Source organism: Prosopis cineraria, unplaced genomic scaffold, assembly GCF_029017545.1.
Source record: "Prosopis cineraria cultivar Desert tree isolate PC_DT_omini unplaced genomic scaffold, ASM2901754v1 PC12, whole genome shotgun sequence".
In the NCBI taxonomy this organism is placed as follows: Eukaryota; Viridiplantae; Streptophyta; class Magnoliopsida; order Fabales; family Fabaceae; genus Prosopis; species Prosopis cineraria.
Window position 1 is genome coordinate 11,635,855 of NW_026555343.1, and position 72,089 is coordinate 11,707,943.

General features: G+C 30.8%; 1 protein-coding gene and 2 pseudogenes across 1 annotated transcript; 1 reads left to right on the forward strand and 2 right to left on the reverse strand.

Annotated features, from left to right (window-relative positions):
- Positions 1–6,278: 6,278 nt before the first annotated feature.
- Positions 6,279–13,271, reverse strand: LOC129288080 (probable linoleate 9S-lipoxygenase 5; annotated as a pseudogene).
- Positions 13,272–16,488: 3,217 nt separating this feature from the next.
- On the forward strand, positions 16,489–16,959 carry LOC129289094 (uncharacterized). The gene has a single exon (XM_054925910.1). It carries the CDS (start codon positions 16,489–16,491, stop codon positions 16,957–16,959), a length of 471 nt encoding a protein of 156 aa, XP_054781885.1.
- Positions 16,960–39,857: 22,898 nt separating this feature from the next.
- On the reverse strand, positions 39,858–47,951 carry LOC129288079 (probable linoleate 9S-lipoxygenase 5; annotated as a pseudogene).
- Between the last annotated feature and the right edge of the window lie 24,138 nt (positions 47,952–72,089).

A 72,089-nucleotide genomic window follows, 5' to 3' on the forward strand; every position in this document is an offset into this window, starting at 1 on the left:
TCTTCTTCTTGATCTTCTCTTTTGATTAAGTAAAAAAAAAAAAAAAGCTAATTCTTACTCTCTCGGTTCTTTTTTTTTTTTTTCGTTTAGAATAAGTGGGGATGGCGGGGAAAATGGTAGGAAAATATGGAGGAGAAAATGTTAGGAGGAAAACTTCCAAAAATATTATTTTTTAACTATTTTTGAAATTTTTAGTGTTCTTTTAATGACACAGTTGTTGTCACCAAAATAATGTTATCCACAATTCCTTTTAATATTTCTAATATGTCCTTAATATCTGCTAGCATTTAGTCCAGTTTTGCGCTTTTAATTTTTTTTTAACAAAAGCACATAATTATATTAAAAGAATTGTTGCTGCTGTATGGGAATTTTAAAATGACCAATAAATATAAATAATTTTTTTAACAAAGCAATACATATACCTTACCCCTTCCCGTTCTTCTGTTCTTATAAGTCGATCATTTGTAACATTTAACCCCAAAACAAAACTCCCAACTAACTTTTACACATTTTGGTGGGGATGGAATATAATATTCAAACAAAGATTTTTAGTTGCAACAACTATAAATTTGTCCCACAAAATGACAAACTAATTTAAATTGATGTTATGTTTAAAAGCTTTCTACATTTGAGATAGTAATTGAATAACAAAGAGCTAAGTTTTCGTTCTCATGCAACTATAGATTTTTAGGAAACCTCTAATGTTATGCGTTAACTTCAAAATCTACTCTATGTCATATGTAGATAAATTCAGTATCAACTTTTTTCTAGAAATTATCAAATGACCATATTGGGAGAGAGAAGGGAGGGGGGAGAGAGAGAGAGAGAGCTAGGGTTTGTTGATTTGGAGTTTTGGAGCACAGATTGATGCCTTAATTCTCTAGTAAGTGATTCTAAGCCCTAGTCCACTTCTCTTTTCTATGTTTAAGGTGATTTGAGGTTGATAGTTGATATAAGAGTTAGGGTTGTGAATTCCTGAGATTTCTACTCCTAAAGTGTTTAATTGGTTTTTCTTGTTGATTTGAGGTTCTGAACAGATTAATTAGAGCAAATCCTAGCTAGGTTCTAATTGTTGATGATTGTTAATTTGGATGATGACTATGGTTTATAGAGGATTCTTTGGACTGACAAGTGTTGAGAAAATGGTTTGATTTGTATAGATCACATATTCTTAGATTGGATTTTAGTATTTTTGGGAAATTTGAAGTGATGAATTGAGGAGTCCAAAGATGGTAATTTGAGGTTAATCATGTGATTATAGGGAAACAATATAATTTAAATTTGGTAGAAGGACTTTGGGATTTATTTGGTATTTATGAAAATTTATATGATTTTGTAGATTAAATCCGGCAATGTGTACCCTTCAACTATGGGTAACTCTTGTTTTTTCTTGGCAAGAGGAAACCACATTTAATTTGCCTCGCTTGATTTAAATTTGTTTTAGGGTGGAATATATAACATGCAATATATATTCTAAATAATATGATTTTATGAGAAAATTTCCGTTAAGCATGATGTTGTTTTGATAGTTAAACATGCGCATAGGTTTTTGAAAATGAGAATATATCATCCGATTTGGAAGCAAAAATGTTGAGCACTCATGATGATTGTAATTACTGTCATGAGTTGTATATACTGAATTTATATATGAGTTCTGTTTTTTTGGGGATATAGGCTGTTGGAAGTATTGAAGTGATGATTATTGATCCATTTGACCACATGGTTTGCCACCACTAGGCGCCTAGTGGTTGGCTCACACTCTCCCTTTGGTGTTTCTCCTTCCTTTTGTCAGGATTGGAGTTAGCCCTTGGAAAATATGGACTTTTCTGGGTCATAGAGAAAAGGGAATTGATGGATTGGTATTGAGCTTTACACCTTTGACCAAGTTGCATCTCATTATTGATGAGTTTGGTGAAGTCTAGTAACATGGATAGACCTTATTTTACCATTCTTTTTATTTTTTCCCCACTAAAGTGCCTCTAAAACATGTCAGCATGCGTTTTAAATTATTATGTGGTTACCGGGGCCCTCCGGTCTCATTATGTGGTTTATAACAATTTTAGGTGAAGGATTAGGAGCAACGAGGGGAAAACAAGTGGAGACTTGAGGCAACTATATTGTATGCCACTGAGTACTCTTTGTTTGTTTTATTATTATTTTGAGGCTTTAGGATGATGCATGTGTTTGGAACTGTGATTTATGATGATGATGTTGTTGTTATAGAGGTTGGTTATAATTTTGGGATATCTCTATTTTGCCAACTTGCTACTTTAAATTCTGATTTCAGGTTGATTTTTATTTACCATGGTAAACTCTTTTTTACCATGATAGAGAGTATGTATTTTGGAAAGATATATTTGAATATTTTTATTAGGTTTAAAACTTTTCTATCATAATAAATATTTTTACTTGTTTTTTATTTTATTATTACAGTAGGTATTGTTTAAAAATGTTTTAGCGAGCGAGGCATTATATTTTCTGTAGCCCAGGGCGGATGGGCAAGTGAAAATTTTTTGATAAATTTTCTTACTTTTTACTTGAAAAAAAAATGCAAAATATAATTTTGGCACCCACTTCCATGATTTTCTTCATTTTGGCCCCCATCAATATAATGATGATTAAACTTTAGAATACAAGCAAACACTCTCCAAAAAATCTTCTACCTAGTCGAACCGTGAAAATTTTTCCCATCAATTTACTTGTACCATTCAGGTGGAATGAAATATGAGTCTCTTTTAGCAATTAAATCTTCAGCACTTAACTCCAGCAGCTATGACAAAGATTTTTCGAAAGAGAACTATTTAGCAATGACATGATCTCTTGTGTTGAAATTTGAACTATTTTGAGTAAGAAAAGCAGTGAAATTATATTTCTAAAATAACACATAGCCAGGCCATAATTGTGCTACAGTCAGACGAGTTGCAATACTTGAGTAGTATAAATGAAACATATTTCCTCTTGACATTGTGCGTCAAACAACTAAAATTTCGGTTGTTTGCTGGGAGACCCATTTATAACTAAACAACAACAACAACAACAACAAGCCTTTATCCCACTAGGTGGGGTCGGCTACATGGATTGCAAGACGCCATTGTGCTCTATCATTTATTAAGCTTTTAGAAATATTATTAATTAAGAGATCACATTCAACAACTTCCAAGAGTGTTCTCTTAGGCCTCCCTCTACCTCTCTTAATCGGACTCAAAGTTATATATTCCACTCTTCTCACTGGTGCCTCCCTTGGTCTTCTTTGTACATGCCCAAACCATCTCAACCGATTTTCTACCATTTTTTCCTCAATAGGTGTCACCCTCACTTTTTCACGTATGTGCTCATTTCGAATTTTATCTTTACGTGTATGTCCGCACATCCATCGTAACATTCTCATCTCTGCTACTCCAACTTTATGCTCTTGCTGTCCCGTTAGAGCCCAGCATTCACTACTATATAACATTGCCAGTCTGATAGCAGTACGATAAAACTTTCCTTTAAGTTTATTAGGCACCTTACGGTCACAAATAACTCCTTTAACTTTTCTCCAATTAAACCACCCAGCTTGAATTCTATGTAAAATATCTCCACTGATTTCGCCATCATTTTGAATAATGGCTCCCAAATATCTAAACTTTTTCACTTGAGGTATAATTTGATCTCCAAATTTCACTTCCAAATTATTTTCGAATAGTCCTTTACCAAATTTACAATATAAATATTCCGTCTTACTTCTATTCAGACGAAAACCTTTCGACTCTAATGTCCTCCTCCATAACTCAAGTTTGCAATTAACCTCTTCTCTTGTCTCTGCTATAAGAACTATATCATCCGCGAAGAGCATACATTTCGGGATTTCCTCTTGAATATGTTCCGTCAAAACATTTAAAATCAAGTTGAACAAATAAGGACTCAAAGATGATCCCTGATGTAGTCCAATCTTTATAGGAAAATCCTTTATTTGACCACTAGGCGTTCTTATACTAGTTTTTACCCCCTCATACATATCTTGTATGGCTTTAATATAAGCAATCCGTACTCCTTTTTTTTCCAACGCTTTCCAAAGCACTTCTCTTGGTATACGGTCATAAGCTTTTTCCAAATCAATAAAAACCATGTGTAGATCTTTATCTTTACAACGATACTTTTCCATTAATCCCCTTAGTAGATAAATCGCCTCTGTAGTTGATCTACCTGGCATAAAACCAAATTGATTCTCAGAAATACTTGTCTCCAATCTCAACCTGTGTTCAATTACTTTCTCCCACAATTTCATTGTGTGGCTCATGAGTTTAATCCCTCTATAGTTAGTACAATTCTGAATTTCTCCTTTATTTTTATAAATAGGAATTAATATACTTCTCCTCCACTCATCAGGCATTTTCTTGGACCGTAAAATCACATTAAATAACTTAGTTAATCATCTCACCCCTTCTTCACCTGAACATTTCCACGCTTCGATAGATATACAATCAGGTCCGTTAGCTCTACCATTTGCCATTTTCTTAAGAGCTTCCTTTACCTCCTTATCACGTATTTTTCGATAGAATGACAAATTTTGTTCTCCTTCACCAGTTACTAAATCCTCCAAGTTACTAAACCCTAAACCCATTTATAACTAAAGAATCTATAAATTCATTTGTGCCTAATTCCTTATGAACCTATTCACGAATTCTAATCGTAATATGAGATCCATAAATGATCAAACATGCTCATACATGTGTGGATTAGCAATGCAATTGAATTTTGAGCGCCATTCGCCGAGTCCAATGTTAAAGGCCCATATTCTAGGCAAGCCCCATCGATGAAACCCAAAAACCCTAAATGAGTAGAGATGATTAAATTAATCACACAATATATATATATATATATGTGTGTGTGTGTGCGCGCGCGCGCGCGCGCGCGCAATTCATAACACCTAAGAGAGGGGGGGAAAAATCATCAACATGTTTTGGACAGAGAAAGTCTAGCAGATAACATGTTTTCAAGCCTTCAATATTCAAATCTTCAACATTGACATGCATCTGTAACTTCATTAACAGAACATCCCACAAAAATAATTCAAGTTCCTATTTCATTCTAGGGAATTTTAAAGAAATAAAGTCAATCACTGAATTATATCTCAGTATAGTTTCACATAAAAATAATTTTTTTTAACAGAGTTATATAGAAGAAAGAAAGAAAATTAAAAAACCCCATTGTTAAAAATAGAAGTGTATAATAGATGAAAGCAAAAGGAAACAGAAGATAAGGTTAGAGCTAAAACTGAGAGGCTCAACAGAAGAGAAAAGCAAATTAAGGCATGGGATATTACGATGAGAGTAGAAGAGAAATGCATGACGAATGGACAGTTTTCTTCGATCACGAGAAATGAAATGCCGAAGTTAAAAGAGCCGTTATAAATGCTGGAGTAAATGCTCTCATGATAAGTGGCGCTGTAAAATTAAGTTTGAAATTGAAATTGGAGAAACAATAGTACAAATGCCCTATAATGGAGAAAACGGTAGATGTTAATGCTCCCGTGATCAGCCGCTGGGTAAAAATTTGAAATTGAATTTAATACTCCGGGAAAAAATGCCCAAAAAATAGTTTATTAAAATATTTCTAAAATGAAAAGAAAGATAATCCAATTGATATGACCAATCAGGATGATTGGTCATATGTAGTTGATTTAATTTGCAGATATATGGTTGATTTGATTCCTGATTGGTCATATATAGTTGATTTAATTTGTTGATATATAGTTGATTTGATACCATCATGTTTCGAGATTCTTGCTAGCCCCAAAAAAAAAAAACAATTATGTTTGAAAATTAATTTTCATTATGAAGAAGTTTTTTTTTTAGAAAATAAAACCCACTCTTAATTTAGTAGGAATCAAATGGCACTCTTATCAATAAAATTTATGTATTTGATTATCCAAAGAACGCAAAATTGAAGCAAAGATTTAAACTTCCTTTGGCATATATGACCTTATCTTAGAATTTCATTCTAGTGGGGGGTTCTAAGTCATAAAGCTAGTTGGGATAAAAATATCAAAATTCACTATATCTATATTTATGTCAACTAATGTCAATATGCATTTCAAATTATTATTCCCTAACCAAAAAAATTAGGGAACTGGAGAGCAAAGCACATGACAAAAAAGTGTAAAGATAGGCAAATGCAAGTCAACCTATTATTAATTAATGTCTTCAAAGCACAAACAGAGATATCCCTAGCTACAGATGAACGACTCCAAACATGAATAGAGTATACATCAACATGGGGATACCTGAAGAAGCCCCTCAGATAGAGATGCTATTTGGGATTCCCTTCCCACTCAGCCCTGGTTCACTGTTAGGGTAGAGCAAGGTGTAGGGCATGTTAACAAGACCGTGTCGATTTTTGAGTTTCACGTCGTTGTTATCTCGTTCGATTCTTTCCTCAATCTTTTTAAGTCTTTCTTTGAACCTCTCAAATGCCTCTAAGGGCTCTTTATCTGATGTCCAATCAGAGATGTCAGATTGTCCAAGATATGCCTCAGTAAAAGAATGCCTGGACAAGATAGCTAACGTCGAAATGACAGTCATTGCTTGCTCCTTGGAATTAATGGTTCTCAAGAATACTTTCTCTGGATTAGTCTTGAGCTCTTCATATTCAGGAGAACCCTTCTGAGGCATGTAACGTCTGGTCATAGTCGGTCGGTTTAGTATATAACCACCATATGGGTATTGTCCAAAATTAACAGCTGCATGAAGGCCTGAAGTAATCCATGTCAGAATAGTGCAAGAATTTATCAACTCGTCACGATTTTTCATCTTGGGCCAACTTGGATCATCTTTTTTATCACCATGACCTGCCTGAACGAGTTCCTTCCACCAAGATTGAAGTTCAGTGTCTCCTTGAACAGTTTCATTTGAATCATAATAAAAGAAGCAATAATCATGGACCCAAGTCTTGATCGCAAACCATATATCTAGTCCATCAATAGCATAAGGGTAATCTTTGATTGCAAGGTCAAGGCCATGAGGAGAGGTTGAATCCTTAGTTGCCATTCCCCTATATCAAGCAAGAAATTAGGAACCATTACCATTATCTTCTATCTCTATGTTATAATACAATATAGAATCAAAATTTTCTTTTAGGGAAAATTAATCATTTAGCCACTATACTTTTAACCTAATTGTAATTCAATTCTTATAATTTGACTCAATTTAAGTTCAAGGACTGGATTTTAATTGAGTCAAAACTATAAGAAATAAATGATTAATTTTTCCTTTCTTTTAATTACACCTTGTTAGGATTGGGGAGCAAATGTCTGGAAAGATGAAACAGAACAAAATAGGCAAAAAGCAACAAAACAACACCACATCTTTATTCCTAGGTCACAAATTGATGATAAGTTGTTTTAGTGATATATATTTACCTCCTAAGAAGATCAGATGGCAATGCTTGATCAGTGAAAACCCAATTCTTGTAAACCTCAGACGAAAGCATCATAGAATATCTTCCTGGCATAAATGTTGACTCTATAATGCCATTTGCATTGATGAGAAACTGTCGAGCAAGCGCATTTATCTTCATAGTGTCAACAAAGTGTGGAGCTAGAAGTTTGTAAACAGGATGAAGCACACTAAGCTGTCGATTTGTTGCAATGACGAAAGGCTCGACGACAGCATGAGTATATAACCTATCATGTACGTAAACGTAAAAATATTAATACAAGTCTCTCATAAAGAAAGCAGAAGAAAACAGATATATTAGAAAAATATAAATACCAATGGCTAATTAGTTGATGATAGGTGGAATCATTCACAACGACGTAGGCTTTAGCCAACTTCCAAATCCAACTCTCCACGCCTTGTTCTGCAGGCAAGTGGACTTCAGGAGTCGCATTAAACTGACCCTCTCGTGGAAAACTTAATTCAATTGCCAATGGCTTTAAAGTGCCATCATTTTTCAAGAACAGAATTGTCCTTGTAGCATATATTCTTGGTGGAACTTTAGAAGTAATATCTTCCCCAGCAGTTGTGTTTATAAGCGCCAGATATGGAATGAAATCATCGTAGTAGTCCAGTACAAATAATCTCTTCTCCTCTATTGCCTGATGAATCAAACACAGAAAAATTGTTATTATTATAGAGAACATTTATAAACAGGAAATAAGTTGAACTCGATCAATTCTAAAGCAACATACTCCCTCCAATCCAAAATGTAATCATTTTCTCCCAACTAATCTTGGTCCAAATAAGCAACTTAGTATTTGTTAAAGAAATTTCTTACTTTACCCCTTGTATTTATTAACCAAGATTCTTATGCCTATGAATTTATGACCTTTTCCTTCTCACTCATCACAAATTGAACTAAGGGTAAAAAAAAAAACAATATATATTTTTATGAGAATAAAAATTTTATTAGTATGCGGAATGTCGTCAAAACATGCTTATATTTTGAACTGGATGGATTCTTTTTTGGATGAATATATAAATAATTAACAAGTTTTTAGATCACCTTTTCTACAGATAGCCCTTCTAGGTTTTCTTTGATTTCATCTTGACTTATTTTGCAGATAGTACCATCTACCTTGCTTTTTATAGGCCATTCCTGCAAGCAAAAGATATATGCGAAAGAAATGGAAGTTTCTAATTAATTGACCATATGGCATCAAATTGATAACTATATTAACTTCAAATAATTGGGCATACTTGGACACGGCAAATTTTGACAGGATTTACTCCAGCAAGCATTTCTCTTGCGAATTCTTCATCTGTCATCCATGCATTTTTATTATCTGCAAATTAAATTTAAACCCCCGTTTAATGATATTTAGCGGCCTCGAAATGATCTACATATTGTGTGATGCTTGTGAGAAAACTATTAGATAAACTCTAGTCAATCGTTTCTTCCTTCACACTGGTAATTTTCACCACGAATATGTAGTGTATCAACGGGTGGATAACTTAACGCACACGCACACACATATGGCATACCTCTAATCACCTGAGGCTTTTGAAACCTGAGAAATTCTTCACCATCAATTCGGAAAACTTCCTTTAACTTTTGGATCGGAATAAAGCTACTTACGGCCATAAGTAAAGCCTTTGGCAGCTTAAATCCACCTTCGTAGAGATTATGAACTTCGTCAAAGTTATTGAATTCTTGAGAAAGACGGGACTTCAAAGCAGGTTTGATGATCTTAGTCACAGATTTGAATCCAAAAGTAATGAAGTCTGAATTCTTCAATGGAGAAAATTCTTCATCTCTTGGAACGTAATTTGAGCCCAAAAATTTCACCCTGCTCTCGTATTCTGGATCAGAAAAAAATGATAGTAATAGGTCGGCCACAGGAATGGAAAATTTTATTATTACCCCAGAAGAGATTGAAGATGATTGACAGGTTACAATTTACAAAATACCCCTTTGAACATTCAATTGTTTTCTGATAATCATAGGCTATTAAATAGTGTTTTTTTTCCCACTAGCACCATGACAAATAAAGTAATACGAACATTGAACTTCGAGATATAAGCTGATAACTCTTAAATATTGTGTTGCACACACAAACACACAGATATTAAGGGCTTATTTGGAGAGCTATTTTGAGAACAGTTTTCTATTTTCGAGAAAGAACAAAAAAAATCTGTTTGGTAACGTGTTTTCAAAAAATGTTTTGGAGAACAAAAAACTAAAATATTATTCTGGAGAACAGAAAAATGAAAATAACTTTTAGGTATTCTATGATTATTATTCTGGAGAATAAGAGAATGAAAAAAAACAACTATTTTTATTATTTTTTTGTTCTCAGAACATGTTCTACAAAATACCAGTTCTCAGAACAATATAAAATAAAAACAATTTCAAACAATCCCTAAATATCCTCACATGTCTGATATTATGATATTGACAGTTATTTTCAATCGATTCATAATTGATTTTAATAATTATTTATTAGTTACAAATAAAAATTATTATCCTTTCATAACATTTCAATAATTTGAGGTCTCTGATTGTCATATATGCCTTTACAAGGTTTGTAATTGTCATTTTCCCTAAATTTTATGTCACACACAAATCAAGGCTCAAGTATATATTTAACCCTTTAACTTCACACATGATTTCATTTTTTAATTTTATAAAGTGTCTTTTCAGTCATTTAATCCTAAAAATATTAATTTCATTAATAAAAAATTCCAACACTAAACTTTAAATAGTGACAAAACATTCTCAAATATTAACATATCAAGTTTAATTTTTTAAACTAATCATTGATAAACAAAATAGTCATTTAAAAAACTAATGATGTTAGGATTAAAAAATTGAAAAGACACTCTATAAAATTATGGGACTAAATTAAAACCTTATATAAAGTCAGAAGATCAAGGGTAAACTTTAGCCCACAAATAAAAATCCTCACATATGTCATGTGCTGATAATACAATGACAAACTAATGAGAGTAAGAAGGTAGACAAATTCATAAGTATAAGGATATTCATTGTTGTGTTCATTTAGATTATGGATGTAACTTGATATCTACCACAATTTACATAAAATCTGAAAGCCTGACCTGACTTTACTAGTGACCTTCCAGTTCTTCCCCGACGAGGGTAAGGATGTTTAATTTGGCCTTCAATCATTCCTCCAAGAATTGGACGGTCATACTTTTTAGGATTGTTCAAGTCATTATAAGGAGCATAATCGTAAATCCTGTCCTGTTCTTCAAGTTCCCTATTACCAATTCCATCGCCTTTCAATTTGGACAATTCTTCTTCTCTGTATCTACGCAGTGCATCTGGTGTTTTATCAGGAAGATATGTCTGCAATGCACATTGGACAAACCTTTGTTTCTCATCAGATAATTAACATAATGAGTCTACTACTTTAGTCTCATGCATAGAGAAACTTTTAAGGGAGGTTTTTCAGTAGTTAAAACTTTTTATTCCCATCTCCTCATTAAATGAACAAAAAGGAGTAGTTGGAAGTAAATGACTGTAATTATTAAAGGGAAAAGGCTAAAAATTATTAGGGGTATTTTAGGAAAAAATAATTTGAAATGTGTGCTCCCTTTACTTCTGTTTATAAATTACTTCTAGCATGTTTTATTGAAATGAAGAAAAACTTTAAACCTCATTAACTCTATCTTAAAAATTAATAAATTTTCACCTCTACAATTAATAAAGACACAAATAATTATTTCTAATAATTTTCCTCAGCATTTAATAAAGGCATAAAGGTAAATATTGACGAACATAAAAAATAGTAAAATGTCTTATAAATATGATCAAAATTAATCTTCTCTCTTTGCGTTATATAAAGAATGTAAAATATATTTTTTGGATAATATAACTTTTAATTAGTTGCTAAACTTTTTCACAATAATCAATTTAATTTTTGAACTTTGACTCAACAAAACTCAGTTCTTGTAGTTTATTAAATTAAGAAATTATAGGTATTAAGTTGCACCAAGTCAAAAAACTATAAAGATTGAGTTGTTTCAACTAAAGAAATTATAGAAATTAAGTTGTTTCAAGTCAAAATTCAGGGATTGCATCGATAATTAAGAACAAGTTTAGTGACAAAAAGTTATATTTTTCCTTTTTTCTTTCTTCTTATATATGAGAATGAAAAGAGTACCTCTCTTATGCTCAATTTATAAGTGGATGGAGTGCATATGATTACCATGTTGCGAAAGAAAATGCGACCATCTTCGTGTCTATTTGCAGGATAAACCCAAGAGTTGCAAGGGAAGTGAATTTCAGCTTCAAACGGAACATTCTTGAGAAGCAAACTGACTAAGAAGAACTCACTAGGATGCTTGTTCTTGATCAGAAATGCTCCTGGAATCCCCACTTCTTCTTCCCATTCAAAGTGTACTTTGAATTCAGATTTTTCAGCTATCAGATCTGGGGATTAGTAATCCACCCTTCCAGATATGCAGGTTTTCCAATTTTCCCTTTGGCTCCCCTTTCTGCAAAAGTATATAAGGAAGAACATGAATTTTATAATGATGCAGCTCTCAGATATATTTTGTCAACATGTGGTCCTTCATACTTTTTAAGAGTTGAAGTGTTAATTTATCCTTGAACCCTATGGTCATGAGTGTTGTAATATGAGGTTTTTTCCACATTAATAATTTCTTGTATTTCTCTTTGAATTGTACCATTTATTTTCTATTATTTATTTGTTTAATTTTTTCCTCTAGATAATTGCACCACCTATGACTATAGGGTGGGTAGTGCTCCCGAAAAAATCCAGAGATAGATCAGCACTTTAATCCTATTTTATAAATTTGCTCAAGTGTGAGTGAATTTAAGTCAATATTAGAAATCTCACATTGGATAAAATTAGATTTAATGACTAATATAAAATAAAGAGAAATGATTCATAAACTTAATATTTTGAATTAAGATCTGGGGCTAAGATGCACATTTCAAGAAGTTGATAGGATAAGATTGAATTATATTATTCACCCTAGCTAATAGCATGCTTAACTTTAGGTCTACTTGTTTTTTTAAAATAGAATAAATAGATGATAGGTGAATACAAAGGAAATAATTCAATACAAGCACTATAAGATTAGAAGCGCACGCTTAGCAATTAGAGTTATTGTACGTATGGTAAAAAAATGTTTGGTTTCTATTTTTAAAAGCAGTTTTTTGTTTTTAAAAGTTAAAAATATATTTGGATGATTGTTTTGAATCTAATTTTTTTCAAAACTATTCTAATTTTTAGTTATCACATAGGCTCAGACTTATTTGACACCCCTAATCACTATCTACTGATTTTTTAATTCTAAAACTGTTTTTAAATTAATTAACACAACCAAAAAGATTTGCTTTTCATTGGGTTTTGGAAAACAATTTTAAAAATTGTATTGTAAAATAATTTTAAAAACAAAAAAATAACAAACAAAATAAGCCCTAAGAATGAAATTGTTGTGCTCAGAGCATGAAAAGAAGAAACTGTGTCATGGAATAACACAGTCCTACTCAATAATTAATAGGTGCATCTCATATTTCTGACAGATTAATTAAAAAAATCACAAAAGTTAAGAACACATAGTACTTTGTCAAAAAAACTAACCTTATTCCAAATAGAAAAAAATATGAAAGAACTAACCTCGGTCAAATTTAGAAGAGCTAATCAACTGGAAAGACACGCCTTGGCCTAAACACTCACTGGCACGATCCAACAAAGACACACCAACGTCAGTCAAATCGAAGGTGTTTTTCTTCTTCACTAACACCACTGTCCCTTGGATCTGTTTGTCCTTGTTGCGCCCTAAAAGCCCAGACAACATTGTTACCTTCTTCACTCCAACACACTGAAAAAGTGAAGGAATTAAGCTGCAGCTGGAAGAAGAGTAATCACAGGTCGCAAGTTGATAAGATTCGGAGGGTATTAATAGAGAAAGAGAGAGAGTTACAGGTCCAATATATAGGGAGAGAAGGGGGGAGGGAATGAGAGTGAGATAATGCCTTCGGTGGATATTGAAATATCGCAACACCTTTAATTATTTTATTAAGTTCTTGAAAATTAAGCCTGAGTCATTTACTCCTCTGTCCGTCTCTATGTATAAGATATTGTTAGCATATTTTTTAATGAATAGACTATTGTACACTTATTAAATTGAAAAGAGAAAAAGATAAGTACTCAAATTAATTTACTTAAAAAATAAATTTATTTTTATTTACAATAATTATAGTTAAAATTAAAATGTTATTATACTTTTAATTAAATAACTAATTTTTATTAATTTAGGATATTAAGTTGAAAATAGTTTTAGGGATGGAGAGAGTAAACAGTTATCCCAACTCCTAACACCCATTGGATTGCTGTCTGGAAGGCAATAAAAAAAAAAGACCAGATAGACTCGCCGAAAATATATTAATGAATTAATTAACCAGGTAATTATTTAATTTTGAAGACCTGTCTTTTGCGATCCGTGTGCATTTATGATTCGCTGTCTAATTTTTCAAAAAGGAAAACGGGGTCTTGTACTATTAGCTTGGCTGTAGCTAAGATGTAGCATTTATATATAAAAAAAATGGATAATATATTTTTAGAAAAACTTGTGTGACCTAGTCAAATTTTGAATATAAAATGCTTTACTGAAATAGTCTCTTTTTTAAAAAAAGAAAACGTGGAGCAGTTATCTTGGGTATTGAAATCATATATCATCTCACAGTCGATGTTCATCTTTCCAAATATTGCTGGACCGCTAATTACTTTCTTGAAAATTAACCTCGAGCCAATTAAACAATTGTCCCAACAACCATTATGTTGCTTTCCAGCAAATATGGCAATATAGAAAAGACCAGATAGAGTCGCCGAAAATATATTAATAAATTAATTAACCAGGTAATTATTTAATTTTGAAGTCCCATCTTTTTGCGACTCGTGTGCATATATGATTTACTGTCTAATTTTAAACCCTTATGCAAATAATTTTTTTAATTTAATGTTTTTATTTTGAAAACAGAAACCACCATTAAAATTGCTTTCGTGTATTGAATGCTTCAAATAGCTGTAGGTGTGATAATTAAGCATGGATACCAAGTAAGTACTGTTTTTTTTTTTTAATTAACCATGTCCATGGGCATGATGTAACGCTGCTCACGTCATGTTTCATTGGTGTTTGTCCACCATGGATCATGTGATGAACAGAGTTCTATCCATAACATGTTGCCTTTATTTATTTATTTTTTATCAAAAGTGTGAACATGTGAACTTTAATAGTGTAGCTTCAGGGTGAGTTTCCATGGCAATGCCGGAAAATTCAGATATTCATACTAGCAAACAAATTGTTTGCAATTAAACTTGCAGAAGTGTGACCACATGATGTAATCCAGATTAATTTTCTCATAAACACAATAGTCTGTATCAAAGATATCATCAACTATAGAAACTTCATTTGTCAGCCATCGGACGAAATTGAATTGTTTTTCTGTAAAAAGCCAATAAAGAGAAAATATAATTGTTGTTCAGTTATCAACCATTACATGAAGACTTAAAACTATGTCTATTTGCTTTCTCCATCTCCTGTCTTCTAGTTTCTTTCTAGCCAATTCTCCTTCCCAACTAAAAAAATCATGACTTTTTTCCTAAAATGTTATGACTTTAAGATCCTTAATTTGTTGATTGTATGATTAATGTTCGTAGAAGGTCCTTAAATATCACTTTATTAAAAAAAAAATTAGTTGTAGAAGAAAAGATTGACCACTCCACCAATCATTCAACCGTCAAATTGGGATTTACCTTTTGAATTATTATGTGATGCTTCTAATTATGCTCTTGGCGCAGTGCTTTCACAAAAGTTGATAAGAAATCACATGTCATAGCTTATGCTTCCAAAACTTTAGATGCAGCCTAAGCCAACTATACTACCACTAAAAAGGAGCTTTTAGCTATTGTTTTTGCATTAGATAAGTTTAGATCATATCTTTTGAATGCAAAAGTTGTTCTGTTTTCTGATCATGCAGCATTAAAGTATCTCTTAAGGAAGCCAAATGCAAAGCCACGATTAGTCAAATGGATGCTCTTGCTACAGGAGTTTAACTTAGAGATAAAGGATAAGAGTGGAGCTAAGAATTCTGTCGCAGACCATTTGAGTTGCATTGAATCTCCTATGATTCCTTCTATTCCTATTGATGATAATTTTCCTGATGAATGCTTATAAGCTATGCATGATGTTACTCCTTGGTATGCTGACTTAGTCAATTACTTAGTTGCCTCTGCATTTCCTGTGCATTTAAAGAAACATCAATTAGATAAGTTTAAGAGGGAAGCTAGATATTACATTTGGGATGATCCATACCTTTGGCGCATATGTAGTGACCAGATTATTAGGAGATGTATTCCTGACATTGAGTTTGAATCCATATTGCATTTTTGTCACACACTTGCTTGTGGAGGACACTTTGGTCCACAACGCACTGCTAGAAAGGTTCTTGATTCTGGATTATACTGGCCTACTCTATTTCATGATGCATATACATTTTGTAAGCATTGTGCTAGATGTCAGTATACAGGAAATATCTCCCGTAGAAATGGGATGCCTCAACAACCTTTACTTTTCTGTGAAATATTTGATGTATGGGGTATTGATTTCATGGGACCTTTTCCTGTTTCATTTGGATTTGCTTACATTTTACTAGCTATGGATTATGTTTCTAAGTGGGTGGAAGCTAAAGCCACCAGAACTGATGACTCTGTTGCTGTTGTAGATTTTGTTAGGTCACATATCTTTTGCAGGTTTAGTATTCCAAAGGCCATTATCAGTGACCAAGGGACCCATTTTCGTAATCGAAGCATGCAGAGTTTATTAGGTAAGTATGGGGTTGTGCATAAGATGGCTACCCCTTATCATCCCCCAAACTAATGGGCAAGCTGAAGTCTCTAATCGAGAGATAAAGCAGATTCTTGAGAAAACAGTGCAACCTAATAGGAAAGACTAGAGTAAGAGACTTGATGATGCATTGTGGGCATACAGAATTGCCTACAAGACTCCAATCGGAATGTCTCCTTATCGGCTTGTTTTTGGGAAAGCTTGTCACTTACCTGTGGAGATTGAGCATAAAGCTTATTGGGCAGTAAAGCAGTGCAACATGGATTTAACTAAAGCAGGAGCCCAAAGAAAATATCAATTGCAAGAGCTTGAAGAATTTCGCTTGGAAGCATATGAAAATTCAAGAATCTACAAGGAAAAGACCAAGTTAATGCATGATAAGCTGATAGTTAGAAAAGAGTTCAAGGTGGGACAAAAAGTGTTTCTCTATAATGCCAGATTGAAACTTATGTCAGGAAAACTTTGTTCTAGATGGGAAGGTCCTTTTATAGTTGTTAAAGTGTTTTCTTATGGTGGAGTAGAGATTATGGTAGAATCTACTGGAGCAAAGTTTAAAGTTAACGGGCATCGGTTAAAGCATTTTTATGATGGATTTGAGACACACATTGTGGAGGAGTCTTCCCTCCAAGATAACACTTAATCGATCAGGTTGCATCATTTCTCTTCACTTTTAATTTACATTTTCCTATACATTTTTCAAACTATGTTCTACATTGAGGACATCGTAGATTTTAAGTATAGGGGGAGGTTTTTTGCTGTTTCTAATTTTTTTTTTCTTGTTTTCATTTTTGTTATTTTTGTGTTCTTGTTTTCAAAATAAAAATAAAAAAATAATTTGTACGAAGTTGCAAATTTAAGACAATTTTAGTTTGGATACATTTGAGCATGATAAATAATTGATCTTATGTTTGAAATTTAAGTTAAGTGGCAATGAATTTGGTTTCATTGAATTAATGTAATAGTCTTTAGCTTGTGAGAATTTGGGCCTAATATTATCCTCTTCTTGTGTGTATTCTCCTATCACTACTCTCACTCTAAAACTTGTCTTGATTCTTAATTGAGACTATAATTGTATATGCTTTGCATGAAGATGATTTAGACATTCTTTTTTTAGCCTACTTAATCAAATAGCCATCCCATGCAATTTATCCCTTGTTAGCCCTTTGAGCCTAAACCTTTTCTTTAAAATCTTAGCCAATTGAAAACATAACCTATAAAAATATTTTCCTTTCATTCTTCTCACCCCACTTTAGGTGATGGAAAGTGTATTATAATATTTGTTGGAATGAAAGAATATGCTTGAAGAGAGATTTGGGTTATTTTAAAAAAAAAACAAGAGAGAAAAGAAAAGCAAAGGAAGAAAGGAAGAAAAAAGAAGAAAGAGCATAAAAGTCAGAACGTAACAAAAATAAATAAATAAAAAGGCACATGAAGCAAAGGAAAGGAAAACAAAACAAAGAGAGAAAAATAAACCCAAATCAATTTATTTTGTTTCTTTCATTCTATATATTTCGTTTCAAATATGCTTTTCATTATCCTAAAGTTTATTAGCCGTCATTTTCCTATTTTTATACCATACCTTTACCTAAGGCTCATTACAACCTAAACTAAAGTCCTATTGATTCTTGCATTGCATATGACATAAATAGTGAAGACCTAGATGATAAACAAGCCTATGGTAGTGAGGTTTTAATAGGGGAACTTGAGTGAAACACTTACCTATATATATTTGAGAGTTGAGAGTTAAACACTTGACCTTTATGAGGGACTATTGCTTAATTTATTCTTACCAAATGAAATTGCCATGATACTTGTTATTTTGGATATAAGAGATATTGATTAGAGTGTTAAAATTTTAAATAGCTATGATTGCTTCTTATTCTTTGTTGCTTCCACATTTCTTTTCTTGAATTTTGAGATTTAAGTTTTGCCCAGGAGTACAAAAGTCTAAGTGTGGGGAAATTGATAAATGACAATTTTATATATTTTATCCTTTTAATTTAGACTTTTAAATATTGATTTCAAGCTAATAGAGTTTAATTAGATATTATTAAATTTTATTAGCCAATATTCAGTTTTGGAATTTTAACTAACTAAATCTTTGATTTTAAAATATAAACAATATCTTTAATATTTTTTGCACAGGTGCTATTTAATTTTATTTTATTTGTGTAGATCTTCTAAATTCAATTTGAAAGATATTGATAAAGAACATATTGGATAAGAAGAATATGGGCATGCTTGGAGATCAAATCAAGAATTAAATTTTAGAAATTTCGTTTATATTTATCTTGGGTCTTTTAGTGTAGTTTTCATTTGGGGTTATTTAAGGTATTTTATTTTTTTATTAAATTATTAAGTTTCAAGTTGGAAGAGGCGTACGAACACAGCACAGTGCATATATATAAAGCAAGCCGCACGCACAGGGAGAAGGATCCATTCAATATAAAAAAGGGAATAGCACGCACAGGAGGAGAAAAATCACGATTTTTTTTACGGAGAAGAGAAGAAAGGACAGTGATCGCAGTTCAATTTTTTTCCTTTAATACAGGCAATGGCCTCTCTTATTTTTATCTCATATTGTTTGATTTTTAATTCTATGGATAGCTAATTTTTTTTGGTGCGATCAATCATAAACTATGATCTTAAATTTTAATCAGAGTCCTTAATATTTAGAGAAAATTTTATTCTAGCTTTATTTCAATTTGCTCTTCTTCTTTCTACCTCTAAATGTTATGCTTTAATTGCTATTGCTGATTGGAGTAGTTTTATTGCATAATTTTTGAGTTATAAATTTTATCTGAGGTTTTACTTGCTATAATCGATTGATATAGCATTGTAAGAGTAATTTGGCTTGGCTTGGGTGATTATCCATGCTTTGTTTCTACAAAATTTAGTTCGTCTCTCTAAGAGTCAATAGAGTAACTATTTGAATTATAATTATGAAAAGCTAAAAAATGGGGGTTTTTATAATGAAATTAAAAAAAATTTAAATTAAAATTAGATAAATAAAGAAAATTCAATTGAGAAAATTATCAAGAACAAGCAGTGCAATCAATCACAATCCAATCACCTAAATTTAATCTTCCTCGCCCACAATTTAAATTAATTTTATTTACCTTTATTATTCTGATTTTATTATATATTTCTCAAATTATCATTCAAGAATTAAAACAAGAGATTAAGTTATAAATTAATTGAGATCTCCTTTAACCCACAACGTAACAACTGTTCTATATTAGCCATACCAGAAACAAAGCATAGATAATCACCCAAGCCAAGCCAAATTACTCTTACAATGCTATATCAATCGATTATAGCAAGTAAAACCTCAGATAAAATTTATAACTCAAAAATTATGCAATAAAACTACTCCAATCAACAATAGCAATTAAAGCATAACATTTAGAGGTAGGAAGAAGAAGAGCAAATTAAATAAAGCTAGAATAAATCTTCTCTAAATATTAAGAACTCTAATTAAAATTTAGGATCATGGTTTATGACTGATTGCACCAAAAAAAATTAGCTATCCATAAAATTAAAAATCAAACAATATGAGATAAAAATAAGAGAGGCCATCGCCTGTATTGAAGGAAAAAATTGAACTGCGATCACTGTCCTTTCTTCTCCTCTCTGTCAAAAAAATCGTGATTTTTCTCCTCCTGTGCGTCCTCCTGTGCGTGCTATTCCCCTTTTTATATTGAATGGATCCTTCTCCCTGTGCGTGCGGCTTGCTTTATATATATATGTACTGTGCTGTGTTCGCACGCCTCTTCCAACTTGAAACTTAATAATTTAATAAAAAATAAAACTACCTTAAATAACCCTAAATAAAAACTACACTAAAATATCCAAGATAAATATAAACGAAATTTCTAAAATTAATTCTTGATTTGATCTCCAAGCATTCCCATATTCTTCTTATCCAATATGTTCTTTATCAATATCTTTCAAATTAAATTTAGAAGATCTACACAAATAAAATAAAATTAAATAGCACAGGTGCAAAAAATATTAAAGATATTGTTTATATTTAAAATCAAAGATTTAGTTAGTTAAAATTCCAAAACTGAATATTGGCTAATAACATTAAATAATATCTAATTAAACTCTATTAGCTTGAAATAAATATTTAAAAGTCTAAATTAAAAGGATAAAAATATATAAAATTGTCATTTATCAAGTAACTTATAAGATGTAAAATACTTGATATAAAATTAATTTTACTCTTATAATTACAATTATTTAAGCCTAATTTTTATAATTTATTTTTCAATAAATTTTTTTGAAGTGTAACTTCTCTGGTAAATCAATTTTTTAGGACTAAAGTTTAATGACGCATTTGGTTTCAAAACTATAAACTTTAATTTTTTGTGAAAGGTAAACTTTGGCCACCCTTGGTTATGGAAGAGGACGGCCTGTAAAATCTCTTTATCTTTAGTGAAAACGGCTAAAAATGGTCTTGAATTCTTGCTTGAAGACCAACTAAAAATATGAAGAAAAAGGAACCTGAAGGCAAATTAAAATGTAAAGCACAAAAAACAGACTGACTACTGAATCAGTTTAAGAGATCAGTCAGAGTAATGTGGTCCAATCAAGATCTGTTCGAAATTAATCAGATCAATCATGATTTAAATAACATTCATTTTATTGCATGGTCACTCCCATACACCCACACACACACACACACATTTATCAATCTTATATAACATAGACGTTCAATAGATTGCAAATTAAAAGCCATAGATAATGACATGTCCATCGAGAGCATGTCATCCAACAACACAACTTTATTCAATACTACTAGCTAGCATCACTCTTTCGTCATTCTCTTACAACACAGCAACGTTGCTTTATGATCACAGATCACCCACTTCCTCCTCCTGTTCCGATATTGATGATGATGTGGAGCTGAATAAACCAAAAAAAAAAATCAAATATTAAGTGATATGAGGAATGCTAAAGGAAAAAAAATAATGGTGGTCCGACGTCATGTGGGAAAGATTTGATTCTACTTAAAATTTAGAGAAAATCATAAGGGTAAATAAGCAAATTAGCCCCTAGATTATAAGTTAAGAAGCATCTAGGACCCTAAATTTATTTCCCTTGAACTTTTAAAAACATTGCAATTTGGCCTCTATTATTGACAAAAGTTAACTTTGATTGGTAGTTAATCAAAAATTGACAGAAAAGAACCTCAAAAATTACAAAAAATAACTAAAAAAAAACCAAAAATTACAAACAAAGACTCAAAATTATAAAAGGACAAGAAAATTTAATTTGGATCTTTTTGTAATTTTAGGTTTTTTTTAATTATTTTCTGATCAATTAACAGTTAAAAGTAACTTTTGTTAATAACAAGAGCCAAATTGTATCGTTTTCAAAAGTTTAATGTGAAAATTATACAGAAAATGAGTTTAGGGTGCCAAACGCACCTAAACCTATAATTTAGAAGCTAATTTGCTCAATTACCCAAAAAAATATTGGAAAAGCTATGCTAACCCAACTCAACTATGTCTAAATCTAATACGACAGGACCAAACATGTGGTAGTTGTATTATAAAAAAAAAAAGGAAAGTAATTTTCTTCATAAATGATATAATATTAAAGAAAATGTATATTAAGGGGAAATCAATTAAGTGAACTTCTACGCAAGAAAAAGGTCGTGGTTCGTTGCTGGTGGTGAGGCAAATATGAATTGTTTATAACAAGAGCCTGGTCTTTTGCAATCTTCTGGATCTAGGCTACCATTAGCAGTATAAAGGTGAATCTCATAGAGCTGAAAATTTTAATACACATCTTCCTTGCATGCTAGCTAGGGATGCCTTCCTAAATGTGACTTTTCCTGATGGCTCTATTGCATGATTGGAATTGTACTTCGTGGTTCCATCGGGAAGAATACCTAATCATAAAAACCCCATAAAAAGACCAAATTTAGTATATGTTGTCTTTGTAAATTCTTAAGTTTCCAAATCATATACTTGTTTAAATAAGTATCCATTTGTTAATTGAAAAGTAACCTTGTACATTTAACAAGGAGTCATTTGTTTATTATAACAAGTAGTTATTTATTAATTGACAAGTTCAAAAATGTGATAGAGCTTGGTTGTGAAAAGAGATAAATGTAAGGTTTATTTCATCAAAAAGTCATTTGTTAGTTAATTAATAAATATCCATGCGCATTTAATAAGTAGTTATTTATTAATTGATAAGTTTAAAAAGATGACAAAACTTGGTTGTGAGAAGGAACAAGTGTAAGACTAGTTTCAACAAACAACTATTCATTAACTAATGAATATCCATGTAGATCTAACAAGTAGCTGTTTATTAACTCACAAGTTCAAAAATCTAACAAAGCTTGATTGTAGGGAAGGGACAATTGTAAGACATGTTTTAGCAAGCAATCATTCATTAATTAATAAATGTTTATATGCATTTAACTAGAAGCAATTGGTTATGACAAGTAAAACATCAAACCTTGTCATATTTTGAACTTGTTAATTAAGAAATAAATGCATTTAAAATGCACACCAATACGTGTGGGATTGGTGTTTCACCTGGAAGATATGCTTGTAATACATTTAATAAGCAATAACCACTCAAAAACTAAGGGGGAGGAGTGTTTGTTGCGCCTTTTGATTGATCCTTTGACTCAAAACGACGTCGATTTATATCAACACAGTCAATTATTATTATTATTTTCTTTTGGCCAACAAAACCGTTAATACTTACGTGCAACAAACCAACAATTCTCTTTTAATCCCAAGTCCATCTTCCTCAACAGTTTTCTTGTGATCCGGCATTTTTTATTTTTATCATTATTATTATTATTATTATTATTTTTCTAGGGCCCTTTTCGGCACGGAGTTTATTTGTCCTAATCCATCATCCTTCCCAAATCTTAGCCACGTTCAGGATTTTCTCTTTTGGCACTGATCTTCGATAATGTTCCACGGCCGAGGAGTTTTTCGACTTCGAAGCAAACAAATAGGTGCCTGTTTGGATTAATCAATCAATTTTACGGAAAGCAAAAATTACCCAAGCACCTATGTTACATGTTAAAATTAATTATGAATCTAAAATTATAATTTTTTTAAAAAATATCCAAACACCTCTTATTATGTCAAAATCAATTATGAACCAAACAATATATGTGTAAAATAATTTATATGATTTTTTAATAAATTTTAGAAATGTATAATTAAAAAATTAAATTAAAAAGCATGTAGGAGTAGCTTATTAAATAACCATAATTTTGGGTACATAATTAATTTTGACATATAGGGGGTGTATGGGTATTTTAAGAAACTATGGTTTGAGTTCATAATTAATTTTGGCATGTATAATGAATATTTGAATATTTTTTTAAAAACATGATTTTGGATTCATAATTGATTTTAATATATAACATGAGTCTTTGAATATATTTTTACAAAACCATAGTTATGCCTTATTTTCAATTCTTCTTTTCAATTTTGCTTTCAATTCTACTTTTGAATCTTGATTAAAATTAATCTTATTAATCAATTTTATAAATCAATTATATACCACATAACGTAATTAATTATATTCCAAATCAATCATATTAATTAATTCTTTTCTCATGTGCCCAAAGGCTGAGAGGCACGTGATTTGAAAGTATGGCAGACAGTTGAGACGAAGAAGTGGTCAATGGATTTTCTTTTTTGTTTTATGATCTAGTCAGAATTTAAAAATAAAATTCTTTAATGAAATCATTTTTTAAAACTGTGGAGTCATCTTTATAACATTTTTCCTTTTGTTTTTGATGTTCGATGTTCTATCACTCAGATCTTTTATTTGTTTATCCGATTAATAAATTGAATTGGAAATGCTTAGTTGTGTTGTCCAATTAATTAATCATAGCCAGCATGTATACCAACTAAATACTCTTACAGTTCCAAATTATACGATAAAGTAGGGAGATATTGTTGTCTCAAAATATAAAATAACATAAAAAAATAAAATTTTATTAATGATGTATTTTTAATATTTCCCTTTAAGTAAACCTATAGTTTAAAGGTAAATTTGTTCAATTATCCAAAATTATACGGGAAAAAAACTAAGCTAACACAACTCAATGATGTATATAAATCTGATCCTACAGGACCAAACACGAGATACAACACACAACAAGCCTTTACCCCACTAGATAGTTGTATTAAAAAAAAAGGTAAGGATTTTTTTGTTTTTTATGCATGGGTGATATAATATTAAAGAAAAAGTATATTAATGGTGAAATTAATTAATTAAGTGAACCAACACAAGAAGAGGGTCGCAGTTCGTTTGATCCTGCTGGTGGTGAGGCAAATATGAATGTTTTATCACAAGTAAGGTTGTCAACTTACGAGTAGAAATAAACTCATGATATGGATATAAATTCAGATGGTACACTTATAAGAGTTTACTTTTATTAATAAATAATCATTAAAAATATATGATTAAATAATTAAAATATAAAATATAATGATAATTTAATTTAAATATATTAAATATAAATTATTGAAACTAAATCTACCTATACTCAACATAACATTTTAAAATAGGGCAACTTATTTTCATTGTTTTCTTTTTTATTAATATTAATTTTTTCTTTTGAGTTTTATTTTTCTTTGAACTATGTTCTATAAAACGAGTTCTACATAGTATATATCTAACTTTCTCAACTCAATTAAAATTGACAAGTTTAATCAATTGTATCTAGTCTAAGTTTATAAATAAGTTGACACTATTTTGTAAATTTAAAAAATTAAAAATGACAAATTCAAAGAGCTAACTTACTAGTTTAACCAAGTTTGATCTAGTTCGAGTTTATGAGTAAATAACATGATTTTATAAGTTAGAAACATAAAAATAATAAATTTAAAAGGTTAACTCGAGATTTTGACAAACTATGATTACAGGAGCCTGTTGTTTTGCAATCTTCTAGAGCTCGGCTATCACTAGCAATACAAAGGCGAATCTCAGAGAGCTGAAATTTTCCAGGCACATCTTTGTTGCATGCTAGGGAAGCGTTTCCCCTTGTGACGTTCTTGATGGCTTTTAGTACACTAACGGAATTGTACTTCGTGGTTCCATCTCGATGAATACCTAATCATAAAAAATCCACAATTTATTTGAAGTTAGAAATTCACTATATCTGTGATATCTGAACTTGGTCGCTTCTTCCTGGTAATGGATTACATATACGTTTTTTTTTTTAAAAAAAAGAGTCATGTTCCTATTGTGTGTGTTACAGAATCTTAAATTAGACAAAACACAAGCAGATGTGGATCGCTACTATAAAGCTTTTCTTTTGTCTAACACTATCTTATAGTCCATCCAAAAATTGGGAGAGACGAGCAAATTAAATAGAGGAGAGCAAAGGATGCCACATATTAATTCAAAATTTTAAAAACTCAGGTTTTTGAGTCTTTTCTTTTCACTATACTTTAGTTATTAAATGGTCACTTCTATTAACATCAAATTTGCAATAATAACTATAAATGCATTTTTCAACCGCTCTCAAATACCTGGCTGTTAATTATCAAACAAAACCAATTAATTAAAATCATAATTAATGCTACTCGTTTTTTAATATAAGGCAAAGTTTGAAAGCTTTTTTTAATCCTAAATATAAGCCAAAGTTAGAATAAGCAATGCCTTATTTTCAATTTTACCCTTTATATATTCATTGTCATTTGAATTCTGAAACAATAATTTATTATAATCATCAATTTAAAAAAAGGTAAAATTAAAAAGTTATATATTTTTTATAATTTTAAAATTATAACTAACATTTTTAACTAAATCGTAAGTTTGTTAATTGTATCATTAAGAACTGGAGAGAGGGAGCATGTGACTCGAATTCACTGTTAAAAAAAAATAATATTCCATATGGATTGGATGCTCCAAATACTAGTTGATGTGATAGCACGGTGTATCCCAACAATCCCACCTGTCTGTTTTTATTAGTCATCGGCATGATGTCACACTGCTGACGTCATGTTCAATGATATTTTTCTACCGGCGATCATGAACAGATTTGTTAGTTTTAAAATATATAAATAACATGAAAATATATTCAATAATTTAATTTCAAATTATTTTGATAATTTTAATTTTAATATAACTTTTTCTTCAAATTACTTTTATAAAGAGAATTATTAATTAGATTGAACATTATATATTCTGACAAAAAAATATTATAACTATTATGATATTTTTTTTCCTTTGTTATCTTTTATAAGTATTTTTATTATATATAAATAGACATATAGATACATAATTTAAAACCATGCGTGTATACTTATTGCATTAGTTTCGGAAATAGTTTTTCCTTCTAAAATTTTAATCTTATATTTAAATGTGCATAAATGAGAAGTTAGTCTTGGTTTGGAAAGGAAAAATTGGAGGAAAGTAGTGGGAAAAAAATTAGAAAGGAAAACTTTTAGAAACACTGAAACGTAATGATTTGTTCATAGCTAGGGGAAAGAGATAGGGCTGAGGTAGATCCTCTAATCTCAAATTTGTTGCCTTAGCTGTATAAGGGTGGAGGTAAACTAGGTGGTTTATCGAGAGTTTAACTAGATTTATTTTGGGTCTGGCCTGACCTATTTATTAAATACGTGATGTCAGATTTAGTCATTTGATTATGTCTATTTAGGTGAATAGATTTGGCTTATTTTTATAAGATCTAACCCACAAACTTAATAGGAGGTAATTGTCTATTTACATATATTTAATTATTAAATAATATATTACATATATATAATATATAATACATAATATTTCATTTAAGAATTAGAAAATAATTGAACCCACCTCTTTTTTCAGCCTCTTTATCATTACTTCCCGCAAACGGGAAAGCAGTAGGCCGGTTTTTTTTTTTTTTTGCCCATTTTCATTTTTAAACATGTGAGATGTCAATCGAATGTGCTCTGTTAAGTTTCATGGGAAATGATGGACCAATTGTTTTTGAACAGATGCTAATATCTCTTTTAATAATTTATTGAAAAAAAATGATATCTCTCCTCATATCCACAAAAAAAGTAGTAATAAAAAAGTACAGAAATCATTGGGGTTTCATTAATATCACTGCGAGATGAGATTCCTTGTTCGTCCCTACCTCATCACCAGATCTTCTAATTATGCGGATTCATATATAGGAAACGGGAGTATTTATACATAGAAAAATGAAAATCAGGATCTGCAAATAATTTAAAGTTATAATATATATATATATATATATAGTATTATATACTTTTTTTGGGCCATCTTTATAGTATTATATACCCTATTTTATATACAATCTCTATTGAATTTGTCTTTACTCACATTAATGTCTAGTTTATCGAGTAATTACCGATGGACTCTGATCGAAAATTGTCTTCATCTGTGTGATTGCTTTCCATCCCTTCAATTATCAATTAATTATAGTAAATTAATATATCTATGTAATGACAAACCTATACTTTATAGATTAAATTTCAAACCTCCGGTAGCATAGAAGGATTATCGTGAAACGTTTGTAAACTATAGCGAGCAAATTGGAAAAATAAATTATTCAAACCTCCGATATTATTTTTTCCCCCCAAAAGCGTGGAGTTATCTTTATAAAAATTTTCTTTTGTTTTATGCGTTACCTTTGGTATGATGTCACGCTGCTCACGTCAGGTTCCATTGATATTTTTCCAAATTCCCCCACGGATCATGTCAGGAACAGAGTTCACTCCATAATGCATGCATGTGTCGTGTGATTATTTTTTTTTTTTGGAAAAATTTCAATAATGAACCCTTGACCAAACTTATTTAAATTCATAGTTCCTAAATTTTTAAAATTTTATTGTAATTCAAGGGTGCTGATTTGATATTAAATTTTTGATTGAATGACAAAATTGCCCCTTCTTTAAATTAATATCATAACCTCCTTGCTTATTAATTGCCTAACTTCACTTATTCATTTACTTCTAGAATATTATTAATTACCTTACTTGACTTGTTTATTTCTGTGCAATGAAATCAATTAAAAGTTTAGTAATGAATAAGTGAATTATGACAATGAACAATAGTTCGTAAGTAAATGAACAACAAATAGTATATGAATTAAGTTGTCATAAAATGATTTAAACACTTAAAATGAAAACAAGTAAAGTAGGGCAATTAACAACATTCTATAAGTAAATAAACAAGTGAATATGGCAGTCCTCATATTAATTTAAATGAATGGAAATTTTATCATTTGCATAAAAAATTTAATATTAATTTAATACCCCAAAACTGCAATAAAATTTTGGAAATTTAGCATTTTTTTTTAAATTCTTCCTTTTTTTTCCCCAAAAGTGTGAACACTTGAACTCTAATCGTGATTCATAAAAATAAAGCTAAAACGATCTCAAGAACAAGAGTGTAGTCTCTATGGGAACGAAGAAAAATTCAGATATGGATATTCACACTAGCAAACAAATTGTTTTGAAATTAAACTTGCAGAAGTGTGACCACCTCATGTAATCCAAATAAATCTTGACACTAACACTATGGTCAGTTGTTATATATTGATCACGGTTATTGATAGTTGTTGTCCGTAAAATCTCTTTGTCTTTAGTGAAAACGGCTAAAAATATGAAGAAAAGGTACATGATGGTAAATAAAAATGTAAAGCACTAAAAATGGACTGATTATTGAATCATTTAAAAGATCAATAAAAGCCATTTAGTCAGATCAAGATTAGGTCCAAGTCAGGTCAATCATGATTTAAATAACATTCATTTTATTCCATGGCGACTCCTCTACACACACAACACACACACACACACACACATCAATCTTGTATGAAAAAGGTCTCGAATATATTGCAAATTAAAAACCATAGATAATATGACAAGACCATCGAGCATATCATCCAACAACACAACTTCTCTGTTCACTCTTTCTTCATTCTCTTACCATTAACAAAAGTTAATTTTGATTATTAGTTTACTGAAAAAATATTTCAAAAATAAAAAAAAAGATCTAAAAATTACAGTAAATGACCCAAAAATTACAGAAAATGATCAAGAATTCTTTATGCCCTTTTTATCATTTTCTAGTCAATTAATGATTAAAGTTAACTTTTGTTAATGATAAGGTTATATGCAATCAAAAGGGAACATTATACAAAAAATATGTTTAGGATCTCATATGCTTCGGAACAAATAATTTAGGGGCTAATTTACTCATACACACAAATCATATTGGGAAAGCTAAGCTAACCCAGCTCGATGATGTTTAAATCCAACAGGACCAAACACGTGTTAGTTGTTGTATTAAAATAAAAGGAAATGAAGTTTTTTTTTGTTTTGCATGAATGATATAAAATTAAAGAAAAAGTATATTAATGGTGAAATTAAGTGAACTTACACAAGGAAAGGGTGGAGGTTTGATGCTGGTGGTGAGGCAAATATGAATTGTTTGTAACAAGAGCCTGGTCTCCTGCACATGATAATTTTCAGACACATCTTTCTTGCATGCTAGGGATGCCTTGTTCCTTGTGACTTGCTCGATGGCTTCTATTGTACTTCGCGGCTCTATGTGCACAGATACCTAATCATAAAGCCTATAATTTCTACTTTTCACTATATATGTCTGAATTTGGTCCCTTCTTCCTACTCATGGATTACATTTATGATTAGGAAAATAAGAGTGTCACAATCTTATCTCGGTATGTGACAAACTCTTAAACATAGCTTTATCTAATGTGGAACTTTTCCCATCGATTCAAGTCTACTGACATTTGGATATCGTTGAGAGGAGGAGATCATTGAGGTGGTGGTGAGGGTGTTCTGGAAGGAAATGGAGACGGTGGAGGCAGAGGTGGATGCGGAGGCTGCTGAGGCCATAAAAGATATGCATTGATATTGGTGTTGGAGTGGTAGAAACGCTAGGCTGCCGATAACACAACAAAAATATTAACACTTGTTTTGAGCTACTTATCATGATTGATTGCCTTTTCCTTGCTCATGCCGGGCTTTTATAGCCAAATCTGCAACATTATGTGGTGGCCTTTTTTGATATCACTTCCATCCTTTTCATATCCTTTCTTGATATTTTCTCTCCATACTTGATTTGACGGTGTAAAATTACTAATTGTGACATTAGACGAAATAAATTATCAATTTAATTCTTACCATAAAATACACTTACGGCGATCTTATATTTTAAAAAAACACTTGGGTGATGATAATAAATAAATGGCCATTACATTGATAGATAAGACTGGATACGGAAAGATATATTGAGAGAGACTAAGCAAACAAGTTTTTGTTTTGGCCAAGCAAACAAGTTGTTTTGTTAATTGAAAATTTAAGTCAATAAATGTCCACTAATTACAGTCAATTTTTTTTTTCAAAAAATGCATTTTGATACAAATTTAATTAGCTTATTTAATTGTGATTATTTTATTAGATGATATGAGCTAAATATTAATAATTAACTTACTTTTTTTCTATCCTGCTGTAGGCCACCTCTAGTATTTTGATATAATGAATAAATTATCCATTCTATAAAAGATAACTTCTACAATAACCAAATTACTACACTAGAAGAAACATGGAATGATTTATAATTAATGACCAAGACTATTTATAATTATAGGTATTCTTCTATTGGAAGCAATCCTGTTCAAGTATGGGCAGCACTACATGCAAGCATTCCTCCCAACAGAAATTCAAGAGCTGAGTTTTCCCGAGTTCTCATGCAACTATAGATTGCTTGGAACCTCTTATATTAAAGAAAGATTACCATATCATAAAATTAATTAAGTTCACCATTTTTTATCACGAGGTAAGACTTGTGGAGCTAATATTCTAAACAGTAAAACAATTTAAATTTTTTATGCATAATATTTAAAAATGGTGACTTTTTTTAACATCAAATTTGCTATAACAACTACGAATGCATTGCTCACCAGTTTTGAAATGCTTTCTTGCACATGGGATTCTAATTCACTGTAAAATTGCTTTGTATTGAATGATTCAAATGGTAATAGATGCGATAAGCATGACAAGATGGTTTTTTTTTTTTATTATTGTTATAGATTAACCATTGGCAAGATGTCACGCTGCTCGTGTCATGTCTCATTGAATTTTTTCCACTATGGATCATGTCATGAACAGAGTTCTCTCGATAAATTGCATGTTAAATACATTTATTTTATTCAAAAGTGTGAACATATGAACTGTAATCGTGATTCATCAATAAAGCTAGAATAATCCAAGAACAAGAGTGTAGCTTCACATTGAGTTTCTATGGGAACGCAGAAAAATTCAAATATGGATATTCACTAGCAAACAACATTGTTTGAAATTAAACTTGCAGAAGTTACACCACCTCATGTAATCCAGATTAATTTTGACATTAACACAGTCGCCTGTACCGAAAATACTATCAACTATAGTTAGTTCACTTATCACCCATCGGACAGCATTGAATTGTTTTCTCTAAAAAGCTAAAGAAAAAAATATAATTGTTTTTCTTATAATTTCGTGTGTTTTGATATTTGTCCTAATACTTTTTTTGTTGTCGCTCCAAGTCAAATGTCACTAATATTTGTGCCTACACTATTTAAATATGACCATACGGACTTAACCTTGACTAATAGCGTGTGCATATATTCTGTTATTATTTCTTGTATTGAGTTATTCAAATTATGATGAGTTGTATAAAAATATCAGAATGATAAAAAAACCCTGACATTAAATCAAAATTATTAAATGCGCGACGAATGGAGTTTTAGAAAGAATGAGATAAGATGCAACAGCTAGGATAGAGAAATAGAGAGTTTAGTAGCCATTTTTTCTCATATAATAGCCAACTCATCACAATTTTATATGTTTAACAACAAAATTAACATAATTATGTATAAATCAGCATATTTAATACCATCAGTAACTATAAGAACTAATAACGTTTGTAGACAGATGAAATTTAAGGGATCTCAAAGACTAAAAAATACATAGGGACTAATCAAAACACGGTAAATTAAAATATAAGGACTAATAGTCATGATTTTACCAAAACTAAACACACACACACACACACACAGCGAGAGAGAGAGCATCACAAGTATAGATTTCCTTTCTCCGTTTCAAAAATATTGTCACAAGAATATTAATTTTTTTTTACATAACCAAAAGAATAATTACGAAATCCGAGCTTTTTCGAAAACCAATCCAATACTTTCTTAAAATTCACCTGAAGTTCTTTCAATATGTATTTTCTCTATCCTTATGTTTTTTATTATTTTTATTTCCATTTTGTCCCTTGATATATACTTATCCCATTTTAAATTTTTATGCCTAATAATGAATTTCTTCCAATAGTACCCTTCTAAGAAAATAAAATTTCTTATCCTACCTTTTAATCACCTCTTTGTATTAAATGTGTAGTATTAAATATATATAGAAGGGTGAAAGTGCAATTTACCTTGAAACTTTTTCGTAAAAGGCACTTGGTATCCTAAATTCTTTTTTTGGAGCCATTTATTTTGAAACTTTTAAAAATAGTGCAAGTTTTTCCTTCTGTTAACATTGACTCACGTTTGACTATTAAAACCAAATCCTTTACACGTGTCCTCTTCTCCCTCACTCTGCATTGTTGATCTCCATCCTCTCTCAAACGCTATCATCTCTCCCTCCCTCCTCCGTCCTCTCTCAAACTCTCTCATCTCTCCCTCCCTCCTCCGTCCTCTCTCAACCTCTCTCGTCTCTCTCTCTCCCTCCTCCATCCTCTCCTTCATTCTAGATCTTCATACATTGCATACAAGCTCCTCAAGCGTTGATGCACCTCCACCTGCATCTTCATCCCTACTTCCGCTTTGACAACATCAAGAAGTTTGCCAAGGTCGTCAACGCCAACAAGTTATCAAGATCCTCTCCAAGGTCCTCGAGGACCAGTAAGAGGACACCGTGAACTCCCTCCCCTATAAGGTCGACGCTCACCTGAAGGACCTTGTTGACAGATGCATTGGTGCTATTGCTCTTCTCCAAAGCAAGATGCTCGAGCTCCAACACGGTCTTACCCTCGCCTGCATCTGCCTTGTGCTGTTGACCCCGACGCCTTCCTCTCCTTCCCTTAGCTTCTTCCTTCGATGATAGCTTCCCCGCTCACCTGAGCCTGCCTCCTTTCCCATACTCTTCTTCCTCTTGCTGCGACGTTGACAATGGCTTCTCCTCATCCTAGGATAAGTTATCAAGCCGCCATGATATGAAGAGGGAGAGAAGCAATACGTGGAAGAGGGAAATGCATCCGCCACTGAATCCTAAAGGGTTGCTCGATGTTGAGGGTGAAGAGGGAGAGAGGAGACAATAGGTTCAAGTGCTGAAGAGAGAGGGGTGGGATGAATACGACGAAGTAACGCACAGAGAAGCAACGTGAAGAGGATGATGAGGAAAGAGAGGAGGAAGCAAAGAAAAAAAAAAAGGAGCATAATCGTGACATCTGTTTGTCAAAGGAAGGTTAATGGTCAAACGTGAGTCAATGTTAACAAAAGGGAAAACTTGCATTATTTTTAAAAGTTTTAAGGTAAGATTGCTCCAAACAAAAGTTTAAGATACTAAGAGCTTCTCACAAAAATGTTTCAAAGTAAATTTGCACCTTAGCCCTAAATAGAAAGTAAAAGTTAAAAACCTTTCAAAAAAAAAAAAATAGATGTTACATCTGCATCTCCATTCATCTTTTTGGATTATGTGCATTTTCATTTATTTTTAATTATAACTTAAATGGTAAAGCACCTTAAACTCATTTTTTGTGTAAAATTTCTGTTTAACATTTCAAAATGGGACAATATTTCCCCTACTATTAATAAATGTTAACTTTATCCATTAGTTGACAAAAATTTATAGAAAAAGACATCAAAAAGTACACAAAATGATGGAAAAAAATTTCTTAGTTCTTTCCTATAATTTATTGGATTATATATATGTAATTTTTGAGTTCTTTCTAAATTTTTAAGGACCTTTTTTGTAATTTTCTAGTTAACTAATAGTCAAAGTTAATTTTTTATTAATGGTAGGAGTGATATTATACTGTTTTCAAAAGTTAAATAGGAATATTAAATCAAAAATAAGTTTAGAATCCCATATGTTTTGGGCTCAATAATTTAAGTGTGAAATTGCCATTCAACTCTTCAAGTAGCGTTTGGATTGATGAATTTGGATTTGGGTTTTAAATTTAAAATCTTGCATTTCAAATCTCAAATTTGAAATTCATATATTTAAAATCTTTGGTTTAGATAGTTTAAAAAATTTCAAATCAAGAAGAAAGATAAATTGAGATAAAAATAAAAAATTAGATAGTCATAGAAATGTCAAAAGTGAAAATAGGAAGAAAATAAGATGTTTAAAATGATTATATTAAATTTGAAATTATAAAGAAATTACAATTTAAAATGGATTTATTAATATATTTTTTTTGTATCCAAATCCAAATCCAAATTGCTATTAATCCAAACATGTACACCATCAATTGTTTCTTACATAATTCATAGGGCTCCACGTATTCTAAGTGATATTTAAATGTTAAAAATTAAAGTGGATGCAATCTTCAAAACCTTTAAATCATTACTCCCTCCGTCCCTATATATTTCTGAATGCCCCTCGTGTCTCTAAATATAAAAGATGTCATAATAATTTTAAGTAATTGAATAATTTTATCCTTGCCTTGAAAAGTGAAAGAGATATTTATTGTTTGCTTTACTCACTGCCATGATATTAATTGTGACATTTATTAGGAGAAAAACTAGAAAAATGTCATGATTTTATAAGTTTTCAACTAAATAACAAATTTTATTGGTATGCAAAATTTAGTTAAAAACACCATATATATAAAATTATGGAAGGAGTATATTACTCATTTATCTATTTGGAAAATGCATTATGTTCAGGTTAATTCCTACTTCTTCTTCTTCTTCTTGATCTTCTCTTTTGATTAAAAAAAAAAAAAGCAAAAGCTAATTCTTACTCTCTGTTTTTTCATTTTTTAGACTAAGTGGGGATGGCGGAGAAAATGGTAGGAAAATGTGGAGGAGAAAATATTAGGAGGAAAACTTCCAAAAATATTTTTTTAATATTTTTGAAATTTTTTAGTATTCTTTTAATGACACACGTTGTTGTCACCAAAATAATGTTATCCACAATTCCCTTTAATATTTCTAATATGTCGTTAATATCTTTTAGCATTTAGTCCAGTTTTGCACTTTTAAATTTTTTTTAAACAAAAGCACAACATTATATTAAAAGAATTGTTGCTGCTGTAGCTGTTGCCGTATGGGAATTTTAAAATGAAAAATAAATAGAAATAAATTTTTTGTAACATTTAACCCCAAAACAAAACTCCCAGCTAACTTTTATGCATTTTGGTGGGGATGGAATATAATATTCAAACAAAAATTGTTAGTTGCAACAACTATAAATTTGTCCCACAAAATGACAAACTACTTTAAATTGATGTTACGTTAAAAAGGTTTCTACATTTGAGATAGTAATTGAATAGCAAAGAGCTAAGTATTCGTTCCCATGCAACTATAGATTTTTAGGAAACCTCTAATGTCATGTGTTAACTTCAGAATCCACTTTATGTCATACGTGGATAACTTCAGTATCAACTTTTTCCAGAAACTATCAAATGACAAAATGGGGGGGGGGGGAGCTACTAGGATTTGTTGATTGGAGTTTCGTAGCACAGATTGAGGCCTTAATCCTCTAGTAAGTGATTCTAAGCTCTAAACCATTTCTCTTTTCTATGTTTAAGGTGATTTGAGGTTGATAGTTTATATAGAGTTAGGGATCTGAATTCTGAGGTTTCTACCGATTATCTTGGTTTAATGAGTATGGTTAAGCTACTTGGAGACTCCTAAAGTGTTTAATTGGTTTTTCTTGTTGATTTGAGGTTCTGAGACGGCTTAGAGGAAATCCTAGGTAGGTTCTAATCGTTGATGATTGTTAATTTGGATGATGATTGTGGTTGATAGAGGATTGTTTGGAATAACTAGTGTTGGGAAAATGGTTTGATTTGTATAGATCATATATTGTTTGATTGGATTTTAGTATTTTTCAGAAATTTGAAGTGACGAATTGAGGAGCCCATAGGGAGTAATTTGAGGTTGATCATGTGATTATAGGGAAAAACTATAATTTAAATTTGGTAGAACAACTTTGGTATTTATTTGGTATTTATGAGAATTTATACTATTTTGTAGATTAATTCTGGTAATTTGCGCCCTTCGGCTACGGGTTACTCTTCTGTTTTCTTGACAAGAGGAAACCACAATTAATTTATCTCGCATGCTTGATTTTAATTTGTTTTGGGGTGGAATACATAACATGCAATATATATTCTGAATAATTTGATTTTATAAGAAAACTTCTGTTAAGCGGGATGTTGCTTTGATAATTAAGCATGCAAATAAGTTTTTGAAAATGGGAATATATCATATGATTTGGAAGCAAAATTGTTGAGCATTCATGATGATTGTAACTACTGTCATGTGTTGTATATGCTGAATTTATATATGAGTTCTGTTTATTTGGGATATAGGCTGTTGTTGGAAGTATTGAAGTGATGATTATTGATCCATCTGACCACATGATTTGCTATCACCAGGTGCCTAGTGGTTGGCTCACATTCTTAGGCCAATCCCTTTGGTGTTTCTCCTTCCTTTTGTTAGGATTGGAGTTAGCCCTTGGAACATATGGACCTTTCTCGGTCATATAGAAGAGGGAATTCATGGATCGGTGTTGAGCTCTACACCGTTGGCCAGGTTGTATCTTATCATTGGTGAGCTTCGTGAGGTATAATAACATGGATAGATCTTATTTTATTATTCTTTTACCTTTTTTTCCCACTTAAGTGCCTCTAAACATGTCAGCATGCATTTTAAATTATTATGTGGTTACCAGGGCCCTCCTGTCTCATTATCTGGTTTATGACAATTTTAGGCGAAGGATCAGGAGCAACGAGGGGGAAACAAGTGGAGACTTGAGGCAACTATAGTATGCCACTGAGTCCCCTTTATTTGTTTTATTATTATTTTGAGGCTTTAAGATGATGCATGTGCTTGGAGTTGTGATTTATGATGATGATGATGTTATTGTTGTTATAGAGGTTGATTATTACTTTGGGATATCTCTATTTTGCCAATGTGCTGTTTTAAATTCCGGTTTTAGGTTGATTTTATTTACCATGGTAAACTCTTTTTTACCATGATAGAGAGTATGTATTTTGGAAAGATATGCTTGAATATTTTTATTAGGTTTAAAAATTTTCTATAATAATAAATATTTTAACTGGTTTTAGATTTTATTATTACAGTAGATATTGTTTAAAAATGTTTTACTGAGTGAGGCGTTATATTTTCGGTAGCCCAGGACGAAAGGGCAAGTGAAAATTTTTTTGATAAATTTCTTACTTTTTACTTGAAAAAAAAAATGAAAAGTCTAATTTTGGCCGCCCACTTCCATGATTTTCTTCACTGTGGCCCCCATCAATATAATGATTATTAAATTTTAGAATACTGCCAAACACTCTCCAGAAAATCTTCTACCTAGTCGAACCGTGAAAATTTTTCCCATCAATTTACTTGTAGCATTCAGGTGGAATAAAATATGAGTCTCTTTTAGCAATTAAATCTTCAGCACTTAACTCCAGCAACTACGACAAATATTTTTTGAAAGAGAACTATTTAGCAATGCCATGATCTCAAGTGTTGAAATTGGAACTATTTTGAGTAAGAAAAGCAGTGAAATTATATTTCTAAAATGACACATAGGCAGGCCATAATTGTGTTGCAGTCAGACAAGTTGCAATACTTCAAGAGTATAAATGAAACATATTTCCTCTTGACATTTTGCGTCAAACTACAATACCAATTGTTTGCTGGGAGACACATTTATAAATAAAGAATCTAAACATTCATTGTGCCTAATTCCCTATGAATTGAATTCATATTGAAAACCAATTCACAATTTCTCATCAGTAATATGAGATCCATAAATGATCCAACATGCTCATACATGTATGGATTAGCAGTGCAATTGAATTTTGAGCGCCATTCACCGAGTCCAATGTTAAAGGCCCTTCCTCTAGGCAAGCCGCATCGATGGAACCCAAAAACCCTAAATGAGTAGAGACGATTAAATTAATTATGCAATATATATATATATATATATATGCGCGCGCAATTCATGACACCTAAGAGAGGAAAGAAAAAAAATCATTAACATGTTTTGGGCAGAGAAAGCATAGTAGATAACATGTTTCCAAGCCTTGAATGTTCAAATCTTCAACATTGACATGCATCTGTAACTTCATTAACAGAACATCCCACAAAAATAATTCAAGTTCCTATTTCATTCTAGGGAATTTTAAAGAAATAAAGTCAATCACTGAATTATATCTCAGTATAGTTTCTCATAAAAATAATTTTTTTAACAGCGTTATATAGAAGAAAGAAAGAAAATAAAAACCCCCATTGTCAAGAATAGAAGTGTATGATAGATGAAAGCAAAAGGAAACAGAAGATAAGGTTAGAGCTAAAACTGAGAGGCCCAACAGAAGAGAAAGGCAAAATAAGGCATGGGATATTACGATGAGAGTAGAAGAGGAATGCATGACAAATGGACAGTTTTCTTCGATCACAAGAAATGAAATGCCGAAGTTAAAAAAGCCGTTATAAATGCTGGAGTAAATGCTCTCATGATAAGTGGCGCTGTAAAAATTAAGTTTGAAATTGAAATTGGAGAAACAATAGTAGAAATGCCCTATAATGGATAAAACGGTAGATGTGTTAATGCTCCCGTGATCAGCGGCTGGGTAATAAATTTGAAATTGAATTTAATACACCGGTAAAAAATGCCCAAAAAATAGTTTATTAAAATATTTCTAAAATGAAAGAAAGATAATCCAATTGATATGACCAATCAGGATGATTGGTCATATTTAGTTGATTTAATTTGCAGATATATGGCTGATTTGATTCCTGATTGGTCATATATAGTTGATTTAATTTGTAGATATATAGTTGATTTGATACCATCATGTTTCGAGATTCTTGCTAGCCCAAAAAAAAAAAAATTATGTTTGAAAATTAATTTTCATTATGAAGAAGTTTTAATTTTTTTTTTTTTAGAAAATAAAACCCACTCTTAATTTAGTAGGAATCAAATGGCACTCTTATGAATAAAATTTATGCATTTGATTATGAGGATTCATATACCAAAAGAACGCGAAATTGAAGCAAAGATTTAAACTTCCTTTGGGATATATGACCTTATCTTTGAATTTGATTCTAGTGGGGAGTTCTAAGTCATAAAGCTAGTTGGGATAAAAGTATCAAAATTCACTATATCTATATTTATGTCAACTAATGTCAACATGCATTTCAAATTATGATTCCCTATCCAAAAAAATTAGGGAACTGGAGAGCAAAGCACATGACAAAAAAGTGTAAAGATAGGCAAATGCAAGTCAACCTATTATTAATTAATGTCTTCAAAGCACAAACAGAGATATCCCTAGCTACAGATGAACGACTCCAAACATGAATAGAGTATACATCAACATGGGGATACCTGAATAAGCTTAACTCAAAACTAGAAAATAGAAGGAAAGAAACAACTAATTGAACACTGAGAGTAATTTAACACAATATCAGCATTCCAGCAAGCAGCGTCTTCCAGCCCTGAATATCGTAATAAAAGATATAGATACACACATGTAGTAGCTAAAAACTAGCTAGCTAGCAAGCATATCGGTCTTTCATTGGATTAAACTATTCGGTTTTGGTTGATCAGCCCCTCAGATATAGATGCTATTTGGGATTCCCTTCCCACTCAGCCCTGGTTCACTGTTAGGGTAGAGCAAGGTGTAGGGCATGTTAACAAGACCGTGTCGATTTTTGAGTTTCACGTCGTTGTTATCTCGTTCGATTCTTTCCTCAATCTTTTTAAGTCTTTCTTTGAACCTCTCAAATGCCTCTAAGGGCTCTTTATCTGATGTCCAATCAGAGATGTCAGATTGTCCAAGATATGCCTCAGTAAAAGAATGCCTGGACAAGATAGCTAACGTCGAAATGACAGTCATTGCTTGCTCCTTGGAATTAATGGTTCTCAAGAATACTTTCTCTGGATTAGTCTTGAGCTCTTCATATTCAGGAGAACCCTTCTGAGGCATGTAACGTCTGGTCATAGTCGGTCGGTTTAGTATATAACCACCATATGGGTATTGTCCAAAATTAACAGCTGCATGAAGGCCTGAAGTAATCCATATCAGAATAGTGCAAGAATTTATCAACTCGTCACGATTTTTCATCTTGGGCCAACTTGGATCATCTTTTTTATCACCATGACCTGCCTGAACGAGTTCCTTCCACCAAGATTGAAGTTCAGTGTCTCCTTGAACAGTTTCATTTGAATCATAATAAAAGAAGCAATAATCATGGACCCAAGTCTTGATCGCAAACCATATATCTAGTCCATCAATAGCATAAGGGTAATCTTTGATTGCAAGGTCAAGGCCATGAGGAGAGGTTGAATCCTTAGTTGCCATTCCCCTATATCAAGCAAGAAATTAGGAACCATTACCATTATCTTCTATCTCTATGTTATAATACAATATAGAATCAAAATTTTCTTTTAGGGAAAATTAATCATTTAGCCACTATACTTTTAACCTAATTGTAATTCAATTCTTATAATTTGACTCAATTTAAGTTCAAGGACTGGATTTTAATTGAGTCAAAACTATAAGAAATAAATGATTAATTTTTCCTTTCTTTTAATTACACCTTGTTAGGATTGGGGAGCAAATGTCTGGAAAGATGAAACAGAACAAAATAGGCAAAAAGCAACAAAACAACACCACATCTTTATTCCTAGGTCACAAATTGATGATAAGTTGTTTTAGTGATATATATTTACCTCCTAAGAAGATCAAATGGCAATGCTTGATCAGTGAAAACCCAATTCTTGTAAACCTCAGACGAAAGCATCATAGAATATCTTCCTGGCATAAATGTTGACTCTATAATGCCATTTGCATTGATGAGAAACTGTCGAGCAAGCGCATTTATCTTCATAGTGTCAACAAAGTGTGGAGCTAGAAGTTTGTAAACAGGATGAAGCACACTAAGCTGTCGATTTGTTGCAATGACGAAAGGCTCAACGACAGCATGAGTATATAACCTATCATGTACGTAAACGTAAAAATATTAATACAAGTCTCTCATAAAGAAAGCAGAAGAAAACAGATATATTAGAAAAATATAAATACCAATGGCTAATTAGTTGATGATAGGTGGAATCGTTCACAACGACGTAGGCTTTAGCCAACTTCCAAATCCAACTCTCCATGCCTTGTTCTGCAGGCAAGTGGACTTCAGGAGTCGCATTAAACTGACCCTCTCGTGGCAAACTTAATTCAATTGCCAATGGCTTTAAAGTGCCATCATTTTTCAAGAACAGAATTGTCCTTGTAGCATATATTCTTGGTGGAACTTTAGAAGTAATATCTTCCGCAGCAGTTGTGTTTATAAGCGCCAGATATGGAATGAAATCATCGTAGTAGTCCAGTACAAATAATCTCTTCTCCTCTATTGCCTGATGAATCAAACACAGAAAAATTGTTATTATTATAGAGAACATTTATAAACAGGAAATAAGTTGAACTCGATCAATTCTAAAGCAACATACTCCCTCCAATCCAAAATGTAATCATTTTCTCCCAACTAATCTTGGTCCAAATAAGCAACTTAGTATTTGTTAAAGAAATTTCTTATTTTACCCCTTGTATTTTTAACCAAGATTCTTATGTCTATGAATTTATGACCTTTTCCTTCTCACTCATCATAAATTGAACTAAGGGTAAAAAGAAAAAACAATATATATTTTTATGAGAATAAAAATTTTATTAGTATGCGGAATATTGTCAAAACATGCTTATATTTTGAACTGGATGGATTCTTTTTTGGATGAATATATAAATAATTAACAAGTTTTTAGATTACCTTTTCTACAGATAGCCCTTCTAAGTTTTCTTTGATTTCATCTTGACTTATTTTGCAGATAGTACCATCTACCTTGCTTTTTATAGGCCATTCCTGCAAGCAAAAGATATATGCGAAAGAAATGGAAGTTTCTCAATTAATTGATAAGATGGCATCAAATTGATAACTATATTAACTTCAAATAATTGGGCATACTTGGACACGGCAAATTTTGACAGGATTTACTCCAGCAAGCATTTCTCTTGCGAATTCTTCATCTGTCATCCATGCATTTTTATTATCTGCAAATTAAATTTAAACCCCCGTTTAATGATATTTAGCGGCCTCGAAATGATCTACATATTGTGTGATGCTTGTGAGAAAACTATTAGATAAATTCTAGTCAATCGTTCCTTCCTTCACAGTGGTAATTTTCACCACGAATATGTAGTGTATCAACGGGTTGATAACTCAACGCACACGCACACACATATGGCATACCTCTAATCACCTGAGGCTTTTGAAACCTGAGAAATTCTTCACCATCAATTCGGAAAACTTCCTTTATTTTTGGATGGGAATAAAGCCACTTACGGCCATAAGTAAAGCCTTTGGCAGCTTAAATCCACCTTCGTAGAGATTATGAACTTCGTCAAAGTTATTGAATTCTTGAGAAAGACGGGATTCAAAGCAGGTTTGATGATCTTAGTCACAGATTTGAATCCAAAAGTAATGAAGTCTGAATTCTTCAATGGAGAAAATTCTTCATCTCTTGGAACGTAATTTGAGCCCAAAAATTTCACCCTGCTCTCGTATTCTGGATCAGAAAAAAATGATAGTAATAGGTCGGCCACAAGAATGGAAAATTTTATTATTACCCCAGAAGAGATTGAAGATGATTGACAGGTTACAATTTACAAAATACCCCTTTGAACATTCAATTGTTTTCTGATAATCATAGGCTATTAAATAGTGTTTTTTTCCCACTAGCACCATGACAAATAAAGTAATACGAAAATTGAACTTCGAGATATAAGCTGATAACTCTTAAATATTGTGTTGTACACACAAACACACAGATAGTAAGGGCTTATTTAGAAAGCTATTTTGAGAACAATTTTCTATTCTCCAAAAAGAACAAAAAATCTGTTTGGTAATGTGTTTTCAAAAGTGTTTTGGAGAACAAAAAAATAAAATATTATCCTGGAGAACAGAAAAATAAAAATAACTTTTAAGTATTCTATGATTATTATTCTAGAGAACAAGAGAATGAAAAAAAATAACTATTTTTATTATTTTTTTGTTCTCAGAACATGTTCTACAAAACATCAGTTCTCAGAACAATAAAATAAAAACAGTTTCAAACAGCCCCTAAATATCCTCACATGTCTGATATTGTGATATTGACAGTTATTTTCAATCCATTCATAATTGATTTTAATAATTATTTATTAGTTACAAATAAAGATTATTATCCTTTCACAACATTTCAATAATTTGAGGTCTCTGATTGTCATATATGCCTTTACAAGGTTTGTAATTGTCATTTTCCCTAAATTTTATGTCACACACAAATCAAGGCTCAAGTATATATTTAACCCTTTAACTTTACACATGATTTTATTTTTTAATTTTATGAAGTGTCTTTTCAGTCATTTAATCCTAACAACATTAATTTCATTAATAAAAAACTCTAACACTAAACTTTAAATATTGACAAAAATTTTCAAATATTGACATATCAAGTTTAATTTTTTAAAATAACAATTGATAAACAAAATAGTCATTTAAAAAACTAATGATGTTAGGGTTAGAAAATTAAAAAGACACTATAAAATTACGGAACTAAATTAAAACCTTATATAAAGTCAGAAGATTAATGTAAACTTTAGCGTACAGATAAAAATCCTCACATATGTCATGTGCTGATAATACAATGACAAACTGATCAGAGTAAGAAGGTAGACAAATTCATAAGTATAAGGATATTGATTGTTGTGTTCATTTAGATTATGGATGTAACTTGATATCTACCACAATTTAAATAAAATCTGAAAGCCTGACCTGACTTTACTAGTGACCTTCCAGTTCTTCCCCGACGAGGAGGGTAAGGATGTTTAATTTGGCCTTCAATCATTCCTCCAAGAATTGGACGGTCATACTTTTTAGGATTGTTCAAGTCATTATAAGGAGCATAATCATAAATCCTATCCTGTTCTTCAAGTTCCCTATTACCAATTCCATCGCCTTTCAATTGGACAATTCTTCTTCTCTGTATCTACGCAGTCCATCTGGTGTTTTGTCAGGAAGATATGTCTGCAATGCACATTGGACAAACCTTTGTTTCTCATCAGATAATTAACATAATGAGTCTACTACTTTAGTCTCATGCATAGAGAAAATTTTGAGGTTTTTCAGCAGTTAAAACTTTTTTTCCCTGCTCCTCATTAAATGAACAAAAAGGAGTAGTTGGAAGTAAATGACTGTAATTATTAAAGGAGGAAAAAGGCTAAAAAGTATTAGGGGTATTTTAGGAAAAAATTAATTTGAAACGTGTGCTCCCTTTACTTCTGTTTATAAATTACTTCTAGTATGTTTTATCAAAATGAAGGACAACTTTAAATCTCATTAACTCTATCTTAAAAATTAATAAATTTCCACCTCTACAATTAATAAAGACACAAATAATTATTTTTAATAATTTTCCTTAGCATTTAATAAAGGCATAAAGGTAAATATTGATGAACATAAAAAATAGTAAAATGTCTTATAAATTTGATCAAATTAATCTTCTCTCTTTGCCTTATATAAAGAATGTAAAATATATTTTTTGGATAATATAACTTTTAATTAGTTGCTAAACTTTTTCACAATAATCAATTTAATTTTTGAACTTTGACTCAACAAAACTCAGTCCTTGTAGTTTATTAAATTAAGAAATTATAGGTATTAAGTTGTACCAAGTCAAAAACTATAAAGATTGAGTTGTTTCAACTCAAGAAATTATAGAAATTAAGTTGTTTCAAGTCAAAATTCAGGGATTGCATCGATAATTAAGAACAAGTCTAGTGACAAAAAAGTTATATTTTTCCTTTTTTCTTTTTCTTCTTATATATGAGAATGAAAAGGGTACTTCTCTTATGCTCAATTTATAAGTGGATAGAGTGCATATGATTACCATGTTGCGAAAGAAAATGCGACCATCTTCGTGTCTATTTGCAGGATAAACCCAAGAGTTGCAAGGGAAGTGAATTTCAGCTTCAAATGGAACATTCTTGAGAGTCAAGCTGACTAAGAAGAACTCACTAGGATGCTTGTTCTTGATCAGAAATGCTCCTGGAATCCCACTTCTTCTTCCCATTCAAAGTGTACTTTGAATTCAGATTTTTCAGCTATCAGATCTGGGGATTTAGTAATCCACCCTTCCAGATATGCAGGTTTTCCAATTTTCCCTTTGGCTCCCCTTTCTGTAAAAGTATACAAGGAAGAACATGAATTTTATAATGACGCAGCTCTCAGATATATTTGTCAACATTTGGTCCTTCATACTTTGTAAGAGTTGAAGTGTTAATTTATCCTTGAACCCTATGGTCATGAGTGTTGTAATATGAGGTTTTTCCACATTAATAATTTCTTGTATTTCTCTTTGAATTGTACCATTTATTTTCTATTATATATTTGTTTAATTTTTTCCTCAAGATAATTGCACCACCTATGACTATAGGGTGGGTAGTGCTCCTGAAAAAATCCAGAGATAGATCAGCACTTTAATCCTATTTTATAAAGTTGCTCAAGTGTGAGTGGATTTAAGTCAATATTAGAAATCTCATATTGGATAAAGTTAGATTTAATGACTAATATAAAATAAAGAGAAATGATTCATAAACTTAATATTTTGGATTAAGATCTGGGGCTAAGATGCACATTTCAAGGAGTTGATAGGATAAGATTGAATTATATTATTCACACTAGCTAATAGCATGGCTTAACTTTAGGTCTACTTGTTTTTTTAAAATAGAATAGTGATACCAATAATTACTAAACAATGGAGGTTGTTTCAGTAATTTTATGTGATAAAAGAAATAGATTTAAGGCTTGATTCATCAGATTATCAATAGGAAGATGATATTCATATTATTTATGTGTGCAACTATACTACGTCCGGGTCAATTGTGATTTTTTTACTAATTTGAACCGTAAGACTATTGTAGCTAAAAGAAAAATTTAGAATAAATAGATGATAGGTGAATACAAAGGAAATAATTCAATACAAGCACTATAAGATTAGAAGCGCACGCTTAGCAATTAGAGTTATTGTACGTATGTTAAAAAAGATGTTTGGTTTCTATTTTTAAAAGCAGTTTTTTGTTTTTAAAAGTTAAAAAAATATTTGGATGATTGTTTTGAATCTAATTTTTTTTCCAAACTATTCTCATTTTTATTTTTTAAAAATACAATACATTTTATTATTAAAAATTACATTACCTTAGCAATAATTATCATAAATCACTGCCATTAACAAATGATGACTATCATTATATTAGTGGGAATTGGCTAGGCTCTTATTAAAATCTTATACCCTAGCCTTTTTTTGTGCCCAACTTGGCTAGCTTATTTATTAAATAGGCTCAGACTAGGTTTAGCCTTTTAATTAGGCTTTTTTTAAAGCCTAGCCTACAGGCCCAATAGGCCAGTTTATTTACATGCACACATGCACACACACAAATTTTAATATTGTTACTTTATTATTGTATTGTTTTTATAATTGGTAAGTAAGTCTTTTTAATTATTATATATTATAATTTATAAATAAGGTTATATATTATAAAATAATAGTCCTAAAGTATATTTAAGATGTTTAAAACTAAAATACGAGCATATTTAAAAAGCTTACTTTTAAGTACATTTTTAAATAGACTTTGCAAGCAAGGTTAGGCCAAACTTTAGGTATGCTTAAACCTAATTCATGAAAAAAATTATATACAGGCTTCAGGCCAGTTCAAGCTTTTGAGTTATCACACAGGCTCAAACTTATTTGGCACCCCTAATCACTATCTACTGATTTTTTAATTCTAAAACTGTTTTTAAATTAATTAACACAACCAAAAAGATTTTCTTTTCATTTTTTTCGGAAAACAATTTTAAAAATTGTATTGTAAAATAATTTTAAAAACAAAAAATTACATAAACAAAAAAAGCCCTAAGAATGAAATTGTTGTGCTCAGAGCATGAAAGAATAAACTGTGTCATGGAATAACACAGTCCTACTCAATAATTAATAGGTGCATCTCATATTTCTGACAGATTAACTAAAAAAATCACAAAAGTTAAGAACACATAGTACTTTGTCAAAATAAAACTAACCCTATTCCAAATAGAAAGAAATATGAAAGAACTAACCTCGGTCAAATTTAGAAGAGCTAATCAACTGGAAAGACACGCCTTGGCCTAAACACTCACTGGCACGATCCAACAAAGACACACCAACGTCAGTCAAATCGAAGGTGTTTTTCTTCTTCACCAACACCACTGTCCCTTGGATCTGTTTGTCCTTGTTGCGCCCTAAAAGCCCAGACAACATTGTTACCTTCTTCACTCCAACACACTGAAAAAGTGAAGGAATTAAGCTGCAGCTGGAAGAAGAGTAATCACAGGTCGCAAGTTGATAAGGTTCTGAGGGTATTAATAGAGAAAGAGAGAGAGTTACAGGTCCAATATGTAGGGAGAGAAGGGGGGAAGGAATAAGAGTGAGATAGAGCCTTCGGTGGATATTGAAATATCGCAACACCTCTAATTATTTTATTAAGTTCTCGAAAATTAAGCCTGAGTCAATTACTCCTCTGTCCGTCTCTATATATATAAGAAATCTTTTAGAACCTTTTTATTTCTAATATAAGAGATTGTTAGCATATTTTTTAATGAATAGACTATTGTACACTTATTAAATTGAAAAGAGAAAAAGATAAGTACTCAAATTAATTTACTTAAAAAATAAATTTATTTTTATTTACAATAATTATTGGTAAAATTAAAATATTATTATACTTTTAATTAAATAACTATTTTTTATTAATTTATGTGATTAAGTTAAAAATATCTTTTAGGGATGGAGAGAGTAAACAATGATCCTAACTCCTAACACCCATTGGATTGCTGTCTGGAAGGCAATAAAGAAAAGACCCGATAGAGTCGCCGAAAATATATTAATGAATTAATTAACCAGGTAATTATTTAATTTTGAAGACCTGTCTTTTGCGATCCGTGTGCATTTATGATTCGCTGTCTAATTTTTCAAAAAGGAACACGGGGTCGTGTACTATTAGCTAGGCTCTAGCTAAGATGTATCATTTATATATAAAAAAAATGGATAATATATTTTTAGAAAAACTTGTGTGACCTAGTCAAATTTTGAATATAAAATGCTTTACTGAAATCGTCTCTTTTTTAAAAAATGAAAACGTAGAGCAGTTATCTTGGGTATTGAAATCATATATCATCTCAGAGTCAATGTTCATCTTTCCAAATATTGCTGGACCGCTAATTATTTCTTGAAAATTAACCTCGAGCCAATTAAACAATTGTCCCAACAACCATTGTGTTGCTTTCCAGCAAATATGGCAATAAAGAAAAGACTAGATGGAGTCGTCGAAAATATATTAATTAGTCAGGTAATTATTTAATTTTGAAGTCCCATCTTTTTGCGACTCGTGTGCATATATGATTTACTGTCTAATTTTAAACCCTTATCCAAATAATTTTTTTAATTTAATGTTTTTATTTTAAAAACAGAAACCACCATTAAAATTGCTTTCGTGTATTGAATGCTTCAAATAACTGTAGATGTGATAATTAAGCAGGATACCAAGTAAGTACTTTTTTTTTTTTTTTTATTAACCATGTCCGTGGGCATGATGTAACGCTGCTCACGTCATGTTTCATTGGTGTTTGTCTACCATGGATCATGTGATGAACAGAGTTCTATCCATAACATGTTGCGTTTATTTATTTATTTTTTATCAAAAGTGTGAACATGTGAACTTTAATAGTGTAGCTTCAGGTTGAGTTTTTCATGGCAATGCAGGAAAATTCAGATATGGATATTCACACTAGCAAACGAAATTGTTTGCAATTAAACTTGCAGAAGTGTGACCACATGATGTAATCCAGATTAATTTTGGCATAAACACAATGGTCTGTATCAAAAATTCATCAACTATAGAAAGTTCATTTATCAGCCATCGGACGAAATTGAATTGTTTTCTGTAAAAAAGCCAATAAAGAGAAAATATAATTGTTGTTCAGTTATCAACCCTTACATGAGACTTAAAACTATGTCTATTTGCTTTTCTCCATCTCCTGTCTTCTATTTTCTTTCTAGCCAATTCTCCTTCCCAACTAAAAAAATCATGACTTTTTTCCTAAAATGTTATGACTTTAAGATCCTTAATTTGTTGATTGTATGATTAATGTTCTTAGAAGGTCCTTAAATATCATTTTATCAAAAAAAAAATATTAATTGTAAATTACTAAGAGTAACTTATAAGATGTAAAATGCTTGATATATAATTAATTTTACTCTTATAATTACAATTATTTAAGCCTAATTTTTATAATTTATTTTTCAATAAATTTTTTTGAAGTGTAACTACTCCTGGTAAATCAATTTTTTAGGACTAAAGTTTAATGACGCATTTGGTTTCAAAACTATAAACTTTAATTTTTTGGAAAGGTAAACTTTGGCCACCCTTGGTTATGGAAGAGGACGGCCTGTAAAATCTCTTTATCTTAGTGAAAACGGCTAAAAATGGTCTTGAATTCTTGCTTGAAGACCAACTAAAAATATGAAGAAAAAGGAACATGAAGGCAAATTAAAATGTAAAGCACTAAAAACAGATTGACTACTGAATCAGTTAAGAGATCAGTCAGAGTAATGTGGTCCAATCAAGATCTGGTCGAAATTAATCAGATCAATCATGATTTAAATAACATTCATTTTAGTGCATGGTCACTCCCACACACACACACACTTATCAATCTTATATCATAGACGTTCAATAGATTGCAAATTAAAAACCATAGATAATGACATGTCCCTCGAGAGCATGTCATCCAACAACACAACTTTGTTCAATACTACTAGCTAGCTAGCATCACTCTTTCGTCATTCTCTTACTACACAGCAACGTTGCTTTATGATTACAGATCACCAACTTCCTCCTCCTGTCCCGATATTGATGATGATGTGGAGCTGAATAAACCCAAAAAAAAAAATCAAATATTAAGTGATATGAGGAATGCTAAAGGGAAAAAAATAACGCTGGTCCGATGTCATGTGGGAAAGATTTGATTCTACTTAAAGATTAGAGAAAATCATATGGGTAAATAAGCAAATTAGCCCTTAAACTATAGGTTAAGAAGCATCTAGGACCCTAATTTTTTTTTCTTGTGCAATATTTCCCTTCAATTTTTAAAAACATTACAATTTGGCCTCTACTATTAGCGAAAGTTAACTTTGATTAGTAGTTAACCAAAAAATGACAGAAAAGAACCTCAAAAATTATAAAAAAAATGACTAAAAAACCTCTAGTAAAGACCAAAAATTACAAAGACTCAAAAATTATAAGAAGGACCAAGAAAATTTAATTGGATTTTTTTTGTAATTTTAGGTCTTTTCCAATTATTTTCTGATCAATTAACAGTTAAAAGTAACTTGTGTTAATAACAAAAGCCAAATTGTATTGTTTTCAAAAATTTAATGTGAAAATTATACAGAAAATGAGTTTGTGGTGCCAAACGCACCTAAGCCTGTAATTTAGGAGCCAATTTGCTCAATTACCCAAAATTATATTGGAAAAGCTAAGCTAACCCAACTCAACTATGTCTAAATCTAATCCAACAGTACCAAACATGCGGTAGTTGTATTTAAAAATAAAAAGGAAAGTAATTTTTTTCATAAATGATATAATATTGAGAAAATGTATATTAATGGGGAAATCAATTAAGTGAACTTCTACACAAGAAAAGGTTGTGGTTGGGTGCTGGTGGTGAGGCAAATATGAATTGTTTATAACAAGAGCCTGGTCTTTTGCAATCTTCTGGATCTAGGCTACCATTAGCAATATAAAGGTGAATCTCATAGAGCTGAAAATTTTAATACACATCTTCCTTGCATGCTAGCTAGGGATGCCTTCCTAAATGTGACTTTTCCTGATGGCTTCTATTGCATGACTGGAATTGTACTTCGTGGTTCCATCGGGAAGAATACCTAATCATAAAAACCCCACTAAAAGACAAAATTTAGCATATGTTGTATTTGTTAATTCTTGAGTTTCCAAATCATATACTTGTTTAAATAAGTATCCATTTGTTAATTGAAAAGTAACCTTGTGCATTTAACAAACAGTCATTCATTTATTATTATAACAAGTATCAATAAACATTTAACAAGTAGTTATTTATTAATTGATAAGTTTAAAATGTGATAGAGCTTGATTGTGAAAAGAAATAAATGTAAGGTTTATTTCATCAAAAAGTCATTCGTTAGTTAATTAATAAGTATCCATGTGTATTTAATAAATAGCCATCTAATTAATTGACAAGTTTAAAAATATGACAAAACTTGGTTGTGAGAAGGAACAAGTGTAAAATTACTTTCAACAAATAACTATTCATTAATTAATGAATATCCATGTATATCTAACAAGTAGCCGTTCATTAATTTACAAGTTCAAAAATCTGACAAAGCTTGATTGTGGGGAAGGGACAATTGTAAGACATGTTTTAATACGTAATGATTCATTAATTAATAAATATTTATATGCATTTAACTAGAAGCAATTGGTTATGACAAGTAAAACATCAAACCTTGTCATATTTTGAACTTGTTAATTAAGAAATAAATGCATTTAAAATGCACACCAATACTTATGGGATTGGTGTTTCACCTGGAAGATAGGCTTGTAATACATTTAATAAGCAATAACCACTCAAAACGAAAGGGGGAGGAGTGTTTGTTGCGCATTTTATTTGATCCCTTGACTCAAAACGACGTCGATTTATATTAGCAGTCAAATTTTTTTTTTTTTTGGCCAACAATACCGTTAATACTTACGTGCAACAAACCGAGAATTCTCTTTTAATCCCAAATCCATCTTCCTCCACAGTTTTCTTGTGATCCGGCAATCATCATCATCAAGGGCCCTTCTAGGCACGGAGTTTATTTGTCCAATCCATCATCCTTCCCAAATCTTAGACGCGTTCAGGATTTTCTCTTTTGGCGATGATCTTCGAGAATATTCCACGGCCGAGGAGTTTTTCGGCTTTGGAGCAAACAAATAGGTGCCTGTTTGGATTAATCAATCAATTGTACGGAAAGCAAAAATTACCCAAGCACCTATGTTACATGTTAAAATTAATTATGAATCTAAAATTGTGATTTTTTTTTAAAAAATATCCAAACACCACTTATTATGTCAAAATCAATTATGAACCAAACAATATATTTGTAAAATAATTTATATGATTTTTGAATAAATTTTTAGAAATGTACAATTAAAAAAATTAAATTAAAAAGCATGTGGTAGTAGCTTATGAAATAACCATGATTTTGGTTCATAATTAATTTTGACATATATGGGGGTGTATGGATATTTTAAGAAAACTATGGTTTTGAGTTCATAATTAATTTTGGCATGTATAATGAGTATTTGAATATTTTTTTGAAAACATGGTTTTGCATTCATAATTGATTTAATATATAACATGAGTCTTTGAATATATTTTTACAAAACCGTAGTTGTGCCTTATTTTCAATTCTTCTTTTCAATTTTGCTTTTCAATTCTACTTTTTAATCTTGATTAAAATCAATCTTATTAATCAATTTTATACCACATAATGTAATTAATTATATTCCAAATCAATTATATTAATTAATTTTTTCTAATTAATTATACATAACTGAAATCCAAACACATTTAAGATCTGCGTTCATGTTCAGATGCTGTAAAGCGAGTCTCATGTGCCAAAGGCTGAGAGGCACGTGATTTGAAAGTGTGGCTGCACAGTTGAGACGAAGAAGTGGTCAATGGATTTTCTTTTTGTTTTATGATCTAGTCAGAATTTAAAAATAAAATGCTTTACTGAAATCATTTTTTTTTAAACTGTGGAGTCATCTTTATAACATTTTTCCTTTTGTTTTATGATGTTCTATGTTCTATCACTCAGATCTTTTATTTGTTTATCCGATTAATAAATTGAATTGGAAATGCTTAGTTGTGTTGTCCAATTAATTAATAATAGCCATATGTGATCCTAATTTACCGTAAAATTTATTCCGCATGTGTACTGGATGCAACAAATAGTAGTAGATGTGATGTGACAAGTATGTATACCAACTAAATACTCTTACGGTTCCAAATTATAAGATAAAGTAGGGAGATATTGTTGTCTCAAAATATAAAATAATTTTTAAAAATAAAATTTTATTAATGATGTATTTTTAATATTTCCCTTTAAGTAAACCTATAGTTTAAAGGTAAATTTGTTCAATTATCCAAAATTATACTGGAAAAACTAAGCTAACCCAACTCAATGATGTTTATAAATCTGATCCTACAGGACCAAACACGTGATAGTTGTATTAAAAAAAAGGTAAGGATTTTTTTTTTTTTTTGCATGGGTGATATAATGTTAAAGAAAAAGCATATTAATGGTGAAATTAATTAATTAAGTGAAACAACCCAAGAAAAGGGTCGCAATTCGTTGGATCCTGCTAGTGGTGGGGCAAATATGAATGTTTTATTACAAGTAAGGTTGTCAAACTTACGAGTAGAAATAAACTCATGATATGGATATATACTTCAATCGTAAACTTGTAAGAGTTTACTTTTATTAATAAATAATTATTAAAAGTATATAATTAAATGATTAAAATATAAAATATGATGATAATTTAATTTAAATATATTTAAATATAAATTATTGAAATTAAATCTATCTATACTCAACATAAACATTTCAAAATAGGGCAACTTATTTTCATTGTTTTCTTTTTTATTAATATTAATTTTTGCTTTTTGAGTTTTATTTTTCTTTGAACTGTGTTCTACTGTTTCTATGAAACGAGTTCTACATAATATATATCTAACTTTTTCAACTCAATTAAAAATTGACAAATGAGTTCTACATAGTATATATCTAACTTTCTTAACTCAATTAAAAATTGACAAGTTTAATCAATTATATCTAGTCTGAGTTTATAAATAAGTTAAACTATTTTGTGAATTAAAAAAATTAAATACGGAAAATTCAAAGAGATAACTTACTAGTTCAACCAAGTTTGATTTAGTTCTAGTTTATGAACAAATTAACATGATTTTATAAATTAGAAATATAAAAATGACATACTCAAAGAGCTAATTCGAGAGTTTGACAATCATGATTACAAGAGCTTGTTGTTCTGCAATCTTCTAGAGCTCGGCTATCATTAGCAATACAAAGGCGAATCTCACAGAGCTGAAATTTTCCAGGCGCATCTTTGTTGCATGCTAGGGAAGCGTTTCTCCTTGTGACGTTCTCGATGGCTTTTAATACACTAACGGAATTGTACTTCGTGGTTCCATCTGGATGAATACCTAATCATAAAAAACCCACAATTTATTTGAAGTTAGAAATTCACTTTATCTGTGATATCTGAACTTGGTCTCTTCTTCCTACTAACGGATTACATATACGTTTAAAAAAAAAAACGAGAGTCATGTTCCTATTGTGTGTGATACAGACTCTTAAATTAGACAAAACACAAGCAGATCTGGATCGCAACTATAAAGCTTTTCTTTTCTTTTGTTTTTTTTTTGGGGTCATGTACTATAAAGCTTTTCTTTTGTCTAACACTATCTTGTGGTCCATCCGAAAATTGGGAGAGACGAACAAATTAAATAGAGGAGAGCAGAGGATGTCACATATTAATTCAAAACTTTAAAACTCAAGTTTTTGTGTCTTTTCTTTTCAGTATACTTTAGCTATTAAATGGTCACTTCTATTAACATCAAATTTGCAATAATAACTATAAATTCATTTTTCAACCGCTCTTAAATACCTAGCTGTCTCATCCACTTAATTATCAAACAAAACCGATTAATTAAAATCATAAGTAATGCTATTTTGGTTTTTAATATAAGACAAAGTTTGAAAGCTTTTTTAATCCTAAATATAAGCCAAAGTTAGAATAAGTAATGCCTTATTTTCAATTTTACCCTTCAGATATCTGTTGTCATTTGAATTCTTAAACAATAATTTATTATAGTCATCAATTTAAAAAAATGGTAAAATTAAAAAATTATATATTTTTTATAACTTCAAAATTATAACTAACATTTTTTACTAAATCGTAAAGTTCGTTAATTGTATCCTTAAGAACCGGAGAGAGGGAGCATGCGACTCTAATTCACTGTAAAAAAAAAAAATTGCATATGGATTGGATGCTCCAAATACTAGTTGATGTGACAGCACTATGTATCCCAACAATATCGCGTGACTGTTTTTTATTAGTCATCGTCACACTGCTGACGTCATATTTCGTTGATATTTTTCTACCGTCGATCATGTCATGAACAGAGTTCTCTCCATGTGTATATTTTTCAAAGGTGTGAGCATATGAACTTTAATCGTGATTCATAAACAAAGCCACGTACAATGATCTCAAGAGCAATGGTGTAGCTTCGCCTGAGTTTCTATGAAAATGCAAGAAATTTTAGATATTGACATTCACACAAGCAAGCAAAATTGAAGGGACTGGCAAAAGTGTGACCATCTCATAAAATCCAGACCAATTTTAACATTGACACAGCAGTCTTTACCAAAAATATTTTTGGCACCAGCAACCATATTTAATTCACTTGTCAGCCATCCCACGACATTGAATTGTTTTCTGTTTGTTGAATAAAGATAAAGGAAAAATGTGAGAGAAAATATCACGAAAGGATCACTGGAGATATTTTATATCAAAAAAGAATTTTGAAAATTTGATTTTTCACTACATCTTTTTGATTCTTAATCGAAAATAAATTTTTATAGGAAATGACTAAACTATCTATAAAGTTTAAAGTAACAAATGTTCACCCTATATAAAAAAGAAGTAGTTTGATTTTTGGCAACAATCAATTCATGATTAACAACAACATATTCAGAATTTAATAAGATTGAAAAACTAGCAACACAAGTTTAATGGAATAAGTGTTCATCATGCATAAACAACAAACTATTTGGATTTTGACAACTAATTTGTGATTAATAATAACACATTCAAAATTTAACAATATTAAAAAACTAACAACAAAGTTTAATGGAATAAGTATTTACCTTACATAAACAAGACATTTAAGTTTCGACAATAACTAATTCATAATTAATCATAACATATTCAAAATTTAACAATATTGAAAAAATGACAACACATGTTTTAATGGAATAAGTGTTTACCCTGCATAAAATACAAACCATTTGAGTTTTGCCAACAATCAATTCATAATTGACAATAATACATTCAGACTTTAACAAAATTAAAAAATTGACAGCACGGATATAATGGAACAAGTGTTCACACTACATAGATGACAAGTAATTTAGGTTTTGACAATAACCAATTTGTAATTGGTAACAACACATTCGGATGTTAAAAACCAATTCCTGTTTAGTCGTTTCTCTTTCGTTAAAAGGGCAATTAAATCATTTCCCATAAAACTTATTTTTAGCTAAGAACTAAGAGGGTGTTGTGAAAAATCAAAATCTTAATGCCCTTCTTTGAGAAACAATACTTCCAATGGTCCTCAATTGACATTTTCCAAAATATAATTGTTCTCAACTTCTTATACTTTTTAGCATATTCTTGAGTCCTATATTTTATTATTGCTATCCAAGTCTCTTAAATTTTGTATATTTGCAATGTTAGTACCTGTATTTTTAAATATGATTATAGACTTAACTATTACTAATGTGTATATAAATTCCATTATTTCTTTGTGCTAATTAACTTGTTAAGATTATGATGAGTTGAATAAAAACATTAATAGAAGGGGGAAAAACAAATGAGACATCAAACCAAAATTCTTAAATGCATATATAGATGAAGTTTTAAAAGAAAAAAGATACTACAACACGCACAAGCAAGGAAAAAATTTAGTAACCATTTTGCCCATAATATTAGAGTGTAATACTTAGTTGAGTTAATTAGTTAATTAAATTTTGTACAGTTAGTTAACCATTCTTGCTAACCAGTGTGGTTATTGTCATTATTTGCATATAAGCACATTGTATTCCTATTCATTAATTAGATCTGAGATTTCACTTTTGTCTCTTTCCTTTCTTACTCTTTCTCTCTCTCTCTCTCTCTCTCTAAACTCTCGTACATAGTATCAAAGCTTCACTATTCTGAACCATGGCCTCTGCTTCATCTCAAAACACTTTTATTGGCAAGCTTGTTCTCGTTGATGATGGAAAATTTGGAGATCTTGTTGCTTTCACTCTCACAATTACTTTCACATAAAGTAAGAAGAATTATTTAGTTTGAAAACAACAAATTGACTCGGTTGTTCATGGTCATGGTCTATTCTCCTTTCTTGAGACTAGTTGCCCATCGCCTTAATTCAAAACTACTAAGGATCAACAATCTAGCATTATCTCTTCTAAGTACCTTAAATGGTACGAACAAGATTAGTTGTTGTTCTCTTGGATTTAGTTGACTGTGTTAGATTCAATGCTTCCCAAGTTCGTTGGTTGCACTACTTCATATGCTGCCTAGAAGAAGATCTTTGAGTTGTTCACTACACACACCTGTGTAAAGATTTATCAATTTAAGAAAGAGTTGAGAAATACTAAGAAGGATGATTGCACTATTTCTAAGTTCATTCTTCGTGTCAAGGCACAATCTGATGCCTTATTTTCTATCGATCACTATGTAATTGATCAAGATTAGGTTAAGATGATTCTTGATAGACTTCCTGATGAGTATGATTCTATCGTTGCTTCAGTTAATTCTCAATGAGATCCTTTTACTTTGAGTGAGATTGAATCACTCCTCATTTCTGATGAGCTCAAGCTTGCTTGCTCCTTGAAATCTGTGATCTTTGAGGTTGCTAAGCCTCTTGGTCATATTACTCAATCATCTGCTTTATCACCTACTTCTACTTACCAGAGATTTCATCTACTTGCTTTTAATTCTCATGGCAACAGTGGTGACTGCAATCCTAGTCATTCTAGTCATGGAAAAGGTTGTAATGGTAGGGATCGTGGCTTTAATATCAAAATCAATCCAACTTCATGTGTTAACTGTGCCTAAAATCAAGTCATACAGCTTAGTTCTGCTATCACAGGTTTGATCTAACCTTTTATCCTTCTCCTCGACCTCAAGCTAACTTCACCACTGTTACTCCTCCTGACTCATCCACTTTTTCTCCTTCACTATATCTTTTTGATCCTTATCTTATTATTCACTTGGTTCCTTTGTTGAGCTTTTTGCTTCTAATGTTTCGATTGCTGATTTGGGAGCTAGACATCATGCCATTCCTAATGCGACCAATTTGACAAATGTTACTCCTTATCGTGGTCTGAGCCAGTTACATGTTAGTCTTGGCTTAGGTTTGTCTATTCTTTAGCATAGTTAGGCATCATTTTCTACTTCACAATCTTCTCACTCTTTAGCTTTAAATAATTTACTTTATGTGCCGTCCTTGACTAACAATTTACTCAATGTTCCTCGTTTTAGTCTTCACAATAATGTCTATTTTGAGTTTCATCCTTTTTAGTGCTATGTTAAAAATGAACAGGCACCACATCAACTTTTGCTCTACGGCAGTTGTCAACCTAATGGACTTTATGCCCTTCATCCTCCATTCAGTGATTCTACATCTCCTAATTCATAGCATTTTGGTTTGCCTTTAGTTTCTACACTCAATGTATCGCACACACTGCCTTCTTTAGATTTGTGGTACTAGTGTTTTGTTCATTTTCATTATTCTTAGCTTCCTAAACTTTTGAAGGGTTGTAATCTTGCCTTTTCAAATAAGTGTGAGACTACGGTCTGTTTTGCTTGTCATTTAGGGAAATCACATAAACTTGTTTCTTCTTTTTAAACTACCACATATAATACACCACTTGAACTTGTTTCTTTAGATTTATAGGTCTTGCCTCTTGTTCTTCCACTAATGGCAACTTATACTATATTTTATTTGTTGACCATTTTTCTCACTCTTGTTGGATATACCCTCTCAAACAAAAATCTTATGCATTTTCTATAACATCTTGATTTTTAGATAATAAAGAAATTATGAAATTTAGGTTTTATTGAAGATAAAAAAATAATAATAATAGGAATTTATATTATTTGAAGTTATTCAAAAATAATAATATAGTTAGGTATTTAATTATGAATTAACAATTTAGGTTTAAAATCACATAAGAAATATTTAGTTAAGATATAATTTTAAGATTTAGAATATATAAATAATTTTGTGTGCGTGTGTAGATAACCAAAAAAAAAAAAGAGGTGAAAGGCTTCTTTTAGGTCCCACATTGTTTAGATGTGGGAGGAGAATTGCAACTAATGACCCAAGAGTTTTAATAATTAAATTTAAATTTATAGTTATTTTTTAATATAATTGTGGGACCCACAATCTCATTTTTATATTCTTTTCCCTCATCTCTCTCTCTTCTTCTCACGTTGGTTATTTTTTTTTCATCAAGTATGCTCCAACTTATTTTCTTTTTCATCAAGTATGCTCCAACTTTTCAATTTAGATTAGCATTAAAAAAATTATTTAATTATAAAATTAATTTGATAGTTATTTCCTAAATAATATTAGCTTTCTAATGATTTAATTATTTTGTAGAGTAGAGAAAATATTTTGATTAAAATTTTTCTATAGGATAGTTAATCTAACAATATGATGGATTAAAAATACATGTTGAAGTTGTTAGGAAAATAATAAATACTATAGAATATTTTCTTGAGGTTAAAACTCATATTAAGAATTTTTGAGTTAGATTCTAGATTTATATGATTGAATTTATGTTGAATCTAAGATGTAGGGATGAACCTTTTATTATTAATTATTTATTTAAGTATGAATAGGTATTTCTAAGGCTATAGAATGGTGATTTGAGGCTTGAGGGCAATTTTTGAATTTTTAATTTATTTTTGGATAAATTTTTGGAATATGGATTGATGAAATTGTGATACTAGAAGTGATTTGAGGCTTAAATATAGTTTATTAGGGTACGAGAATTCTAGGAAGGAATTTGAAAAGTTAAATGAGGCACAAACCTTAAATTAGTATTAATATGGATCTTAGGTAAAACTTTCTAACTCTTTAAATTAGAGTTATTTAATAATTTCAATGTGAAATTAATTTATAGTATTATGGAATAATTATGTAAGTTGCATTGACAAAGAGAGTAGTGAAAGAGGAGTTGTGAAGGGAAACTTATTATTCAAGACACAAGGTAACTATTATTAATGTGTTGTGATAAATGTGTATGTGATTGGTTATGTGTTGTTTTGATGTTTGGAAAAGTTATGAATAAATACTAGCATATACTTGTGTGGAAACTATTGCCAAGTGGGTTAAAAATTTTGTATTTTTTTATTATGATGAGATATTATTATTCGGTTATATTCTTATTTAAAAGTTTAAATAATACATGACTTGTCAAGGTATTTTAATATATCGTATTCTTAGACATTTTTGTCTGGTTAATTATTATCACATGGTAAGCCATCATTGGACCCAATGAGTGGCATGTAGCTTGGTCCAACTCACTTTTGGCCAAGTGATTTGGTGTCCAAGCATGGCAAAAAGAGGATATAAAGTGTAGTCATATAATTAAATATTTGTTTAGTTTGTTTGGAAATATTGTTTGATTAAATATTTTTGTGTGCCCACTTAGCAATTACGTGGCTGGTTTGTTACATTCATATATATCATTACATATTAATTTTTAGTTACTGGAACTTTTAAGTCTCATTCCCCGTGGTTAATATTTTTATAAGAGCAAGTTTGGCCGAGAAAACACCAGGGGCATAACTTTGGTGTATGAGACACCACCTTTTATGTTGCCTCTTATTTTAGATTATGCAATGTATTTAGTGCTAACTTAGGACATACCTTATCTTGTAGAGCATATAGACTCTAATCCTTTTTATTAACTGCATTTATATGACTAAGAGGATCGTGCATGTCCCTCTTAATCCTTAACCCGATTTGAATATCATGTCATGAGGATCCTATCTGTCCTCATGGTTCTAATTTCTTTTTGGGATATTAATAACATAATAAAATTTACTTGGAAGCATTGAGTATTGAGTGAAAGTGTATTTATAATATGAGCAAGTATACATTCTATAATTATATTTTGTGAAGGATAAATGTTAAATTATAATGAATGTTATGCAGACTCATTATGGGCATTGTTGAACCAACATTATTTAGGAAGTGTTAGTACTTAAACAAGACTTGTGGTATATTATCTTGGATGTACACTTGTGTCACAAAACTACATCAACAATTTGTATTTAGAAATTATTTAGGATTCTGCCAGCTTGGGATAGGTTTCTACACCAAATGTTAATTTAAAAATTATTTTCCTTGATATGAATTTTTTTATTATAAATACATTTTCAATTATCATGGTAGAGTTTATTCATTATGATAAATTATTTTTACTATGGTAGGCTATTTGTAAAATATTTTATTTATATGGTAAACTCTTTTCTATTATAGTAGTGTTTTAAAAAAAGTTTTGTTATTTATTATCATGGTAGAAATCTTTCTACCATAGTAAGGGTCTAATGAAGTAAAAATGATTTATTGAATTAATAATTTATGAATAATCAGTTTGAAAATTTTAGGTTGTTACATATATGTTTTTCTTCAGTTTAAATCTCTTGCTGAAAATCAATTAAATACTAATTAAAGCTCTTCAAATTGATAATGGTAGTGAATTTAAATGTTTTAATCCATTTCTTACTACTCATAGTATTGTTCATAGATATTCTTGTCCACAAGCTCAATATCAAATGGGTGTTGTTGAAAGACATTATAGATATATTGTTGATACTAGACTTGCTTTGTTAGCTCAAGTTGGTTTACCCTTAAAATTTTGAGAAAATGCTTTCTCAACTGCTATATATGTCACAAATCTATTGCCTTCCTTTGCTATTCAGTTTGCTACCCCTTTTACTAAGCTTTTTGGTCATTCTCTTGATTTTTCTTCTCTCAAGGTCTTTGGTTGTGCCTGTTATCCTCTCTTACGTCCTTCTAATTCTCACAAGTTGTCTTTTCATTTTTGTTGAATGAACTTTCTTGGGTTATACTCCTTCCCATTGTGGTTATAAATGTCTCAGTTCAAATGGTTGCATATATATTTCTCATGATGTCAAGTTCAATGAATAAGTTTTTCCTTTCAAATCAACACTTGTAGCTCTTTTTTCCTCTCCTACATTGCCTTCTCTACCTACCACTTTAATTCTCCAGCCTTCTTCTCACTCTTCTCCTATTTCTTCCACTGTCTTAACTCATTCTCCTCCTCTACCATCCCTCTCTTCTTTTCCAACCCTTCTTCTCCTTCTACTTCTTCTTCTACAGCTGTTTCTCCAGCTACATCTCCCATTCCCCTCCTAATGTTCATCCTATGATTACTAGAGCCAAAGCTGGTATTAGAAAAATCGAGAATTCTTATTGCTAAAAAATCAAAAATATCTCATTCTTCCCCTTGTTATGCCGCTGACTCTTCTCCTATTCCATTTAATCCTTACATAGCTTTAAAAATCCCTCATTGGAACCAAGCCATGATAGCTGAATATCAAGCTTTATTTAAAATTAATACCTGGATCCTTGTTCCTCATCCTTCTCATAGACCTGTGATTGGCTGTAAATAGGTTCTCAGAACCAAAGAAAATCCTATTGGCACTCTTCAAAAATAGAAGGTAGGCTTAGTTGTCAAAGGGTTTCATCAAACCTATGATTTTGACTAGGCTTAGTTGCCAAAGGGTTTCATCAAACTTATGATTTTGACTATAATTAGACCTTCTCCCCTGTTGTTAAGCCTATCACTATTTGCATAGTGCTCACATTGGCCCTTCATAACTCATGGCCTACTGCTCAGCTTAATGTCAACAATACCTTTTTAAATGGTGCCCTTGATGAAGAGATTTACATGGATCAACCTCTTGGTTTTGTTTCTTCAAATCCTACTTTAGTTTGTAAACTTCACAAAAGTCTCTATGGCTTGAGGAGCTTGCTTCAATCATTTGGCTTATGCCTTATAGCATTTTGGTTTTGTCTCCAACAAATGTGATCCCTCTCTTTTCATTCATCACTCTTCCACTAATATGACCTATTTGTTAGTATACATGGATGATATTTTGCTAACTTGTACCTCAGTTACGTTTATTGATACTCTAAAACAATGGCTTAATAATGAGTTTGCACTTAAAAATCTTAGTTCCCTTCATTATTTTTTGGGAATTGAAGTCCAATGTCTATCCTCTAGTATTCTTACATTGTCACAACATAAACATATCAAAGATCTTTTAGCTTATGCTGGTATGCTCAACTCTAAGGGTGTTGCAACACCAATGACTACCACTACTAAGCTTAGCCACATTGAGATTCAGTATCTTTCAGTAATGCTCAATTGTATCGATCTTTAGTTGGAGGTCTCCAATATGTCACTATTACTCGGCCAAAGATTGCTTTTAGTGTTAACAAAGTTAGTCAATATCTTCATAATCCTAAAGTCAGTCATTAGCAATTGTCACTCTATATCTGGTTTTTGTATTTTCTTTGGAGCCAATTTGATTTCTTGAACTACTAACAAATAGCCACTTGTTGCTAGATCAAGTATAGAGGCTGAGTATTGCAGTCTTGCACTCATTACTATTGAACTTCTTTGGTTGCAAAGTTTTCCTACAAAACTAAAGGTGCCATCTACTTCACGTGCTCCTCAAGTTCTTTGTGATAATCTCAGTACTGTGCTTCTCTCTAGGAATCCAGTTCTTCATCATTGCACAAAGCATATGGAACTTGATTTGTTCTTTGTTCGTGAGAAAGTTCTTCAAAATAAATTGTTGGTTTATCATATTCTTGCGGTGCATCAGATTGTAGACATCTTTACTAAGCCACTTTCCAATTCTGCTTTTGCTGTTTTAAAGTCCAAACTTAAAGTACAAGATACTATGAGTTTGTGGGAGGCTATTAAAATGTAATTAATCATTATAAGTTAGTTGAGTTAATTAGTTCGTTAATCTTTGTACAATTAGTTAACCATTCTTGTTAATTAGTGTGGTTACTATCATTATCTGTACAAAAGCACATTGTATTTCTATTCATTAATTAGATCTAAGATTTGCTTTTGTCTCTTTCCTTTTTTTTTATTCTCTCTCTCTCCCTGAACTTTCGTACACATACCAAAGGCAAGTTGTGCATAGGGCGCAATCTTCATACGTTCACACCTATGAAAGAAGAAACTCAATCATGCATTTACGAGAGCGTACTGCTATGTCCTGCTATATCCTACCGGCGACCATTCTTCAATACTCTTTGGTGGCTATTGTTTATTAGATAAAGAAAAATGATGTTTTTTTAATTATAACTCATGTCATTAATTTTTTTTATTATTAAATTTTTCTTTTATCTTTCATTAAATATGAGTGAGAGAGAGAGAGTATGTAATTAAAGTATGTACTCCTTCTATTAAAAAATATAAGACATTTGAAATATGTTTCAAGGTATAATTAATACCCCCTCCATTCAAAAATGTAAAGCATTTTTAACATAATTTCATCCTTTAATAAAGTAGTTACTTACTTTCAAACTAACTCTATCTTTTTATATTTTTTCCTGTTAAATACTCTATAATAAATATAAAGTCACTATCAATATGGGCACTTTAAAAAAAAAAGATAATGATTACACCTCAAAAAACTAAAAATATATTATATTTTTTTTAACATCCAACTCCTCAAAATATGTCTTACATTTTTTAACGGAGAGAGTATGCTTTTTTCAAACAATGCCCTTAATAAATGAACCATTTTGTATTTATATCTAAGTGAAATACACTATTAAATAAGGGTATTAGTTTGAAGATAGTTAATTAATTATTGGGGGTGATATTTAGTTAAAAATGCTTTATATTTTTTTAACTAAATGGATATATTTAATAGGATCAATGTTGTAATTTTTTAAATTTTTATAGAGAATTAACGAGTTTTAATATACTGTATTCCTTAATTTTGACAAAACATGTTTAAACTTAGAAGTAACTTATAAACAGAATCAAAGAAAGTATATGACTAAAGTAACTAATTGATGTATTTTTTAGGAATGGTATTTATATTCTTTTGTTAAAACTATTTAATATGTTTTTAAATTGCATGATAACCTTAAATGAAAAATTATACAAAACAAAATTTTCTATTACTTCCTCTCATCATATTTATAAGTCACTTCCAAAATGTTGTGCTTTTTTTAAACCCAGTAAAATCTTAAACATTGTTAAGTCTATTTAAAAAATTAATAAGTTTTCAATTTAACTCATATTAAATGTGTATACTTTAAAATAAAATACTCCAATATTTAATAACTTTTTCAATATTTAAAGCTCAAGCATGGAAAAAAAGATAAAGATAAATATAAAAATTTGAGAAATATTTTATAAATAAATCAAAATAATATTTCCCCTTTGTCTTAGAAATAAGATCCAAAGAGTATTTAGAATTAGTTCAAACTGCACATTGTGCGCAATTTCCATTCATTCACGCCTTTGAAAGAAGAAACTCAATCATGCATTTATGAGAGCGTACTGGCACCTCCTACCATTCTTAAATACTCTTCTCATACAGCTCTTATTTATATGATGGAGAAGAATGATTTTTCTATCTTAATTATAATCTTATAAGATATGTCATTGATCTTTCGTTAATATTTTTTCTTTTATTTTTTATTAAATATGAGAGAGACGGTATGTAGTTAATAAATATATGTATATATTTAATAAGAGTAAAGATAAAAACTAGTTAAATTTTTAGAGAGAATTAAGGGGTTTTAGAAAATTTCTTAGTTTTGATAAAAAAAATGTTTGAACTTAGAAGTAACTTGAAAATTGAACCAAAAAAGGTATAGGATAAAAGTAACTAATTCATGTATTTTTAACAAATGGTATTATTTGTGCTAAAAAAAACTCATTGGCAGAAATGGTTCGAACAATCATGCCCATTAGACCTTGTTTAGTACGCAAGCCTTAATTTAGAGGGATTGGTATTGAGATTGAGATTTTAAAATTATGTTTAGTAAAAGGTAATACTTACAAAGAATAATTATTTTTACATTATTTTACAATTAAATATAAAGTATGAAAAGACTATACTACCCTCAAAATTTATTAAAAAAAATGGAACACCTTCTCCCGAAACCATGGTAGCACAGGATTCATCTTCTCCATACCTTCGTGACTATGCATCTATTGAGAGAGGGAGATCGAGTTTGGACTTATAACAGAAGGAGATGAAAGTGGTTGTGAAATCCAAAGGTTGTGGCTATGAGATCCAGAGGTCGGTGCCTGCGAGATCGGAGAAGAAGGTAGCGATGGTTGTGATATCAGAGAAGGAGAAGGTGTTTGCGTTGGCCAGTGGCTATGAGATAGGAGAAGATGAAGGTGAAAGGCCAAATGTGTACCAAAAATGGAGGATATTTTGGTCTAAGAAATTCAATCCTAGGCTTAAATTTTCAATACCACCTCCCCCTATGGGTTTCATTAATCCCATCTACATGGGTTTCATCAAACCTAAGGATTAAAGAATCTATCATATCAAACATCGTATTTGTAGGTTTCTTTAATATTAATCCCAATCTCAATCTCTCAATGCCTTATACCAAACATAGGCTCAAGGGGAGCTACATATGTCCTCGAAAGAGTTGGCAATCAAATGATTAAGTTCGAAAGATCCTTTTTTACAATTTTTTTTTTTAATTTGCCAAAGCAAACTAAAGCTTGAAGTACGCGAATGAACATGCAGAAATGAAAGTGCATTACTGGATAGAGCATTTACAATGGGGCTGCTTTGGTGATTGGGGAAAAGCCAAGTGACAAGCCCAGAAGATCTAGAACAATGGAGATTAAGGATATCGTAGGGCAAGTTTGAAATATATGCAAGGTAAATATAGTTGAGTTGTATAGAGTGTTGAAGAGATCTTCTAATTACACCTTATCGCTTTTTACTCCTTTAGTCCTATTTATAAATTATTTTTAACACGTTTTATCATTATTAAAGAAAACTTTAAAATTCATTAACTGTCTTGAAATTTAATAAATTCTCAATTTTTTCCTTAGTAAATATGCACATTTTAATAATATATTTTTTCTTTTTAACATTCAATAGAAGGTAAAAAAAATTATGATAAAAATTTAATGATGTGACTTATAAATAAGATTAAAAAATTCTTCTCTCTCTATTTTATAAATAAAATTAGAGGGAGCACATAAATAGGCAACGATGCTCTTATAAATTTTGAAATTCTCCCGCCTAAGGGAGCGTTAACGGTGGGCTCTCTCTATTGGAGGACGGCCTTAGGACCTTACTGCTCCATTGGAACGCGGTGTTTTACTAATGCCCTAAAGATCTGGCCGCCAAACGATATTGTAATGGGCCTATTCCAGAGTTTCCTTGGGTTGGGGCTTGGTATTTTCATTTTTCAGCCCACAGCGCGATAATCGAATTTGATCCAATTAGGTACTTATATCCTTTTGTTAGAAGTTATTAATCTTATAATTTTACCTTTCAATGTAATAAATGATCAAAATTAAGTGACATGTTGTAATCAAAAAATCCAATAATACAACGCAATAAAAAAAATTAAATCTAAACCAATAATAATTTTTTTGGTGATCTAAACCAATAATAATTATTCAGAGAAGGGTAGGATTAGAAAAGATGCACGGAAGTGTTAAATATTACCCTATTTCGGATCACAGTGCATTAGTATTTTTGAAAGTTGTCTCATAATTAGTCCGATCGCATACATTAGTCACTCTATATTAAAAAACGAAACATTTACTTAGTTGTTTTCAGAAAATCACCTTTGATTACAACTTCTAACTGTTTTTTCAATTCATACTTTTAAGTAGAGTTAAACCTGAAATGTTATTTTGTTGCCAAAAAAAAAAACCTGAAATGTTATTTTACTTTTAGACTTTTTAAAATAATTTAACGTTGTCTTATTAATTTCGATGAAATAGTTAGAAGTTCCTTAATCCCTCCGGTTCAAAATATGATACATTTTTTTATTAGTTAATGTTGATCCAAAACGCAAGACATTTTACAAAATGCCCATAGCATTATTTTTTTTACAAATATCATTATTAATTATATGGTAAAAAGAGATTATATAAGAAAGAAATTAAAGATAATTAAAATATATTGATTTTTTTAGAGGGTGATCTTGAAAAGTAATAACAATTTTTTATCATTTTAGTCATACAAAAATTCTTGGACAAAAAAATCATATACCCTCTGTTAAAAAATGTAAAATATTTTTTGAGAAGTTGGATGTTAAAAACTGTAAGGTATTTTTAATCTTTCGAAATATAATCATTGTTTTTTTTAAAAAAAAAGTACCCTTATTGATTATAACTTTATATTTATTGTTGGGTGTTTAGTAGGGGTAAATATGAAAATATAGGGTTAATTAAAAAGTAAGTAATCCCTTTATTAGGTGATGAAATTTAATTAAAAATGTTTATATTTTTTCATGGAGAGAGTACAAATTATTTTGAACTATTTTTTCTTATTTCTTATCAAATTTATTAAAAGTGTGCTATCTTTTTGGGTAATAAGACGAAATATATTTAGAACATGACGTCACTCTGCTCATATCATGTTAATTTCTCACAGTAGGAAAAACATTGCCACGTGGGAGGATTGTGAGATGGGGGAAAATGGGCTCAAAAGGCTCAAGTATTTTTTTTTTAAATGAGAAGTGATACAAAAAAAATAAATAGTTTATACCAAAACAGGATTAAGAGAAGACTTCCTCTCATCATCTCAACCTTAACACAATAAGGTGGGAGTTGATAAAAAATAGTCCAAATACCTATGTGATCTTGAGCATTACTAGCTAAGTAATGAGTACAAAAATGAGCCTCCCTAAATTTAAAATTAATAGAAACAAAGCAAACTCTACACAGCATTGTATTAAGGGTTAAATATCAATTTGGAGTCTCAACTATAGGTTCAAGGATAATTTGAACCTTAAACTTTAAAAATGTGCATTATAAATCCTAAATAATTAAAGTTAAAGCAATTTAACCCCTACCATTAACTTTTAACAAAAGTCCTTCAAATTTATTTGAGAAAATTATATTTTAGGTATCAACTTGACACAAGTTTGTTGAAAGTTAACGATAGGGATAAATTGCTCTAACTTTAATTGTTTGGGGTTTAGAATGCATTTTTTTAAAAGTTTAGGGTTCAAATCGTCCCTGAACTTATAGTTTAAGGTCAAAATTATATATTAACCCTTTTGTATTTTAAAAATGCACTCTAATCAATAATAATTCAATAATAACTGAAAAAAGTGTACTTTGCATATTATATCAATTTTTAAATTTTTTTTGAAGAAGTGTGTAAGTTTTTTAGTTTGAATTGATCGATAAAGGTAAAAATTTATAAAACAAAACCAAATGCCTTTATAATAAATAAAGAGATAGAGAAAAAAGTGTATGAAAAGGAATCCATTTTAAATTTTTCCTTAACAAAGAATAACAATGTTTTTTTTTCACCAATATTATAATGAGATTTCATTACGTCAAAGAACAAATACGAAAAATATAAAAGTGTGCTTATAGCAAAAGATTATATGATGCTCCTAATATTGCCATTGATTGCCCATCAAAACCCCATCCAACAAGAACAAAAATAGTCAACTTGATACTATTTCATTCATACCCACCATAATTTCTACCAAAAACTTCTTTACTTATTATTACAATTTACAATTTTCTTTTATATAGTTTCATCATCATCATCATTTACTTTTTTTTAATTCCTTCTTATCATATCCTGGGAAATTTGTAGCGTTATCAAAGGTTAATATGTAATTTGGATCCTGAACTATAAGTCCAGGGGCAGTTGAATCCTAAACTCTTAAAAAGATATATTTTTAACCCTAAACAAATGTCTATCAAATTGGGAATTAAAGTGTAATTTTTTTCAAATGAATTTGACGGATGCTTGTTGAAAGTTGATGGTAAGGGTGAAATTATCCCAACTTTAATTGCTCAAGGTTCAGAATGCACTTTTTTAAATGTTGAAATTTAAATCGCCCTTTGGCCTATAATTTAGAGTCCAAATTGATATTTAACCCTTGTATTAATCTAATTTATGACATCCTGAGATGGGTGCTGAATAGTACCACTATGCCTAAGGAGATTAAGAGCCTCAACACAATTAGTGAACACATGATCTTGTGGTACCCTTTATCCCAACAAAGCTTAAGACCAAAGAAGATACCAAACAATTCAGTAAGGGCTACAAGATATGTTCTCACGCAGGCATTAAATCCTCCAATACAATTTGCCACATGGTCATTGATGACTCCTCCACATCTTCCTCTTCCATCACGAACTAAGTCATCAACGTCTAATCTAGCTACTTCTTTCAGTCTGAATCAATTTTTTACTCCTCTCATGTGATGTTTGCTAACGATGTAGGAATAATTCAACAAATTTAGGTCTGACTTTGCTTTTTGTAAAGTAGCAAAACCCAACCCTGTAATATCTAACTCAACCTAATTGAAGGATTTCTTACACCTATCACATCAAATATCCCACTATATATACCCAAATAATACATTCCACGGTACCTGTTTGGTAAATTCTTTACCAGCTTCATGCTTGAGGTTCCACAAAATCCATCCTTCTCTAGTTAGATTTTTGAAACATCTCTAGAGTTCTAGTTTGACAAGCCATCACTGGCGATCCTTTTCATGGGGGCAATCTCTAATTAGGTGCATCATGTCCTCTTCATGAAGACAACCTAGAGGACATTGAATAGGGGGCTGGCCTCTCCTACCATGTAGATTAGCTGTGTAAACTCTGTTGTTTGCCATAAGCTAGAGGCAGACTTTAATCCTCTCTGGGCCCTTCCATTTCCAAATTTTTCTCCAGATTCCTATTGCAATGTTGATATTACCTACAAGAAGAAAATCACAGGCAAAATGGATATTCATTACACAAAAAAAAATGTTGTTTAGAGACGCATAATAATCCATCTCTAGCTAGTAAAAAATTCATCTTTAAACAAGTACAAAAGGATTTAGAGATGAATATAACAGTGTCTTAAATAGGGGTGTTGTTAAATAATTAAAGACAGATTTTTTAGGCTGTCGTTGATTAGAGACGGATTTATTTTGCTTCTAAATAAAAAATGCCATCTCTAATTTTCTTAAAAAATATGTTGCTATAAAATACTCTAAAATATATATATATATATATATAATGATAGAGATGAAATAAAATGGTTTCTAAATCGGTCTCTAAAAAATGAAAACTAAATTCATTAGGTCTCTAAGGCCATGTCAATTCTATGTCACTTGACACCTCACTAGCCACTTGTGCATTCACATGTGCCACCTCACCTGCCCATGTATGCGTCAAACAATGCCACATCATGCATGATGTTGCCAACTCATGCCATGTTAGCCACCAC

Coding starts and splice junctions, on each gene's coding strand:
- LOC129289094 (XM_054925910.1), top strand. CDS start 16,489: ATGTCTCCTTATCGGCTTGTTTTTGGGAAAGCTTGTCACTTACCTGTG.